The 72,089-nt window shown below is 35.6% G+C and overlaps 4 protein-coding genes and 1 pseudogene across 5 annotated transcripts; all 5 read left to right on the top strand.

The window, feature by feature from the left end:
* Positions 1-10,990: 10,990 nt before the first annotated feature.
* On the top strand, positions 10,991-12,161 carry LOC113771186. The gene is made up of 2 exons (XM_027315798.1): positions 10,991-11,227; positions 11,582-12,161. Exons 1-2 carry the CDS (start codon positions 10,991-10,993, stop codon positions 12,008-12,010), a joined length of 666 nt encoding a protein of 221 aa, XP_027171599.1. The 3' UTR covers positions 12,011-12,161.
* A 3,484-nt stretch (positions 12,162-15,645) lies between these two features.
* LOC113772391 (secoisolariciresinol dehydrogenase-like) lies at positions 15,646-16,876 on the top strand. The gene is made up of 2 exons (XM_027316982.1): positions 15,646-15,736; positions 15,896-16,876. The coding sequence occupies exons 1-2, from the start codon at positions 15,699-15,701 to the stop codon at positions 16,674-16,676; spliced, it is 819 nt and encodes a 272-aa protein (XP_027172783.1). The 5' UTR covers positions 15,646-15,698; the 3' UTR covers positions 16,677-16,876.
* Positions 16,877-18,782: 1,906 nt separating this feature from the next.
* Positions 18,783-21,000, top strand: LOC113769878 (annotated as a pseudogene).
* A 10,764-nt stretch (positions 21,001-31,764) lies between these two features.
* Positions 31,765-36,136, top strand: LOC113771185 (protein FAR1-RELATED SEQUENCE 5-like). Its single transcript, XM_027315797.1, has 6 exons — positions 31,765-33,882; positions 34,006-34,086; positions 34,254-34,325; positions 35,648-35,755; positions 35,869-35,937; positions 36,065-36,136. Exons 1-6 carry the CDS (start codon positions 31,765-31,767, stop codon positions 36,134-36,136), a joined length of 2,520 nt encoding a protein of 839 aa, XP_027171598.1.
* Positions 36,137-51,657: 15,521 nt separating this feature from the next.
* On the top strand, positions 51,658-66,861 carry LOC113772495 (protein CLT3, chloroplastic-like). 2 transcript variants are annotated; one of them, XM_027317105.1, is made up of 12 exons: positions 51,658-51,820; positions 51,916-52,048; positions 53,313-53,789; positions 57,024-57,169; positions 58,541-58,578; positions 60,058-60,173; positions 60,820-60,916; positions 61,004-61,039; positions 61,465-61,515; positions 61,596-61,719; positions 62,537-62,606; positions 64,262-64,348. In XM_027317105.1, exons 3-11 carry the CDS (start codon positions 53,338-53,340, stop codon positions 62,599-62,601), a joined length of 1,125 nt encoding a protein of 374 aa, XP_027172906.1. In that variant the 5' UTR covers positions 51,658-51,820; positions 51,916-52,048; positions 53,313-53,337; the 3' UTR covers positions 62,602-62,606; positions 64,262-64,348. The 2 variants fall into 2 exon arrangements, with proteins under 2 accessions (XP_027172906.1, XP_027172905.1); XM_027317104.1 differs by lacking the exon at positions 62,537-62,606 and adding an exon at positions 66,353-66,861 and having other exon boundaries at positions 51,665-51,820; positions 64,262-64,387.
* Positions 66,862-72,089: the final 5,228 nt, after the last annotated feature.

The raw sequence follows: 72,089 nt of genomic DNA, 5'->3' as shown, positions 1-72,089 counted from the left end.
GCTAAGTTTAGTTACAACCAATTCAACATGAAATTTCTTCTGCTCTCTGTTTTCTGTAATATTTTCTGGGGTTAGATATCTGCATATAGTGATAAAACTTGTATTTCTTGCTCCAGGCTTGAAGACAAGGTTGGTTTGGTCACTGGTGCAGCTAGTGGAATTGGCAAGTCCGCTGCTAGACTTTTTGCTAAACATGGAGCAGCAGTAGTCCTTGCTGACATTCGAGGTGATTTGGCTGATAAAAGTATGCCAAGATTTGGATCCTTCTTCAACTTCATTTATTCATTGTGATGTAACTCAAGAATCTGATATACATCTCTTACTAACCAACAACCAAACAAACCATCGACAACAAAGAAACAATAAATAAAAAGCTAACCTAGCAAAAGCCACCAAACACTCTTTAGACCAATTCTATTCTTTGCCAACTCTTCACAACAATTCAACTATCCAAAAAAAAAAAAAGTGATAGTTAAATACTACAAATTCTAGGTAATTGAGTGCTAGATTTGAGTCTTAGATTGTATTTATAGCAAAATAAAGAAATAGAGAGCTTAGAAAATTTTGCAAGAAATTTATTTTTGGGCCCATTCTTAAGGTTCAACACTCATGATTAGTGGAAATTTACACGTAGCTGTTTACTCTAGATTTGTCTGCCATGAGGAATGTGGGCTCATAATAAAGTCAGGTTCGACTATAATTGGCACAAAGAGAACTTTGGTGTTTCACACTGGTAGGGCACCAAAAGGACAAAGGACCGAATGGATAATGCACGAATATTGCATGAGTGGAAAGTCACAGGTTAAATGGTGCTTTTTATGTAGCATTTTTTCCTGATTGCCTTAGTTATTAAGTACCTTTTATAGGATGAAGCACCTTAAATATTATATGGGTTTCTTCTTTCTTGGTGCAGGATTTTGTCAGAAAACTTCACTAATCTACCTATATTGTAAAAGCACGAATGAGTTTTGGCAAAAGAGTGGTCGTCTGCTGATGTGTCAAACTGTCATTGGTTAAAATGTGGCCGTCCTCCTCATGCCAAAATCACGTGCCCAACTAGAGAAATATTGGAGGGTTTTCTTTCTTTCTGACGTATTCTGCCGAGGATGGGACTAGCGCATGGCTCGATACATCACAATTTAGAAGGGTTCTCTTTCTCCCTTGTTCATCGCTGTTCTCCTCTCTCTCTTTCGTCTGATTGGGTTTTAGTCCCTTGGTTTACCCCTCCGATTTTTCATTTACACGAACTCTCTTTTCTATATGTGTTTGTTCTTTATCCACTGGATCCAATCTAAGACGTTCAGTAGCAAAGAATATCACATCAATTGAAGGTTGGTTAGTGGCTCGAGGATTACTACCATCAAATTCTTATCTTTTTCCTCCTCTGATTTCTGTACGATTGGGACTAGGGCTTGGTAAACACTCTCCGTCCCTATCACTTACTTTCTTCTCTTATCAAACTCACCAGTGGACCAACATTTCTTCCATACCTCTCCGATTTTCTCCGTATTGTTTTCTCTAAAAATTAAGGTCAACAACAGCCACAGATGACCTTCAATTTTCTGGCTTTTGTTTCTGATCTTTTTAGATGAGATGAGCTACAAATAACTTGTAGATTTACTCAACTTTTCTCTGTTCTTCCAATGGTCTTTATTTGCTTAATAATTAATAAAGCTTGGTTTAATATCTCTGTTACTCAATTATTTTCTTAGCGATAAGAACTTTAATCTTCTAATCTTTATATCTTAAGATTTTTTTTTATTTTATGTCTCTTATGTTTTATTTATCCAATTTCCTCATTTTTATAGTATTATCTTTGCAGGAAAAAGATGAAAACTTTTATGGGATGCAAAGGCAAGTACTTGTGGATATATTCCATCCTTTTCTGTCCTCCAAAGGTCTGTTCTGCTTTATTTATCTATTGATTTATTTGTTTATTTATTTTTTGCCAATAAAAACTTTGTCCTTTTAATTTCGGTCTCTACTCTCAAATCACTTGAAGTTTTTATTTTGTCTTTTAGTTTATTGGATTATACTATTATTTTTATAGAAAGGAAGATGAATTTATTAGGTTTTAGCTAAAAAATAGGCATGAACATCAATGTTTTCCTCTGTAAACGTTTTTTTGGTGCCGTTTGACAGAAAGTATGAGTTATAGTGGTTTCTTAAAGTATTCTAGAAGCATTTAATTTCTAAAACACCTATGCATTCTAGAGCCCTTATTATAGAAACACTGATTGCTTCTTTTCTTGGCGCATATTCATCTGTGATTTTTCTCGTCTTTTTACTTCGTTTATACTCTCATATTACAATTTGCATATTTACAGAGTAAGGAAGAAAAGGAAGAACAACCTCTGTGGTAAGAAACTTTATAGGCCACAAGTTTTTTGCTCTGGTTTGTTTTCCTTTTCAATTTGTGACCTTTCCCTCTTTCCCTCTATGACAGAGGTTTCTGGAGGATGGCAAAAAATTGTGGTAAAACTCCTGCTCCTATTTTTTTCACGGTACTTTGGGCCTTTTTTTTTTAGATTTTAATATTCTTCTTTTAAATACTAGCTTTGAGTGAATCCTTTTACCTGTCAAAATGAAATCTGCCAAAATTATATCAAGTGCATCTGTTAAATCAGAAGTTAGATGATAAATAACATTAACTAATATGGAACAAAAGGGTCAAGGTTAAGACTTTTCACTTTCACTTTTGCAGAGAAGTTTAAAGATTTTCCGAAGAAACCTCTAAGCTGGTTTAGGAATCATTTTTTGCTCAGTTAAAAGTTGAATCCTTTTGTTCTTTTCTTGTTTTTTCACTGAATATAGGACCTGGTCTTCATGCAATTTCTGTCTCTGCATCTTTTAGGACAAGTCAATATTTCTAAAGTAGTATATGTTTGAGAGTAAGATGAGAGAGATGATTGTCTACACAACTGAAGGTACTTTGCCATTGCAGTTTCTCAGGGATAAATTTTTCCCCATCAGATTTTTATCTCTGACCTTTTCTTTCTTCTTTTTCTGGTATCCACTACAGGAAGAAGCAATCTTTATTTGTGGTCCAGGAATAAACAAATGGTGAAGATAGCCTTTAAGTAGGTGTTTGTTCACCTTTTATTGTTGTTTTTCCTTTTTTGGGTTTTAATGATAGTATAAGTTCTAATTAATTGAGTTTCTGTTTAATTGATAGGTGAGAATATCTTAAACTAGGTGACTTGGCTGTGCAGATATTATGCACATCTGTATTTGGAACTCCATAGCATGTCAGGTTCCTTATTTGGCTATCTAGATAGACTATTTTGAAGTGTGAAAATGTCATTTTCTTTTGATGGGCTTTTAATAACGAATCATTAGTTTCTTTTCATTGATTAATTTTATAGATTGATTAGACTTTTGTTGTTAAGAGTAAGTTTTACTTGGTAATTAATTTGTATATTTCATCTTTAACCTTTTGGGTTCATTTCTTGAACTTCAATATTTATAGGTATAAACTTATTGAAAAAAGGATTAGAGGCATTGGCAGTATGAGGAGGGACGTAAAAGAAAAGAAGAAAGGTGTGCGAAAAAGTGCAAGTTGAAATACTGATACTGAAATCATTATGGTCATTACTGTAATGATTAAAATGTTAAGAAAAAGCTAGAGATTGAGTTTCAAGAAAGACCCTTGGGTTACTTGGCGCTAAGATAGGCATTGGTCATTTAAGTTTCCTATTCTTCGGGAAATTCACTATTATTTGACCATTTCAATATTCTTTTACCATACTAGAGCTACTGTGTTTGGTTGACTGTATTATTGATAGCTATTTAATGTAACTTGTCTTTACCCCTCACAGCTAAAATGGATTGATGAGAATTTCCTGAGCTATGACTTTGAGTTCAACATTTTGCTGACTTGCTAAATTTGTTAAGAGAATTTTCTTCACTTTCCTTGGAATATGTTTCTGCTGTTCTATGTGTAGGTTATTAGTCAAGATATGGAGATTAAAGGACCTCATTTAAAACATCTGACACTTCTTTAGGCTTTGTTGTTCTAGGCCCAATCAGATATCTTTATACTTACTGTTATTTGATTGTGTGGCTTGAGTTCAAATTAAGTAAATTATTTGAGAGAATGCTTAATGATTTGTTTGGCTTAGCAATGAGTCAAAGCCCGAAGAGTGAAAGAACTCTTGCCGTTTCCCTTGCATTATCATGATTGAAGTGTCAAGCATCCCTAGAATCAAGATTGGAATTATTTCTATGTCTGTCCTGCATGGATCTATAGTGATTATTTATTAGCCTCATTTTTGGATACATATTATTGTAGACATTATGTACCTTTTACATTTTAACTAAGAGGTTTTGTTTGCAAAGATAGTGAACAACTTTTGTTTCAATGCATCATATTGTGTATATTGGACCTATTATGTACTTCCTAATTTTGTCCAATTACGGTGTGTTGTATTCTTAATGACACTGAATTGCCAAATAATTCAACATCTGTCATCACAACAATTTGGAAGTTAGATGGCCAGAATTGGGCAATTTGCATGCTTTCACCGTTTTCTTGCTACCTTTTTCCGTATAATCAGTAATTAATCAGTAATTAATTTCATATAAATGGCCTGTTATGGCATGAAACTCAAGTGCGCCAAGAATTCCACCTTTCTATTTGTCAACTGGTTATTTCATTCTCCCAACAATAAACTTCGATTAGGGAACGTTTCCATTGACTGTGAAGATAGATTGTTGGACAGAGGATCCTTTTTCAAAAATATGAACCCCCTTCATTCTCAGTGTATACCTACTTCATACCATGTATTACACTTCCATTCTCCTGACCAGAGTTGTTGCGTTAGTTGTTCCGATGTTCATGTTACATGCAAAGAATTGGATAAACAATATAGAAACGATTGAACCACATCAAAATTAATGCTCATTGTAAATTTAAAACCACCACAGCTAATCAATGTTCCACAAAATAATAGAAAAAATTAATAGTGTTTAGTCATTGTTTAATATTTTTGAATCTCCCATTTACTTCTCCCAACACTTCATCCCATTTCTACATGAAGCAAAATCATACTGATGAGCTTTAATTTTATTCGCCTCAATTATTTTTTTTTTGATCTTTTTCTTGACACCATGTTAGATGCAAACCTTCATTTACTCGCATTTTCTTACAACATTGCTTATTTAAAAGCTTAATCATTTTATAACCAAATAACTTAAATGCAATGAATACGATTTATGATATCTCCACTTAAAATCTGGGCATTTTCTGGGCAACATGAAATTAATACCGCGCATCGCGCGGTGATCCCCTCCTAGTAAGAAGAAAAGGGTTGACGCTTTATTCATAAAGATGTGCGTTTTGATTAGAAGTAGTAGAGGATGGAAACTACGTCGTTGGACTTAAGTTGAGTTAGTCCTTAATTGTAGTTCGTTGGAAATAATTGCATAAATAGCCCTCGTTTTGTAATTGAAGGTTGTTGGGTAAATTGGCAAAACAGACATTCTCTTCCCTTTCTCTATCTTTTCTGTTATTCTCTATCTTTTCTTCTTCTTTCTCAATTTTCGTTCTCTTTTTCTCTTTGGATTTCGGCCAATACTCCAGTGGCTAAATCTCAGAACCTGACATTTGGTATCAGAGCTGCCGATCCTTGACTACTGAGATATTGCCATAGCAGAAAATACTAGATATCGATCACTGGAAAACCAACTTAAGAAATAGGATAGCAGACTACAAGAAATAGCAGAGACCATGGCCGCAATTCAGGCTTCGGGACAGAACGAGTTGCAGGAAAAACTCCACGACGAAATGGAGCACAATAACTCCAGATTGGAGGCAATAGTAGGGAATCTGGATAAGAAATTCAGCAAGATGGAGCAAAAGTTCAACGCACTGTTGAAGGTGATGATGAAGGAGAAAGGACTTCAGGACAGTGACGGAGAGGCTCCAGAACCAACCCCGCCCGCACATCTGAAACGGATGACTCCAAATGAGTTGGCAGGTCACCCACATGAAACCAGAGGTAAAATGTTTGTACCTAATTTGCCAAGATTGAAGTTACCTATGTTTTCTTCTGGTAACCCTAGAGAATGGCTGAGAAAATATCAAAAGTATTTCTTGAACTATCAAATACTCGTGAACCAGAAGATAGATTTGGTTGAAATATTTTTGGAGGGAAAAGCTGATAATTGGTTCCAAGGGGTGAAAGCAGCCAGGCCTGGGTTATTTTGGTAAGAATTTAGTAAACTGTTGTGCGAAAGGTTTTCTGGAAAAGGTTCACTTGACATAGTAGAAGAGTTTAATAAATTGCAACAAAAAAGGGACAGTCGATGAATATGAGGAAAAATTTGAAGAACTAAAAACATTAATGCTGACTAGGAATCCCAGACTAGATGAGTCATATTCCGTTTCCAGTTTTATTAGTGGCTTGAAGGATGAAATCAAACTTATGGTGAAGATGTTCAAACAACAATCCCTACCAAAGGCCTTTGAAGTGGCTAAATTACAAGAATATGCCTTGGAAATTCAGTCTAAACAATCGAAACCATCTGGAAAGGTTGCAGTAGAACCTAAATTTGGGATGTATAAGAATCATGCCAATGGTCCGAGCCATTCTAATTCATACAAGCTTCTTGCAATTGCCCTTAATACCAAGAAAACTGAGTATGTACATAAGAAGATTGGGAGAATCTCAGCTGAAGAATTGCAGTACAGACGTAAACATAATCTGTGCTACAGGTGTGGGGAGAGGTTTGGAATAGGGCATCAGCATGAATCAGGGAATTTGAACTGTTTAGGTATTGAGGAGGAGGAAGAGGCTAACTTTGAGAATGTAGTGGGGGAGCAAGATGAACACACAGGCAGAGTAAGTGAACTTGCAGAGGTGTCTTTGAATGCTTTGTCTGGTGCCATAAAGAGGAAGTCAATTTTGTTGATGGGTAATATGGAAGGCTTACCAATTAAGATCCTAGCTGACATAGGGAGCTCTGATAGCTTCATTCATCACAGGCTTATCAATCTGCTGCATTTGCCCTATCAATATGTAAGTCCCTTCATTGTGACCTTGGCAGATGGAACGGGTATAACCAGTGGAGCAATTTGTCCTAAGGTGGCGTGGCTGATACAAGATTACCAATTCCAGTTTGATTTGAAGGTAATGGAGTTGGGAGGATGGGATATCATCCTGGGTATGGATTGGATGTATCAATTCAGTCCTATTACTTTCGACTTTCACACTCTCAGCATTGCTCTCAGTAGTAAGGGGAATTACTTCACCTTCAAGGCTTCATTAATCAGCCTGCAATGGAGCTAGTGAGAGGCAGAGATCTCAGAACTTTCATTCAGGAGAAGCAAAGAAACTGTGCAACACTGCAGGCAGAATTCAAAGAGGATCAAGAGAAGAATATTCCAGAGTCTATAGAAAGGGTACTGCAACAGCATTCACAGGTGTTTGCTACTCCAAAAGGCCTACCTCCAGAAAGGGAATTGGATCACCAGATTATCCTTAAACTAGGAGCTGAACCCTTTAAACTCAAACCATACAGGTACCCTCACTCCCATAAAGCAGAAATTGAGAAACAGGTTGATGAGATGCTCACCAATGGGATCATTATACACAGTACAAGTCCCTTTGCCTCACCTGTATTGTTGGTTAAGAAGAAAGATAATTCTTGGAGGTTATGTATAGACTATAGAAAACTGAATGAGCTGACTGTTAAAGATAGGCTTCCCATCCCAAATATTGATGAATTACTAGATGAATTGCATGGCACAAAGTATATGTCCAAACTAGACCTCAGGGTTGGTTACCATCAACTGAGGGTTAAAATAGTAGACACTTACAAGACTGCCTTTCAAACACATCATGGCATTTTGAATTTCTGGTAATGCCATTTGGGCTGACAAATTCACCAGCTACCTTTCAAGCCTTGATGAATAGAATATTTCAGCCATTTTTGAGGAAGTTTGTATTGGTTTTTTTTTATGACATCCTAGTTTACAGCTCCACCTTAGAGTTTCATGCATAACATTTACAAATTGTACTCAGAATTTTGGCTGATAACCAACTATACTGCAAGAGATCCAAATGCTCATTTGCTAAAACATCCATAGAGTACCTGGGGCATGTGATCTCTGATGTTGGGGTAAGCATGGACTTAGCCAAAGTAGAATGCATAAGGACTTGGCCTACCCCTAGCACAGTCAAGGAATTGAGGGGTTTTTTGGGGTTCACTGGGTATTACAGAAGGTTCATTAAGGGGTATGGGATGATCTGTAAGCCTCTAACTTAGCTACTCAAGAAGAAGAGTTTTATATAGAACTACAATGCTCAGGTAGCTTTTAAAGACCTCAAAAAAGCTATGACTACAACACCAGTGCTAAGCATGCCAGATTTTGATCTTCCTTTTGTAATAGAAACAGATGCTTGTGAAGTAGGTATTAGAGCAGTACTGATGCAGCAAGGACACCCTATAGCATTCCTTAGCAACGCTTTGTCAAATCAGAACCTAGGATTATTTGTGTATGAAAATGAGTTATTTGCCCTGGTGCTAGCTGTAACTAAATGGAAGCATTACCTGGTTGGCCATCTCTTTGTCATTAGGGCTTACACATCCACTGCAACACAAGTGGCTCACCAAATTGTTGGGGCTAGACTATGAGATACAGTACAAGAAAGGATCAGACAATGGAGCAGTTGATGTCCTATCTAGAAGAAAGGTAGAAGAAATCAGTGATAGCAATGCAGCAACACACCACATGTGTGCCATTTCCACAGTACAACCAGCTTGGATGCAGGAGCTTATTGAGAGCTATAATGGGGATGTAGAAGCCCAATAGAAAATAGCTCAGCTACTGTTGGACCCTAATGAAGACTTAGATTATCACTTGGATAAGGGGATGCTTAAATTCAAAGAAAGACTGTACGAAGGGTCTGCTAACAATATTAGAAACAACCTGATCAAAACCTTGCATGGCTCAGCAGTGGGAGGACATTCTGGACAGAGGGGATGTTTACACAGGATACAGACTCTATTCTATTGGCTTGGAATTAAATAGGATGTCATTTAGTTTGTACGATCATGTGATGTTTGTCAAAGGAGCAAACATGAAAATGTTCCTTACCCTGGACTTTTACAACCTATTCCAATACCTCAACAGGCTTGGTCGCATATATCTATGGATTTCATTGAGCAACTTCCCTTATCTCATTGTTTTGGCACTATTTTGGTGGTGGTAGATCGATTAACCAAGTTTAGTCATTTTATAAGACTCACACATCTATATACTGCACAGCAGATAGCTCAGGTTTTCCTTAACAATGTGTATAAACTACATGGTCTGTCAGAATCAATAATTTCTGACAGAGACAAAATTTTCATTAGCAGATTTCGGCAAGAACTATTCAATTTGTTAGGAATAGGCCTGCACTACAGTTCTTCCTACCACCCTCAGTCTGATGGTCAGAGTGAGAAAGTAAATCAATGCCTGGAGAATTACCTCATATGCATGTGCAGTGAGCATCCCTCTCATTGGAGTAGCTGGTTGCCTACAGCTGAGCTCTGGTATAATATTAAAGGGTTAAATACTAAAAAACCCCCTGTGGTTTGCCTAATGTTCACTTTACCTCCCTATGGTTTGGAAATCTACAATTTGACTCCATGTCGTTTCAACTAAAGTGTATTTAACGGAATTTCTGTTAGATTTTCACTTTAGGTGAAACGACAGGGAGTTAAATTGTATATTTTCAAACCATAGGGAGGTAAAGTGTGCATTTGACAAACCACAGGGGGGTTTTTGGTACTTAACCCAAAACCCTTATAAAGGGGCAATTTTGACATTTTCCTTTCAGACATTAGTTTAGATGTTTTCTGTCAGACTTTTACTTTAGTTGAAACGACGGGGAGTCAAATTGTAGGTTTCCAAACTATAGGGAGGTAAAATGAACATTAGTCAAACCACATGGGGGTTTTTGGTATTTAACCCTATTAATTTTCATACTAGCTTGCAAGTCACACCATTCGAAGCACTATATGAATACAAACCAAACCATATTCGATTGGGACCTTTCCATGATAGTGTCATACCTGCTGCAGTTAGCATGGTATAGGATAGGCTCCAAGTTATATCCCTGATCAAAGAGAATCTCGCCAAGGCTGAGAATCGCATGAAACATTTCGCCGACAGACACAGGACTGAACGAACTCTACAAGTGGGCAATTGGGTGTTCCTCAAATTGCAGCCTTATAGGCAGCAAACCGTAGCCATTAGAAAGAGACTGAAACTCACTGCTAAGTATTTTGGACCTTTCCAAGTGATTGCAAAGGTGGGAGCAATGGCCTACAAATTACTGTTACCGGAAGGAGTTTGGATTCACCCTGTATTCCATGTTTCCTTGCTAAAAAAGAAGGTGGGGAATGTTCAATCTGTTGAGCCCCCTTTACCAGCATCGGATACAGCGAGTCAATGTTTGCTTAAGCCTGAGAAAGTTCTTAAAAGGAGAGCAACCATGCGCCACTCTCAGGTCGTTGTTCAATACTTGGTGAAATGGAATCATTTACCGGAGTCAGAATCATCCTGGGAGGACAAAGACTTCATTGACAAGCAGTTTCCAGATTTCCAAGCTCGAGGACAAGCTTTGCTTAAGGGAAAGGGATTGTCAGGAACTTCACTAATAAGAAGAAAATGGTTGACATTTTATTCATAAAGATGTGCGTTTTAAGTATAAGTAGTAGAGGATGGAAACTACGTCGTTGACTTAAGTTGACAGTTAGTCCTTAATTGCAGTTCATAAGAAATAATTGCATAAATAGCCCTCCTTTTGTAACTGACGGTTGTTGGGTAAATTTGCAGAACAGACATTCTCTTTCCTTTCTCTCTCTTTTCTTCTTCTTTCTCAATTTCCGTTCTCTTTTTCTCTTTGGATTCCGGCCAATACTCCGGTGGCTAAATCTCAGAACCTGACAGATTTCATGGTTGTGTGCCGCGTTAGAAAGAACACTGAGTTCCATTTAGATGACTCACCACGAAGGAAACCTCAAGAAGGCAGACATCCATCAGCTGCAAACAACAATGCTACTGCTTCATCCGGAATTGAGCAAACTGATGCTTCTGATGTTAGGCGACTGCTGGTCAAAGGAATGTAGTAGCAGCAACAATTCGCATTCAACTGAGCAGATTGAATCTGGATTTGAATGTGATGATAAAGTACCCAACGAATTGTCTCCTTACGCGTCTTCCAGCCACCAGAAGGTATGCTGTTGCATGTTTTTTTGGCTGAGGGATGCATCTAATGATTTATACCACAATAAATGGATTGTTTGTTCTGTGTTACATATACACTACTCTCGGGTCCCTATAATATCATTGTTTAACTGGTCGAAATTTCAGTTGTTTAACTGGTCCCTATAATATAATACACTACTCTCGGGTTCCTATAATATCATTGTTTAACTGGTCGAAATTTCAGTCGGTGTCATATGCTGATAAAGCACTAGAAAAAAGAGCTATTCCATTAGCAGTATGTTTATTTTTATTTTAATTGGTGCCCAGATGCTTATTCAGTCTTCAAGACCCTTATTAGCTATCTGTGTCTCTGAGATCCAGGATTGTGACAGCATTGAAGAGGATTATTTTGCTGACATTATGAAAGATGATATCATCCAGCTAGATGATTCTGCAATCTACGCGAGTCCACAACACCTGCAAACGGTTGCACCAGAACCTGAGTCGCAGAATAAGTCTAAGCAGCCAGCCGAAGATACCCCATCCTGTAGTCTTCCTTTCCAGGGCACAGCAAATCGAAGGCTCAGATTGGGAAGGCAAAAACTTGAATACAATGAAGCTCATCCACTTAACAGGTACAGAGTCGACAAAGCTAACCTCCCTCCCAAGCTCGTCAGTCATGCGGATTTGCAGCAGCAGCCAAAATTGTTGGTTAGATTATTCTCTAACGTGGGGTCTGAGCGTTTATCCGTATTCTTCATCGCTCTCATAATCCTGGCTGCGCTCTTCTTGTATGTGCAAGTTGGATAGTTCCTGAAAAGCAATTGCAGCTCTTTCTTTGTACAAAGGAGCTCCTGTAAAATAGTCTGTATAGAAACTGGGATGCATGTACGTACATGTCCTTCAACTTTATGGAGGTAATAGATAGATCAAGAAGCTTGCATTACCATTAGAATAGATTCCTACAGCTGTCTATATAGACAAATGTACAGGGCTGTACAGAATTGTAGTAGATGTAAAACAGATAGCTCCTTTGAAAAAATATATCTTTGTTTATTAATCCCTTATTTTCCATGTGACAATGACAATTTTATGATTGCCTCACTTTCGGATATCAAATGAGAATGTGTGGTGCACATTCGCAGGCAACTTATGATCGCTGGTAATATCTCATGCGCTTTGTACGTGATGATTGTATTAATTCAAAGTATAGCACTTTTGAGATATTAAAATTCTTTGTGAAATTTTGATTATTAGTTTTAGAAAGAATAATTCTTATACATTTCAGTTCATTTAATCAATTATTGTAAAAACATTTTAAAATTTTGAACTCTTATATCGGAATTTTTTTGAACCTTTTTTTTTTACTTGTTTTCCAGATAAATCATGACTCATACTTTAACGTACAAGTATTGATTCTCCACGAGAAATGTACATGCACATGTGGAGTTGGGAGTGACAAACAAAATTGATAAACATAGTAAAGTAAAGACTTCAATTATAAAAATAATTTTTAGAGGGGTGTTGATGATGTACCACATTTAATTATTTCTAGCTAATTGTTCATATTTTCTTTTTAACTGTGGAATTATTTTCTTATTTAATTTGGTTTAATTAATTGTCATATATATTTTTATTTTGAATACATATACATCTAATTTATCCTTTTTGTTCTCCAAGGAAAAAGAATTATGGCAATGAAATAGAATTGGTTACTTGTTTACTGGTGAAGTATATGAACATTTTTCGTTATTTGATTGGATATGGCTAAGCTCAACCATAATCTCAATTAAAACTAAATCATTTTTTCATTTGTTTTGTTTTTCTTTTTGTTGTTTGTCATGTCAATTTTTCTTTTCTTATGATGAACTTAAATCACAATAATTGAGAGGCAATGTTCATAGAGCACGGACTATTTGCTTTTTTTTAATGTAAGTGGAGGACTCGAATATGAATTTCTCACTTATACTCTCTTCTCCCAAATCATCTAACCCATCCTTCCACACCCTCCTATTTGCTCTTTATTTGAGTACTATTATGGTTGATAAGGATGTAAATAGTCCGTGGGATTTCTGTTGTGCTTTTTTTCACATTTATATAAAAGTACACGACTCATGATCTTTTTATAAAGATTTTTCAAGACAATAAAGGATTTCTTTTCCTTGCATGGTTTTTATTTGTGCTATGAGTTTGTGTATTTTGGCATTAATATACGACAATATTAAATTGTGGTTATTTAAGATTTTCTCATTTGCTTTAAACAATAAATTTTAGGCACAAGAGATAATTGAAAATGGAGTGTAAAAGTTGATAAATTGTTTTAAATGACAAAAATTCTCATCTTAATTAATAAAGTTATTTAATCAATTGGTAATGTTTCCATTTTCATTTTAATTACTAATATTATCGAATCAATTTCTGATGTTTCATCCATTTAATTAGTACCATAACTAAAATGAAATAACCCTAATTATTTGAGAAAAGACTGATTTGGGCATGGTCAAAACTAAGACAAAATTTGTTTGGATTCGACATACCTATAGACTATTCATACTTTTATAGATATAAACTCTGACTTTTGACTATCGACTTGGCTCAAAAGGTCAAATATTCTTGTCGTAATAGGACCGAAATGGGTGAAAATGACTTCAAAAACTTGCCACTTGCGGTTTGTGCTTTGATGTCCAATTATGCGATATGGTAGTGGTGAATTTTATCTTATGGCACTTGTGAATTTTGTTCATGTGAGTATGAGACCAACGCTACGTTAAAATTATGCATCAAAATCTGTAAAAAAAAAAATTTCAAATTGCACTATCAGGTTCGCTAATAGGCTAAAAGCAAATATCAATTGCACTAATCATATCTTTTCTTAATTGTAGGCGTGTAAATGAGTCTAATCAAATCGAACACTCATGTGTTCAAACTTGTTCAGTTAATTTAACGAATTTAAAATTTTATTCAAACTTGTCTTACTTATTTATCGAACCAAATTTGAATGACCTTTTATATTGAATTTGAATGTTTTCAAACATAAAACGCTGTTCAATTTTAGTTTGATTAATTGGTGAACTAAACTCGAACAAACTCTTATCAAGGCAAAGTCAATTCAAAAATCGAATAATTGGGTTCACTTTTTAGCTTTTAGTCTTATTTGTACCTTTCTTCTTCATGTTTTCCTCCCATCAGCAGCCCAGAAACACTGACCAGATCGGCAAAGCCATTAAGGAACACGTTAGATTAGCCTAACATCATGTTCATTTGGCGTAGACTAAGACATTTGTATTTGACTAGAAAAAAGCACCCATTGCAGGTCATCGTAAAGTTTAACACAGACTTGTATTTATTCGGTTAATATAAATTGATTTACTTAACGAACTAATTTTGAGAACCAAATAGTTTTTATTTTTTTAGCAAAGGAAAAACAAACTGTCCTAGAAATCCTTACTAACACAATGCACAAGTAGAGAAGTCATCTTAATTGGATACAAATTTAACTGAACCTAACGCAAAATTCTAGCTTTGAATTACAATTAGATTTGTATTCCTTTGTTATTATAGAGTAATATTGAACCACTTTAGAATTAAACAACTATTTGTTTACATAGTATTTTTCTTTTTCAACCACTTGATCTAGTACGTCAGCTTGTCTAGAATTAAAAACTACCTATTCATTTGGTATCACATTTTCTTCAAAAGAAAATCTTTCCCTAGGATCTCCTTCAAGACTTCTACTTTGCAGCATATATTCATGCAGAGACACACTCACAATGTCATATTTTATTCTCACGACTTTCCACATCCTTATTCAATTTCTATCAATATCTAGAACCCATAAAAAAGAAACTCTGTACAGTGTTTTTTTTCCTTTTTTTTTTTTGACCCTTTTCACTTGAGAAACTAAGGCCTTATTTGACAGACAAGTTTTTTGCCAAGTTTATCTGCAACCAGTTTTTTAAAAATTTTAACTATAGTAACCTCAAAAAATCTCTCAAAATTTTTAAACTATACATTTCAAAATATTCAAAAATTTACACACTTCAAAAATTTTTTAAAAAACTTCTACAATAAATTACAGTAAAATTTTAGACAAACACATAAAAGACTCACTTACCAAACGGGGCCTAAATCTGTTGAGTTAAAATTTGTACATCAGCTTCAGTAAAAGTACGTCAATTGCGTTAATCATACTTCAGCTCAGTCGTACCTTCCCTCTTCGTCTTTATCTCGTGTCTGCATCTCAGAGAAACTGGCCAGGTCGTAAAAGGCTGCTCTTAAATTAGTACAAGTCAATTCAGTACGATCCATGCAATCGTAATAGCTGTTGAAGATTTGAAAATGAACACATCTAGCACGCTTATAAATTAATTTAATTAGCTTTTGCCGTCCAATCCATAACCACTTCTTTGACCAATTGTTTTGTGACTATATAAGCCTCATCATCATGGCTCATATGGGAATTAATAGTACTACATAGACAAACACTGACATTAGTACCATGGCAAACATGGCAGTCGCCTCAAATGTTATGAAAAGGTAAGCACTTACAAGTCATTTCTAGTAATTGAATTTGATCATCTTTCTAAAGTTTTACTTCTAATCAATCCAACATGAAACTTCTTCTTTCTGTTTTCTGTGATATTTTCTGGGTTTTTAAAGATATTTGCAAATAGTAACATGTATTTCTTGCTCTAGGCTTCAAGGCAAGGTTGCACTGATAACTGGTGCTGCTAGTGGTATTGGTGAGTCCACCGCTAGACTTTTTGTCAAACATGGAGCGAAAGTAGTCATTGCTGACATTCAAGATGATTCGGCCAAGAAAGTATGCCAAGATTTGGATCCTTCATCAGCTTCACATGTTCACTGTGATGTAACTGAAGAATCTGATATAGAAAATGCAGTGAACACTGCTGTTTCTAAGTATGGGAAGCTAGACATCATGTTCAACAATGCTGGTATAGGGGGATCAGCCACATCCAACATTCTTGACGATAAAAAATCTGATTTTGAACGCGTAATCAGTGTAAACCTTGTAGGTATATTTTTAGGCGCAAAACATGCTGCAAGAGTGATGATTCCTAATCGCTGTGGCAGTATAATAAATACAGCAAGTGTATGTTCTACCCTAGGCGGAGGTGCTCCTCATGCTTACGTGAGTTCAAAACATGCTGTGGTAGGCCTAACAAGAAATACTGCGGTTGATCTCGGACGATATGGCATTCGCGTGAACTGTCTGTCGCCCTACTTTGTTTCCACGCCTTCGGCAGCGGATTTCGTCGAAAGAATCTATGGTGGAGTTTCTAAAGTATATACGTATCTGGATGGTGCAGAACTGAAGGCAGAAGATGTAGCTGATGCAGCCCTTTACTTGGCAAGTGATGACTCCAAATATGTCAGTGGGCACAACCTTGTGGTTGATGGAGGCCACAGTATTGTTAATTCAGCTATGTGTATGTATGAGAACTCAAAAAAATGAGGAGTTTTCATTATTTTGCAGAATGGATACAAAGAAATGATTTAAGAATCCTTTATCTATGCAAAAGTCAGAAATATGTACTTCTGAATTTCTGATGAACCACTGAAGAATTTCCAGTCACGATATTCGATTAGTCAAAGATGTAACTAGATTGAGAAAAAAATCTATGCTCAGAAGCAATATGCTCTGTACTTTCACAAGTGAATAAGAAGGAAATTTCTAGTTTTATTACAAAGCTATCCTCTCTGATTTGACCTTAAATCTGTTTTCTCATCTTAAACCTGCTCTATGGGCCCGATATCTGCACCTCCAGAGCTTGATGATTCATTCAGAGTGAGATTAGATGTTAGTCCAGAACCCCTGCCAATGTTTGATTTGCAACAATTCTCATTCCATTGGTTGCCAATGGTTCCTTTAGCAAGTCTTGAAAACGTGACTTTCTTTGATGTCTATTTCCATTCTTATTGGCAACAAAGGAAATCATAGATTGGCTGAAATCTGAAACAAATGTAAGATGTGGTGCATATTTTAAGTGGAGGTATCGATCACAATCTAATCCAACTATGTTGACTCTTTCAAATCCGTCTTTTAAAAATCTGTCCACATCCGTTCATTAATTTTGAACGAGTCTAAATGGATGCTCAATTAAATCCATATATTGATGAAAAACTTTTTTTCTTTTCATTTTTTTTCTTTCTTTTTTCTTTTCTTACCTTTCTTCTTCTTCTCCCTTCCCCCTCCCCCTCTCCCTCCTGCCGAAACCAAGCAACAGAAATTTTTTTTTTTTTTGCTTTTTTCTCTCTTCCCATCTTCTCCTGCTCTCCTCCCCCTCCCCCTCCCCCTCTACCCGATGTGCTAAATTTTCCTTATTTTTATAAAACATGTAAATAAAATAAAACGTCCAAAAAAAAAAGAGGTTGCCGGCACCGAACTGGCACCGCTGGCCACCGGAAGAGGTGGCCAGCGCCTTCTTTCTCTTCTCCCTCTCCCTCTCTGGCACCGACCGGCTGTTAAGGTGGTGGTGGAAGAAAAAAGGGGGAAGGGGAAATTTTTTTTTTTTTTTTTGTGTTTTGAATATTTTAAAGTGTGTAATTTAAAAATTTTGAGGAGTTTTTTTATATTACTGTAGTTAAAGTTGTTAAAAAACTGGTAAGAGACAAACTGTGCTAAAAACTCAGGCCCTTAATTTTGTCAGCTTCCACATAGGCTGTAGCTTTTACTATTAAATCATAACTTGGCTCAAAAGAGTGAATACTAAGTTCTTGCAAAGAATCGGATCTTGGGTTTTGAGGTTCTAGTGAGCTGCAACAGCTGAGGAATAAATAAGTACTTGTCTATTGCCAGCATAAATTGAACTTTACTTTTCAGGTAATAATATGGGAGAGCATTTTTTGATTGAACATTATTGGCAGCTTTGGTAGTGAAGGTGAATTATTAAGCTTTGGAGTTTCTGAAGTAGGAAATGGCCAAATGACATGAAATAGAATGAAAAAGGAACAAAGGAAGGAAGAAGACAAGTGAGTGGATTGTTCAAGAATATTGACAGAAAGTAGACAACGATTGCTGTTTCTGGCGAATGTCCTGATTTTGGTTGGTAACAAGTAAGTAGTTACCTTGATCAGATGCCAACTCTTTTGGTTGAAATTTGCCGAGGTTACGATCGGATTGAGGAATTTAACGAAGGATTTGAAATCCTCTTAAATTCCTCTAGGTTGTTTGGATTACTGAAAAAGTATTTGAATTTGTTGTTCTCCAATTAGTTTAGATTTGGCTGTCCAACCAATAATCACTTTAGGACTTGATTTGGACCCTACTTCTTTACCATCTTGAGACCACTTACATACTTCTTGCAATTATTTTGCTACTATATAAGCCTAATCAGCCTCTTCGGGTTGGCTCGAATGATCTCGGAGTAACCTCTTTAGGTCTCGAGTTCGAATCACCTCTCTACCGCTTGTGTATTCTTAAAGGGCGGGGTGCACAAGAACATGAAAATTAGTTCGACAAAGTTGGAATACTCCTTGTGTTAACTATATATATATATAAGCCTAATCATGGCTCACATGAGAACTAGTAGTACTACATAGACAGCATAGCATTCGTACCATGGCAGGCATGTCAATGGCCTCAAATATTTTGAGAAGGTAAGCACTTACCCATCGTTAAATAGTGATTGCATCTGATCATCTTTCCTAAGTTTTACTTACAACCAATTCAACATGAAATTTCTTCTGCTCTCTGTTTTCTGTTATATTTTCTGGGGTTAGATATCTGCATATAGTGATAACATGTATTTCTTGCTCCAGGCTTGAAGACAAGGTTGGTTTGGTCACTGGTGCAGCTAGTGGAATTGGCAAGTCCGCTGCTAGACTTTTTGCTAAACATGGAGCAGAAGTCGTCCTTGCTGACATTCGAGGTGATTTGGCTGATAAAAGTATGCCAAGATTTGGATCCTTCTTCAACTTCATTTATTCATTGTGATGTAACTCAAGAATCTGATATACATCTCTTTCTTGTCTAGAATTGAAAACTATCTATTCATTTAGTATTTCATTTTCGTCAAAAGAAAATCTTTCCCTAGGATCTCCTTCTCCTTCAAGACTTCTACTTTGCAGCATATATTCATGCAGAGACACACTCATATTTTATTCTCACGACTTTCCACACCCTTATTCAATTCCTATCAATAACCAGAACCCATAAAAAAGAAACTCTCCATAGTATTTTTTTTCCTTTTTTTTTTACCCTTTTCACTTGAGAAACTATCTGTTGAGTTAAAATTTGTACATCAGCTTCAGTAAAAGCATGCCAATTGCATTAATCATACTTCAACTCGGTCGTACCTTCCTTCTTCGTGTTTTCCTCGTGTCTGCAGCTCAGAGAAACTTGCCAGATCGGGAAAGGCTGCTCTTAATTACTCGAACTAATGAAACAAGGAACATGTTAAATTAGTATACGTTCATGTTCATTTGGCATAGACTAAAAACTACGAGGAAAACTATGAATGACATATCCACGGTCAATTCAGTACGATCCATCCAATCGTAATACACATCTTTCTGTTGAAGATTTGAAAATGAACACTTCTAGAACGCTTATAAATTAATTTAACTAGCCTTTGCTGTCCAATCCATAACCACTTTTTTGACCACTTCTTTGTCATCTCCTGATTACTCACATACCTGTTGCAATTGTTTTGTGACTATATAAGCCTCATCATCATGGCTCATATGGGAATTACTAGCACTACATAGACAAACACTACTGACATTAGTACCATGGCAAACATGGCAGTCGCCTCAAATATTATGAAAAGGTAATCACTTACAAATCATTTCTAGTAATTGTATTTGATCATCTTTGTAAAGTTTTACTTATAATCAATCCAACATGAAATTTCTTCTTTCTGTCTTCTGTAATATTTTCTGGGTTTTTAAAGATATTTTCTGGCCTTAGGCTTCAAGGCAAGGTTGCACTGATAACTGGTGCTGCTAGTGGTATTGGTGAGTCCACCGCTAGACTTTTTGTCAAACATGGAGCGAAAGTAGTCATTGCTGACATTCAAGATGATTTGGCCAAGAAAGTATGCCAAGATTTGGATCCTTCATCAGCTTCACATGTTCACTGTGATGCAGCTCAAGAATCTGATATAGAAAATGCAGTGAACACTGCTGTTTCTAAGTATGGGAAGCTAGACATCATGTTCAACAATGCTGGTATAGGGGGGATCAGGCACATCCAACATTCTTGACGATAAAAAATCTGATTTTGAACGCGTAATCAGCGTAAACCTTGTAGGTGTATTTTTAGGCTCAAAACATGCTGCAAGAGTGATGATTCCTGATCGCTGTGGCTGTATAATAAATACAGCAAGTTCATGTTCTACCATAGTTGGATCTGCTCCTCATGCTTACGTGAGTTCAAAGCATGCTGTGGTAGGCCTAACAAGAAATACTGCTGTTGATCTCGGACGATATGGCATTCGCGTGAACTGTCTGTCGCCCTACTTTGTTTCCACGCCTGCAACCGCAGATTTCGTCGAAAGAATCTATGGTGGAGTTTCTTAAATATATACGTATCTGGATGGTGCAGAACTGAAGGCAGAAGATGTAGCTGATGCAGCTCTTTACTTGGCAAGTGATGACTCCAAATATGTCAGTGGGCACAACCTTGTGGTTGATGGAGGCTACAGTATTGTTAATTCAGCTATGTGTATGTTTCAGAACTCACAAAAATGAGGAGTTTTCATTATTTAGCAGAATGGATGCAGAGAAATGATCTAAGAATCCTTTATCTATGCAAAAGTCTGAAATATGTACTTCTGAATTTCTCATGAACCAATAAAGAATTTCCAGTCACGATATTCGATTCGATTGGTCAAAGATGTAACTAGATTGAGAAAAAATCTATGTTCAGAAGCAATATGCTCTGTACTTTCACAAGTGAATAAGAAGGAAATTTCTAGTTTTATTTCAAAGATATCCTCTCTGATTTGACCTTAAATCTGTTTTCTTATCTTAAAACCTGCTCTATGGGTCCAATATTTGCACCTCCAAAGCTTCTTGATTCTGCGTGAGATTAAATGTTAGTCCAGAACCCCTGCCAATGTTTGATTTGCAACAAATTCTCATTCCATTGGTTGCCAATGGTCCCTTTAGCAAGTCTTGAAAACGTGACTTTCTTTGATGTCTATATCCATTCTTATTGGCAAAAAAGGAAATCATAGATTGGCTGAAGTCTGAAACAAATGTACGATGTGGTGCATTTTTTAAGTGGAGGTATCAATCACAATCCAATCCAATTATGTTGACTCTTTCAAATCCGTCCATTAATAATCTATCCATTCATTAATTTTCAATGAGTCTAAATGGGTGTTCAATTAAATCAATTTAATTGATGGAAAACTTTTTTTTTTCTTTTCTTTCCTCTCTTCTTCTTCTCCCTTCCCCATCCCTCTCTCCCTCCTGCCGGAACCAAGCAACAAAAACTTTTTTTTTTTGCTTTTTTCTCTCTCCCCCTCTTCTCCTGCTCTCCTCCCTACTCCCTCTCTCCCTCTCCCTCCCCCTCTACTTGATCTGGTCTCAAGAAGAGGGTGTAAACATATGCTAAATTTTCCTTATTATTATATAACATATAAATAAAATAAAACATCCAAAAAAAAAGAGGTGGCTGGCACCGAAACTAGCACCACCGGCCATCGGAAGAGGTGGCCAGCACCTTCTTTCTCTTCTCCATCTCCCTCTCCGACGCCTACCGGCTGTTGAGGTGGAAGAAAAAAGGGGGAAGGGAAATTTTTTTAAAACGTCCAAAAAAAAAAAAAGAGGTGGCCGGTGGCCGGCATCAGCGCCTTCTTTCTCCTCCCTCTCCCTCTCCTGCGCCGACCAGCTATTGAGGTGGAAGAAAAAAGGGGGAAGGGAAAATTTTTTTGTGTGTTTTGGATATTTTAAAAAGTGTAATTTAAAAATTTTTAGGAGTTTTTTGAATTTATTGTAGTTAAAGTTGTTAAAAAACTAGTAAAGGACAAACTGTGCTAAAAACTTGGGCCCTTAATTTTGTCAGCTTCCACATAGGCTGTAGCTTTTACTATTAAATCACAACTTGGCTCAAAAGAGTGAATACTAAGTTCTTGCAAAGAATCAGATCTTGGGTTTTGAGGTTCTAGTGAGCTGCAACAGCTGAGGAGTAAATAAGTGCTTGTCTATTGCCAGCATAAATTGAACTTACTTTTCAGGTAATAATATGGGAGACCATTTTTCGATTGAACATTATTGGCAGCTTTGGTAGTGAAGGTGAATTATTAAGCTTTGGAGTTTCTGAAGTAGGAAATGGCCAAATGACATGAAATAGAGTGAAGAAGGAACAAAGGAAGGAAGAAGACAAGTGAGTGGATTGTTCAAGAATATTGACAGAAAATAGATAACGATTGCTATTTCTGGCAAATGTCCTGATTTTGGTAGGTAACTAGTAAGTAGTTACCTTGATCGGATGCCAACTCTTTGGTTGAAATTTGCCGAGGTTACGATCGGATTGAGGAATTTAACGAAGGATTTGAAATTCTCTTAAATTCCTCTAGATTGTTTGGATTACTGAGAAAGTATTTGAATTAGTTTAGCTTTGGCCGTCCAATCAATAATCACTTTAGGACTTGATTTAGACCCTACTTCTTTACCATCTTGAGACCACTTACATAATTCTCGCAATTATTTTGCAACTATATATATAAGCCTAAACATGGCTCACATGAGAACTAGTAGTGCTACTACATAGACAGCACTAGCATTAGTACCATGGCAGGCATGCCAATGGCCTCAAATATTTTGAGAAGGTAAAGCCCTTACCCATCGTTAAATAGTGATTGCATCTGATCATCTTTGCTAAGTTTTACTTACAACCAATTCAACATGAAATTTCTTCTGCTCTCTGTTTCTGTTATATTTTCTGGGGTTAGATATCTGCATATAGTGATAACTTGTATTTCTTGCTCCAGGCTTGAAGATAGGGTTGGTTTGGTCAGTGGTGCAGCTAGTGGAATTGGCAAGTCCGCTGCTAGACTTTCTGCTAAACATGGAGCAGAAGTAGACATTGCTGATATTCGAGGTGATTTGACTGATAAAGTATGCCAAGATTTGGATCCTTCTTCAACTTCATTTATTCGTTGTGATGTAACTCAAGAATCTGATATACAAAATCCAAGTATGAGAACCTAGACATCATGTTCAACAATGCTGGTATAATCCGATTTTGAACGCATAATCAGTGTAAACCTTGCGGGCCTAATCCCTGTGGCAGCATAATAAATACAGCAAGCGTATGTTCTAGCATAGATAGTTCATTTATGGCAAGTGTATTTTCTGCTTGCGTCTAATTAGACGATAGCCAAATGCTAGTCTTGAACGGTTTAAATATTTATGTACATCTCCTACTAACCAGGAACCAAACAAAGTATCGACGACAAAGAAACAATAAATAAAAAGCTAACCTAGCAAAAGCCACCAAACACTCTTTAGACCAATTCTATTCTTTGCCAACTCTTCACAACAATTCAACTATCCAAAAAAAAAGTGATATTTAAATACTACAAATCCTGGGTGATTGAGTGCTAGATTTGAGTTTTCGACTGTATTGATAGAAAAATAAAGAAATAGAGAGCTTAGAAAATTTTGCAAGATATTTTTTTGTGTGCCCATTCTTAAGGTTCAACACTCATGATTAGTGGAAATTTACACGTAGTTGTTTACTCTAGATTTGTCTGCCATGAGGAATGTGGGCTCATAATATAAAAATAAATAAAGGGATAATTTGAGAAACCTCCTCTTAGATTTCTAACAATTGTGGCCACTTTCCCTAAGGTTTAAAAAAATTATGCTTACCTCCCTTGATGCAATAAAGACACAATGATAGCCAACACAAATTTTTACAAATTTTAAGTGAAAATGAGTTTAAAAGAGAAAAATAGAAATTCTTTTTTGTTAATACTTCTTTATTTTAAAACTCTTAACGTTATCTAACTTAGTACATTATACTTCATTCCCAATTTTTTTGAGAGAAAAATGCAGTTTTGGTACCTAAACTTTGACGCACGAGCAATTTTAGTCCCCAAATGTTGGACGAAAGTAAATTTGATACCCGAACTTTCAAATTTTGAGAACATTAAGTACCCTTGATGATTTTTTTCCAAATTGCTACTGGAAAAAGCCATGTGACAGTCTCGTGTCTGGCCAAAATGGAATAAAAAAAGGCCAAAAAAGCAGTTTTGGTACCTAAACTTTGACGCACGAGCGGTTTTAATCTCCAAATTTTGGACGAAAACAAATTTGGTACCCGAACTTTCAAATTTTGAGCACATTAAGTACCCTTGACGATTTTTTCCCAAATTGTTACCGAAAAAAACCATATGACCGTCACGTGTCCGGCCACAATTGTATAAAAAAAATGTCAAATGCCATTCTAATACTAAGTATTAAATTTAAGGACTAATAGCGTAATAAAGAAAAAATCCAAGGACTAAATAACATCACATGAGTCAAAAAAACCCAAGAACCCATACAAATGAGCTCCAATTCCAGTACATTAATCCCAACTGTTTTTTCATTGTGTCAGTATCCCCTTCTCATTTTGTAGTTTCTTGGCTGGTATTGTTTCTTTTCTCAATATAAACTAGTCCACAGCATCATTCTTCCAAGATCGGAGTGTGCCGCTGGGACGGCTTATAGGAATAAGACCTGCGAGCCGAGGAAGTTTGCAGTTCCCGAGTACAAATGACTTCAGACAGCATAGGAGTTTATCTAGTGGAAGATCAAATGTAGAGGTCTCTAGAAATCCTGGGGTAGAAACATCTCAGGGGCTTTGTGTCCCGTTATTACACAATGTCATAGAGAAGATGAGCCGAAGTAAAAGCACCTCAAGGCATTAATTTGAGACCAAACATCTATTTTTGGTCCATACTTGAGTTCCAAATGATCATCATACACCTTTGATCGCTTCCCTATTGGATGACCCATTTGTAATTGTTCTTCTGTAAATTTTTCCGAATCAGCTGCTTGCTGCTTTGTCCCGAGGACTAGTTCAAGTTTCTTGTATCAAGTTAGGTAGCAGAATACATTACCAGTTCAAGTTTCTTCAAGTCAACTTAGGCAAGAGAAATAAAGGATTACGCATCATTATTTACACCTTTGTGACTTGATTCTTAGATTGGGAATTGGAGCTCATTTGTATCGGTTCTTGGGTTTTGTTGACTCATGTGATGCTATTTAGTCCTTGGATTTTTTCTTTGTTATGCTATTAGTCCTTAAATTTAATACTTAGTATTAGAATGGCATTTGACATTTTTTTGGCCTTTTTTTTATACAATTGTGGCTGGACACGTGACTGTCATATGGGTTTTTTCAGTAACAATTTGGGAAAAATTCATCAAGGGTACTTAATGTGATCAAAATTTGAAAGTCCCGGTACCAAATTTGTTTTCGTCCAAAATTTGGGGACTAAAATCGCTCATGCGTCAAAGTTTAGGTACCAAAACTGCATTTTTGGTCTTTTTTTATTCCATTTTGGCTGGACACGAGACTGTCACATGGCTTTTTCCGGTTACAATTTGGGAAAAAATCATCAAGGGTACTTAATGTGCTCAAAATTTAAAAGTTCGGGTACCAAATTTGCTTTCGTCCAAAATTTGGGGACTAAAACCGCTCGTGCGTCAAAGTTTAGGTACTAAAACTGCATTTTTCTCTTTTTTTGACTAGATCTATTAATGAATTTACAAAAGGTCGACCAATTAATTAGGGAGGCATTTGTTAAAATAATTACCCTCAAAAAATTGCTTAACCAAAAACAAAGTCCTAAGTACCAAAAAAGAATGCTTTCAAAACATGGCATAAATTTTCGTGCAAAAAAAATCATCTTAAAATTTTCACCTAACAAATAATGATGATAGCTGACTTTTTAGCATTCAATTTGTTTACATATCAAAGAGGGTAATATTGGATATTTATTGAATTTTTTTATTTATATCATCAATTGTTACCAAGACATAATTTCTAACAGGGTTTCCATACATTTTCAAATATTAGGGAGGTGGTTGCAAATTTGCAATTGTTAGAAACCTTGGGAGAGATTTCTAAATTTGCCAGTTTACTTGCTATTTTTTGGGTTTCTTTTTCATTGTTCATCTTAATTAACTTCCTCTTTATGCTATCTGGGTAATTTGACTTGTGTGCTTATGATGTGATAGGAAACGAACAATACTAATGGATAGTAGCTACAGAGGCTACCAAAAGAAAAAGACCAAGCACCAATAAATAGTGGATCCCTAGATTGGAGCCAATGGTATATGAAAGAGGAAGAAATACAACTATATGGTATATTAAAATATTACAACACACTATATGGGTTGTGATCTCCCTGCAGTGATCGGAGGTTCTTCTTTTTGTTCGATTTGTGTGCTTCGACTCGTAGTAATGGGATAGTAATAATAGTTTAGCATAAGGTATTCCTTGAGTGTACAAGGAGTTTCTTCCTGTAATGGGCCTATGGATGATTGTTGCTGGGGCTAAATATTCTACTATTAATATCTCTAAATAAATAGACACACTTAATGTCCTCTAGACTACTCTATTATCTATGCATTTCCTGCTACTCATATTAAGTAGGATTCGGTTAATATGCATTATTATCTGTAATAATTTTATTAAGGGAAATGTTATTTGTACTCCATATTTTGTTATTTACACTCCCATAATTTGTTATATCATATAGTCTAATAAATGAAAACTATATAATAAAAATGATAATGGGAGTGCAAATAACAAAAAGAGAGTGTAAATAACATTTTCCTTTTATTAATATTATTTAATATGCGTTGTTATCCTACTATTATCTTCATTCACTTTCTCACCTTGCAAAAAATATTGAATGCACATAACTTTTTATTAATCTAAGTTGGCTATTATTTTTCACCTACCGAATAATTCTCTTTAACCATAGGCACCAAACACCCGCGCGATGCGTGGGCACTCCTCCCTAGTAATTCTTATACATCTCAGTTCATTTATTCAATTATTGTAAAAAAATATTAAAATTTTGAAATCTTATGTGGGAATTTTTTTGAACTTTTTTTTTTTACTTCTTTTCCAGATAAGTCATGTCTCATACTTTAACATACAAAGTACTGATTCTCCACGAGAAATGTACATGCACATGTCGAGTTGGGAGTGACAAACAAAATTGATAAACATTAGTAAAGTAAAGACTTAAATTATAAAAAAAAAAATTTAGAGTGATTGTTTATATTTTCTTTTTTTTTTTAAATTTAATTTATTTTTATATATTTTTATTTTTAATACATATACATCTAATTTATCTTTTTTTTTCTCAAAGGAAAAAGAAATATGGCATTGAAATAGAATTGGTTACTTGTTTACTAGTGAAGTATATGAACAGTTTTTGTTATTTGATTGGATATGGCTAAGCTCAACCATAATCTCAATTAAAACTAAATTATTTTTTTCATTTGTTTTCCTTTTGTTGTTTGTCATGTCAATTTTTCTTTCTTGTGATGAACTTAAATCAAAATAATTGAGAGGCAATGTTTGTAGAGCTTGGACTATTTGCAATTTTTTTTTGTTAATTTTTTTTAATATAAGTGGGAGGACTCGAATCTAAATTTCTCATTTACACTCCCTTCTTCCAAATCATCTAGTCCATCCTTCCATGCCCTCCTATTTGCTCTTTATTTGAGTACTATTACGGTTGATAAGGGTGTAAATAATCCGTGGGATTTCTGTTGTACTTTTTTTCGTATTTATATAAAGTACACGACTCATGATCTTCTTATAAAGATTTTTCAAGTCAATAAAGGATTTTTTTCCTTGCATGTTTTTGGTTTGTGCTAAGAGCTTGTGTATTTCGGCATTAATAGACGACAATCTTAAACTGTGTCTATTTAACATTTTCTCATTTGCTTTAAACAATAAATTTTAGGCACAAGAGATAATTGAAAATTGAGTGTAAAGGTTGATAAATAGTTTTGAATGACAAAAATTCTCATCTTAATTACAAAAGTTATTTAATCAATTGGTAATGTTTCAATTTTCATTTTAATTACTAATATTATCGAATCAATTTGTGACGTTTCATCCATTTAATTAGTACCATAACTAAAATGAAATAACCTTAATTATTTGAGAAAATAGTGCTCTGGGCATAGTCAAAACTAAGACAAAAATTGCTTTCAACTATTCATACTATTATAGAGAGTATAGATATGATAAACTCTGACTTTTGACCATCGACTTGGCTCACAAGGTCAAATATTCTTGTCGTAATATGACCAAAAGGGGTGAAAATAACTGCAAAAACTTTCCACTTGCGGGTTGTGCTTTGATGTCTAATTACGCGATATGGTAGTGGTGAATTTTATCTTATGGCACTTGTGAGTTTTGTTCATGTACACTAACTTTGTATGTGAGTATGAGACCAATGCTACCTTAAAATTATGCATCAAACTCCGCAAAAGAAAATTTTCAAATTGCACTGATAAGTACATCAGATTCGCTAACAGGCTGAAAGCAAATATCAATTGCACTAACCATACATTTTCTTAATTGTAGGCGTATAAATGAATCTAATCAAATCGAATGCTCAAGTGTTCAAACTTGTTCAGCTAATTTAACAAATTTGAAATTTTATTCAAACTTGTCTTATTTATTTATCGAACCGAATTTGAACGCCCTTTTATATTGAGTTTGAATGTTATCAAGTATAAAACGCTGTTCAATTTTGATTTGATGAATCAAACTCAAACGAGCTCTTATCAAGGCAAAATCAATTCGAGTATTATGGGTTCATTTTTCAGTCTTATTTGTACCTTTCTTCTTTGTGTTTTCCTCGCATCAGCAGCCCAGAGACACTGACCAGATCGGCGAAGGCATTAAGGAACACGTTAAATTAGCCTAACATCATGTTCATTTGGCGTAGACTAAGACATTTTTATTTGACTAGAAAAAAGCACAAGCATTGCAGGTCATGGTAAAGTTTAACACGGACTTGTATTTCTTCGGTTAATATAAATTGATTTACTTAACAAACTAATTTTGAGAACCAAACTGTCCTAGAAATCCTTACTAACACAATGCACAAGTGGAGAAGTCACCTTAATTGGATACAAATTGAATTGAACCTAACGCAAAATTCTAGCTTTGAATTACAATTAGATTTGTATTCCTTTGTTATTATAGAGTAATATTGAACCACTTTAGAATTAAACAACTATTTGTCCACATAGTATTTTCTTTTTCAACCACTTGATCTAGTACGTCAGCTTGTCTAGAATTGAAAACTATCTATTCATTTAGTATTTCATTTTCTTCAAAAGAAAATCTTTCCCTAGGATCTCCTTCTCCTTCAAGACTCCTACTTTACAACATATATTCAAGCAGAGACACACTCACAATGTCATATTTTATTCTCACGACTTTCACACCCTTGTTCAATTTCTATCAATATCTAGAACCCATAAAAAAGAAACTCTCTATAGTATTTTTTTTTTCCCCTTTTTTTGACCCTTTTCACTTGAGAAACTAAATCTGTTGAGTTAAAATTTGTACATCAGCTTCAGTTAAAGGAGAAACTCAGTTGTGTTAATCATACTTCAACTCAGTTGTACCTTCCCTCTCCGTGTTTTCCTCGTGTCTCCAGCTCAGAGAAACTTGCCAGATCTTATTTACTTGAACTAGAGAAACAAGGAACATGTTCGATTAGTATACGTACGTTCATGTTCATTTCACATAGACTAAAACGTGTTTGATTTGACTTCATTCGACTAAAGGGGATGTAGGAAAACTATGAATGCATGTCCACAGTTAATTCAGTACGATCCATGCAATAGTAATACACTTCTACCTTCATCTTTCTGTCGAAGATTTGAAAGTGAACACATCTAGCACGGATACGGGGCAGGAGCGGTCCTCAGACGACCGCTCCTGAACGGTCTCCTCACAATAAAAAACGTGAGGAGACAAATGAGCCAAGTCAGCAAGGCTGAAGCAGGGCACAAAAACGGTATCGTTCCAAATAAAAAAATGTTGACTTCCAAACGTGAGCAAACGGAGCAAACGGAAGAGAAGTAGATTTTGAAATTCAAGTTGAAATTTTGAATTAGTCGCAGAAAACAAAACTGAGGGAAGAGTCTTGGCGTGCTTCTGAAGGAGCTCTACTCTGACAGTCTGACCGACCGCTCATTGAAGGTAGAAAGCTGAAGTTCGAGTGGAATTCGACTTACTAGCTCTTTCTAGTGAAGTGAGTGTAGTCTACTCTGATGAAAATAGCAATTGACAGAAAAGTGAGTGGAAAGGCAGGCGGCAAGGAAGAAGCAAACAGAGATGAAGCCAAAGTTTGGAGGGAAAACTGAATAGCAGAAGCAGCTGTGGTTTTCAACTGGGTATAAGAGTATTGTATCTATTTTGAATGCGCACAAGGCAGGCGGTAAGGTAGAAGCAAACAGAGGAAGGACAAAATCTCACGAAGCCAGATTTTGTCCTTCAACTTAATAGCAGATGCAGCTACGCTCTCCGACTTCGGTGAAACGTGAAGCGTATTAGCATACCAAGGTAACATGACTGAACCATGTCAGTAACTGTGGCCAATAATTTGTCACCCAAATGCACATTTGTTAAATGAAGGATGAAATTAGAGTCACTGAAGACATAATATGAAGATGATACAAGAATAGTGAAGTTGTACTATATTAAATATATGTATCGTATCTGTGTGTGTGACCATTTAGTTTTTCAGTGATGAACTATAAAGGGATAGTAGTTTTTGGAAGACCTAGGGGTATGTATTCAAGTAAACCATCGAACGGAATTAGGGAAAGATGAGAGAAACAATGTCACATTTAACAAGTGAATGAATGTACATCTTGTTGTAAATTAGTTACATGTTATAGCCACCGTATTACAATTGATATGAATCATTGTGCATCTAGTAATTGGTCCATGCTCATGGAGTAATATTAGTTTGTCCCTCTCTTGACCGTGTAGTGTGTATAAAATAGAGGTGTAGAGTTGAATGAGGTGAAACTGAGGAAAAGACATATATGTGAATAATAAATGGGTGAACCTTGTATTGTAAGTAAATTACATGATGTAAAAAATATATTACAATGAGTAGAAAGTGATTGTTTGGCCCTCAAAATATGGAAATAGTAGAAAATGCGGAGTTGGCTTATGCGGTTGTTATTAACGAATGACATAAGGTCCAGTGAGGTAAAGAATCTAGAATCAAAATATAATCACCAGCGTGGATGTACATACAGTTAAAATAGACTTACATCGTGTGACCAATACATTACAATCCGTATAAGTTAGTGTACATGGAGTTGTATTTGTACACAGATTGTGTTAGAGTAAAAGTAAGGTGATGTGAATCATTAATCATATTGATAGCGTAATAATAGAATTTGGTATACGAGTAATGTATGATTCATAACACATTATGAATGGTAATATACATATATGTTGTCGTTTATGTACATACTATTCATGAAGTGTTTCAAATTAGGGTGTTTGATGCATAATTGGCAGGATCAGAAGTAATGGATTGCAGCAAATTGGCAGAAGATGGGACCCCTGAATTAGGAATGGAGTTCAACAGCGAAGAGGATGCGTACCAGTTTTACAACAAATATGCCTTTAAAATGGGTTTTAGTGTACGTAAAGACTATCTGAATAAAGACAAAGACGGCGTGACCACGTCTAGGAGATATAGTTGCTGCAAGGAAGGTGTGAAGCGCAAGTACGAAGGTGATGTGATGCCAAAGAGGACACGAGCGCCGACGAAAACAGGGTGTGGAGCTAAAATGGTTATCGTGTTGTTTAGAGGAACAATGAAGTACCGTGTGCATGACATTGTCTTAGAGCATAACCATGAGTTGCACATTGTTCAATGTGCGCACATGATGCCATCACAAAGAAAAGTGAGCGAGGCTCAAGGATTCCAAGCTGAAATAAGCGAGGACGCTGGGCTTTCATTGAAACAGAGTCATGAACTTATGGGAAAGGAGGCAGGTGGGATGGGAAATGTGGGATATACTCGGGAAGACCTGAAACGATATCTTCGTACTCGACGGGAAAGGAGTTTGAAATATGGAGAAGCAGGTAGCATGCTGAATTATTTTCAAGAGCAAACACTCGAGAATCCATCATTTTTTCATGCCGTACAGTTGGACTGTGAAGAGCAGATAACGAATATCTTTTGGGCTGATGCAGGAATGTTAATTGACTACAAATTTTTTGGAGACGTAGTCACATTCGATACAACCTACAAAACAAATAAAGAATACCGGCCACTTGGAGTGTTTGTGGGTTTTAACCAACATAGGCAAATTGTGATATTCGGTGCTGCCCTTATGTATGATGAGACTATAGATTCTTTCAAATGGGTGTTTGGTACATTTCTAGAAGCAATGTGCGGAAAGCGTCCAAGTACCATACTAACCGACCAAGATCATGCCATGGCAGCCGCTCTTTCAGTTGTTATGCCTGAAACATTTCACGGTCTATGTACGTTTCACATAAGGCGTAATTTTATGAAACATCTTGGCAATCACTACAAGGAAAATAGTGATCTTCCATACATGTTTGGTGCATGCATGTATGAGTTTGAAGAAGTGGAACAATTCAATAGGGTGTGGGAGGCGATGGTGAAGAAACACGATCTTGAAAATAATGAATGGCTCTCCGGATTGTATAGAATTCGTGATAAATGGGCAAGGTGCATGATGAAAGAAAGATGGACCGCTGGAATGCGAAGCACCCAACTCAGCGAAAGCCTAAATGCAGCAATTAAAAATCATTTGAAACTGGATCATGACCTTGTGCAGTTCTTTAGACATTTCAATCGGGTGGTTGATGAAAAGAGACATAATGAACTGATCGCAGAATATGAAATGAGGCAAAAGCTCCCCATGGTCGGGTTAAGGCAAACACCTATGCTCGTGCATGCATCAGAGACGTATTCACCAACCGTATTTGTTGCATTCCAAAATGAATATGGCGAGTCAACAGCTATGGTTATATTGAGACAGCAAGATGCAGCGATGATTGTGGAGTTTGCGGTCATGAGGTATGATGGAGGACCTGAAAGAATAGTGGTATTCAATCGGAATGATCTAAGTGTACGTTGTAGTTGCAAAAAATACGAGAATGAAGGCATTTTATGTGGGCACGCGTTGAAGGTGTTTGATACTGTGGGCATAAAAATAATTCCTCCTGAATACATTAAGAGGCGATGGACAAAAAGAGCTCGGGCTGGAGACTGTTTTGATCGGCGAAGACGGGAAGTTGTGGCTGATCCTAAAATAATGATTTCAACTCGTTATCGGGAGCTCGCTCCAGCCATGATTAAGGTCGCAACTCGAGCAGCAATGTCGGAGGACACCAGCAAAGTAGCAATCACTGTCATATCCGATTTGGCAAAGAGAGTTGAGCTCCTCCTCTCAGAAAGTGAAGAACAACCTTTGCAAAATCAAAAAAATCTGAATATGGAGGAACGGGATAAAATTGAAATTGTGAATGAAATGGGGGAGGCAGTAGTCGCAAGAGGCATTAAAAAACGAGGTGGTGGGAAGAAAAGTAGAGTGATGCGAAGTTGGATCGATAAATTTGACAGAGTAAAAAGAAAATCTAGATTATCAAGGACTACACAGACTACGGTATGGATCAAATTTTGGTACTCGGGGAACATTTATGCTAAAACTAAGTTATCGTTATGCTATTAACTAAAGTTTAGGTATCATTCATGATGAAATAATATTATTGCCGTGTCAATACTGTAGGCCTCAGAATCGGAGCCGACATCGGTTTCAATTGAGGAATACATGTTTATGGGATGTCGTTCATCTACTGACTCTGTTTCGGTTAGTATAAAACGGACATGACCGTTGCTTTTATTTGGATGTTTCTAACAGCATCAATAGTTACATTGATCTTACATTGTGTGATAATGTTGTTACGGCTGTCATCCCTCCTGATATACCTATTTTGACTGTCTTATACAATGATTTGGTCCATACGAAACTCGTAGACGCATTCAATGAGCCAGACAGTGAATGGCCCTCCAAACGCTATTGCTCCGAATATCGATGAAAGTGAAACGGTATGTATATATTTAGTAGTTAAAATAAAGACCTTCTTATTCGTGTAGTAGAGCTACCTTTTTTTTAGGGTTAGTATCAGAAACCTCCCTTGAGGTTTCTTCTAATCACACCTAGAACCCCTCATGTTTTCGAAATCACACTTAGCACCCCTGAAATGACAACTTTGGTATCATTATCAGCCCCTCATTATTTTTGTTCCACTTTTACCCTCCTTGTGAACTCTATTTATGTAACTCACATCCCTCCAACTTTTGTAACACTACAAAATCGTTCTTAAGCAGTGTAACATGTTTTGAACATTTTGTAATTTTATGTAAGCTTGTTGTACATCTTTATAATAGATTGTGTTTCTGTTATTAAGTTTTACAAATAATTCACATAAAGTTACACATTGTTTAAAAAATGTTACATTGATCTGAACGGTGATAAAAAAAATGTGACTATGGATTCTAATAATGGCAGCAATAGTTTCAATATGTGATTGTAGTTGTAAATAAACTTGCTCTTCCATTTTTACGAAAATGGAATCGTATAAATAGCTTGTTGTGCATTCTAATCGAATTGAGTTTGTAAGTTATTAATATTGCGATACCCTATTATCAAGTAAAAATGGATTGCTAATGCTATATACTCATGAATTCCCATCATCTTTAAACATCTTTTAGATTATGTTATTATTCACTTAGAAATTGCTATTTTGGCAATGGCACTATGCCCATTGCCAAAAGTCAACATCACTGGAAACTCTATAGCTATTTAATATTAGGGAGTGGGATAAGAATAATTGTTAGATCAACCATCCCTAAATCGTGTAACATTTTTTGAACATTTTATAATTTTATGTAAATTTCTTGTACATCGTTACAATAGAAGTCTGATAAGTTGTTAGTGTACATATGAGTCCAATATGTAATAATCGTATTTGTGTTGATAAATTTTACACATAGTTCAATTAGAATTACACTTTGTACAAAAAATATTACATAATTACATAATAATTTTACATAATTTAGGAAAACCTCAAGGGAGGTTTCCGAAATTAAGTCTACATAAATAGAGTTCACCATTACGGGTAAAAGTGGAACAAAAATAATGAGGGACGGACAATGATACCAAAGTTGTCATTTCAGGGGTGCTAAGTGTGATTTCGAAAACATGAAGGATTCTAGGTGTGATTAGAAGAAACCTCAAGGGAGGTTTCTGATATTAACCCTTTTTTTATAGGTGTGTAATGGTGGGCACCTGAAAGCTGTCAAATCATGGAAATTATGTAGTTAACGTATGCTCGCTTTAATAACATATTATTTTTTATTATTCGAAGGGTCACCGTTTGGCTTATCAGGGGCCTCCTACAAGTGTCCCTACAGAATGGATGCATCCCAGATTTTCTATTTTTTCCAAGTATAACTCTGTAAGAGATGTCTTAATGGTCTGATATATCATTTTTATTATAATGTCTAGTCCAATTTAACTTTTTAAGTGAGCAATATAGGGATTGGTAATGATTTGTTGACAGTCGATTACTTATACTATGTAATGTAGGAGGAGCGTGCAGCACTTTTAACACACTGTGATCTTGATGCATATCATGTATTTGCACCTTCACCCCAGGTGATAAACTTTTATCGTTACAGCACATATTTGTGTACTGTTGTTAATTGGAGACTTGGATATCGTATATCATTAATCGTATGGTTCATTAATAATATTGCTGATTTACCATCGTTACGCATTTCAGGCAAGAAATAACACCCAGGGATTGCAACTTCGCGCTGACGTCGCCGCCCCCGAGAATGAGATTGATGAATGATGTGTAACTATATTTTGCGAACGAGACATTAAGTGGTTGTCCCAACTTAGGAATACTGCATATGTACGTGTTACAAGCAGTTAGTAGGGTGTTACAACTTATTGACGAGGTTGTACAGGCAGCATTGATATTTCACTATTTTCAAATTTAGACACGTGGATTAGAATTGTAATCACATCTGGTGGTAGTAATCATCAATACTTTGTATTGGGTTATATAAAATTGTTAGGAAATTATAAAGTTGGTAGAAAATTGAAGTAACAATTTTACAATAGAATTGAACGTGTTATTTGTGATCGGATATTTTTCACTAAATCGACCATAACAGTTGAATGGCTGGCGTGATATGTATACCATTCTACTACATTCAATTGCATACCTTAATGGCCATAATTATTGGCATAGATCGCACCGGCAAATTGGGCGATGTATAAGATAACACAGTCTAAAGTATAAATTGTCTTGATTTTGTTACGATGCTAAATTCGAATTATTATTGGGCTATTTTTATTAAAACATTATCATTTAGGCCATTTGTTTTGTATCGATTGACGAATTTAGCGCCCCATTGACATGATGTATCACAGACACATCAATTGGTATTACAAGTTTTTAGGTTAATTGAATTATGGTCAAACCAGGCCACGACCACATGTTGGTAATAGGTGCGCATAAGAAAATGATTCCTTGGAGAATTAATTTGTAACATTAAAATGAAAGTTTACAATGTCACAAAAAGGAAGAACGAACAGTACAAAATGGGTTACAACCAGTAAGGTATATGTTACTGTTACGTTACAACTAGTTACGACTGTTTAACAGGCATGATTAATATCCAAATATGGTAAGCAATTTGTTTGAGTAGAGATTATAATGAGTATAGTTTTATCGCTACCCCGATGAACATTGGACTACATCCCTTGTTATCAGTTGTATCCCATACAACACCTGGGAACGCCGTCATGCATTAAACAGTGGGGTATGTACCTTTGAAAGTCATCGTCGCTTGATTCAGTAAAGTCAGATAGGTCCGGGTCCGATATAAGCATGGGATCTGCTAAAATGTGTTGAACCATACCATGTCTTTTTACGGCCTGGATCTCGTGGAACCTGTGAAGCCTACGTTCCATCTGCATAACTTCTCGCTGTAGTCTGTGTAATAGACTTGCATCATTAGCTTGTGGTTCTATAACAAGATCCGCTGACCTTGTTCTCGGGATGCGGATGCCATGCCAGCGACAAAATACCATTACAGGCACTTCAATAGGTATTACTCTTTCAGTACAGAAATGAACTTACAATTGGCGGCTTGGCTTGGTTCCACATGACCACATAATAAGTAACAGTTTCGCAGAAGAACATGATACTTCGTTGGGACAAGTAATTTGAAAGTAGGGTAACTAATATTTAAAATGCAACAAATTTTTATTACGCCATGTACATTTCGAGTTACAACCAATTATGTATATGTTACAATTGGTATTACAACTAATGAATATGCAAACGGCAGTTTTTCTGTCCATCTAGTTAGAACTACTGATATTACAACTAGTGATACTACAACTAGTTAATATCCGATGAACCTTTCCTCTTCTCTCGTTTGCGCAATTGCGCTTGGCACAAACAATAAGTCCGGCCCTCTAACACATATAATTTCTTAGACACTTTAGTAAGTGTCTATTGAGAACATAGAGATGGTCGATTCGAACCCCAAAACAATTGATGTAGCGAGGCCTTCTCGAACATCTCATTAAATTAGCGAGATCTTCTCGAACATCATGCAACCTACTGGCTGCTATTTGGCACCGAAGAGCTTGATTTCTGTGTGAACCCTCTATTGATGACACTGCAATTGAGGTTAGAGGAGGGTTGAAGAATACTAATAATAAATTTCATGCACGAGTTCATTGCCACCCAGACGGTAGAATGAAATAGGAAGTGTGAAGTTATTGAAAATGAAAAATGTTTGTGTAGTAGTGAAAGGTTGACGGAAAAATCTTTGTTGCTGAGGGATATACTACTGCAACCGCGCCCTTTTATAGTCCGCAGGACCCTCACAATGTAGTAAAATATCACTGGACAACGCATTCCAGACCAAACAATTTTGTCGTGGCAGTGGAAGCTGTAGAGTTCGATGCATGCCATTGAATTGTGTCAAATCTGTTCACACATTAAAACAAATTATGCACCTGGCTCATGAAATGACCTATACACCAATATCAAGGGTCATGTGGATAAACAGTTACACATCAGTGACGTGTACGTTTCACTATGTACGGATTGCGTTACAACCGGTTAGGTGTATGTTACAATTTATTATAACTAATGAATTTGCAATCAGCAGCTTTTCCTCTGCTCTATTTAAAACTGAATAATATTCCAACTAGATATTCCCCGATATTACAACTAGTGATAATACAACTAGTTAATATTCGATGAACCTTTCCTTTTCTCTTGTTTGTGCTATTACCCGTGGCAGAAACGATAATTCCTCCCACTGACACATTAAATTTCTTAGACACTTTATTAAGTATGTATTGAGAATAGTTACGATGATCGTTTCGAACCCCAAAACATTGCGTAGCGAGACTTTCTCGAACATCTCATTAAAATAGTGAGATCTTCACGAACGCATATGAGGGCAACTAGTACATCACGGGAGAAGAGACTGTAGACCCACATGCAGTGCCTGAACCATGTCGGATAAGTTTTGTTACGTTTCCAGGCCAGAATTATTGTACCGACAGTGAATATACGTGTTACGTGCTGTTGCCAATCGTTTACAGACTTCAATACATGTTTGCAGCTTTTATCATGTTTTGGTCCTGTCCACCAACTTTTAAGAGTCACGTGGATACAGAGTTACACCTTAGATTCATGTACATTTCACTGTGTGCATGCACAGTTACAGTGTCACAGGGAGGTATGACAGCCCAAATTATGCAACAGTTTTTTGGCCAAGAGTCAGATGTGTAACACTCTATGACCCTGGTCAGTGTATGACCCAAATTTACTACCTCTATGAGCGGTTCGTACCTCCTTCGAGCTCCAATGCTCTATAGGAGATTTCAAATTCGACCAGAAATTATATGTATGTTGTAACTCAGAACGAACAAAGAGGTAAATAATAACTTACGAATTGTAACAATATATGAACAGTTTGTCAATCGTATGGACAAAATTTGTTGAACTATATTTTTAGTATCGATACATAAAATAATAAGTGTTACGTCGTGTCACTAATCAGCATCAGAAAATAAAATACCAATTGGGCAATTTTTATCATGGTAAGACCTGTATTGCAACATTAAGGGTACCGATGTGAATACTGAGTTACACATTAGTGACCTTAATTTCGACACTGTGCATACACAGTAATACGCAAAATATTGTGCACAAAATCTCACAATGAATGTCAGTTTTTTGGCCCAGAGTCAGATGTGTAAAATTGAATGGCCTTGGTCATTCAATGACCCACAATGTGATAGTACCTGAATAAGCACCTCCTTCTGCTCCTGATGCTTTATTAAAGATTTTCAATTTTACAACTAATTCACTGAATGGTGTAACTTATGACGAACAAAGCTGTAAGTAAGAACTACGAATTGTAACAATTTATAATTAAGGTAACCATTTGTGGATCATTATACAATTAATAGTTTCAATTAGTTGGAGTCATTAACACAAAACAATTGAACAACACAGGTGATTTCAGATAAAAGAGCAATCATATAACTCCACAAAAAACTAATAGTGTGACTTCACCAGTTTCATACAACTATACGGCTGCATCTACTGTTTACTCTATCTTCTAGATCACCTGCCAAAATGGAAAGTCAACAGTACAGGGATGTCAGTGTAACTTTGCCTATGAAGGATACATCTCCGACAAACTACAGGCGAAGTTTATATCATATGGGGCGAAAAATTGAAAGTGCTGTCAGCGAAAAATTGCTATTAGGAGCAACAGAAAGGCGACCGCTACCGATATCATCATGAAGGTTTTCATTTGTCGAATATCTTGTTCGATTCGATGAACATGATACGGGAAAGAGTTTGGTTGATTTTGCACTGTTCCGGGACTGTCGAAGGAGCTTTCTCTACTTATTGCTTGTCGATTCGGTGAGGGAGGGCAGTAGTTAGCCTGAACTTGCTCATGATTCCTCCCTATTGGATGACACCAAGCGAAAAAAGCACAAGTTTTTCCTTCACAATAGAAGTACAGCAACCCCTTCGTTGGTTTCTGTGACTCCACGATCTTCAGCCTAGCCCTTTTTCCGCAGTGGCAGTACCGATATTGGTACCTTAACTCAGTAGATCCGCCACCAAAATTGCTCGATGAAGACATTTGAATGATCTAAAACTCCTTTTGGGTCACATAAGCTTTAGTGTTTTAACCTTCTGTTGAATTAATGATTGTGTGTCGATCATGAGCTAACACGGACGTACACATAGGTGGGAGTTAATATGTGGCAAGAAACGATATAAGCTAGTAACTAAATTCTGGAGAATTAGTAAGTATAGAATAAGTAACATGTTTTTTGAAGACATACACAAAACCCAAAACATGTAATTGACTGTAAGAATTGGGTTTACGTATCACTAATCCAATAACTAAATTGATAATCAAACTTTTTGAATAAATGTAATAAACTACTGAGCCGATTCGACACATGCATGCCATTTTCGAACTGTTTTCAAATAAACTATTTTATTTGAATGCCATTCGTCATTTGTCACAATAAGTATTTTGTAACAACCTATAAGCACACTGTAGCATGCAATCATCAAACATGGAGTTTTGTATTAATTTTCACACTCTAACTTCCCATTGAAGCATTTTGTAATAGTCTTTAATAACATTCAACTTCCCAATAACTATTTTGTAACAACCTACAAATACTTCGTAACTAACAATTTTCAAATATGGAGTTTTGTAAAAATTTTCAAACTATCCCCTTGCGAGTAACTGTTTTGTAACGATTTTCGAACATACTGTAACTTCCCAATAACTATTTTGTAACAATTTACAAACACTTCGTAACCAACAGACTTCAAATATGGACTTTTGTATTAATTTTCAAACTGCAACTTTCCAACTAACTATTTTGTAATAGTTAGCGAGCACACTGTAACTTTTAAAAAACTATTTTGTAACAACCTACAAACACTTTTTAATTAACAGTTTTCAAATATGGAGTTTTATATTAATTTTCAAACTGCAACTTCCCAACTAACTATTCTGTAACATTCTACGAACACACTATAACTTTCCCAAAACTATTTTGTAACAACGTACAAACACATCGTAACTAACAGTTTTCAAATATGAAGTTTTGTATTAATTTTCAAACTGTAACTTCCCAAATAACTATTTTGTTACAGTCATACAAAAAACTATAACTTCCCAATAATTCTTGACTAACAACCTACAAACACTTTGTAACTACCAGCAGTTATATATGAAGTTTTGTATTAAACTTTTCAATAACTAATTTTGCAACAAACTAATTGGGCGCTTGTTCTATAGTTACACATTGTTCAATGTAGGTTCTAGTATAGTTGGCACAGAGTCACGACGAGCATCTTTGAACCATAGATTCACGACACAATTGAACCAATTAATGCTCCGTTAATGTTATTACTGACATTATTCTAGTGTCAATAGAAAATCTGAATTAAATTCAGAATTTATGGCCACAAATGATAAATAAACAGCACCACGATACAAATTGCTAATCAGTATTGATGCTAATGTCTCCAGAAAAACAAAATTTCTGTGTCTCAAAAGAAAGGTCCTTCTGAGTAGACTCCATAATAAAATTAGTTACAGCAATCCAAAAGCTGTAATACACATGTAATAATATACAAAAGCACGTCAAATGCAATTTTGTGAATTTCTTTCTCTCCCAGTCATGAATACTTACAAATCAGGCATTACCAACATTCAACTGCGCCCGTTTAGGTACTTGCAGGTTTGCGAAGCTGTCCGAAAACTTTGAGTTCTCCGCTGAGTTACACAATCGAGCTGTGTACAGCACTCGATACTTGCCAACATTTTCCTATCAGCACAAGAGGTAGGAATTAGCATAGTTGAGTGCCGAGGTAACAAGCATTAAATCAATTTCAGATGGATTGTAGGGAGAAAAGGGATATCAATTGTAATACCTCTGTAAGCCGAACAGCCAACCTTCCGCTCCAATGCTCTAGGAATGTCATAACGAAAACACCACTGTCACACCTGGTCACGTTGTCTTCTCATTAGTCAGTTATGGTATATATGTTGGACAAAAAACTTAGTACACGCTCTAACAATAATGACGGGAGAAGTCAAACTATTTACACTTTGTTGGGTGAGTGATGAGGGACATCGGCAACAGAAAATCCGAAACTGGAGAAGTCAATTTCCTTGCCAAACTTTGCCGCCACGACCAAACCCAGTGAACGTTTCTATATCACCAAAGATTATGTAAAACTGATTACAATCCACTAATGTGTCACTGTCATGTCGTGTAATGCATTTAGCAATTTGTCCAACATACCAGTCGATTCAGTACACTAATGTCTTTGCTCTTTGCTTGACTGCTATCAGGGTCTAGCACGTGCACTTCTTTCTCTGAGACACCAAAGCTGTAGACAAACCAAGACCCCTCTATGCATACTGGCACAAGTATCTGCGCCAAATGAGGTATGAAAAAGGTCAGACAGGTCATTCTACATAACCGAGTATGACTATGTTTTGAATGTTTAACAGTCACATAAGAAGGTTTGCTGATTAAAACTGATAATTGCATACCCAATCACAATTTGCAGGATCAACCCCCGTATTGTTATTGCGAACCTTGAAGAGCTTTAGAAGCTTAGCAGATAAGCTGGCATCAGAGAGCTTGTCGAATTTTCCCATTTTTAAAATTCCTTCCTGCAACCAATAACATAGCCGAGTGAAAGGTTCATAGAAGACATTAATAATGGTGCGTTGGATCGTAATACCAATTCAGATATGATGATGAGCATCTTTAACACAACTGTAGGATGCAGTCCAAATTTCAAACTCACAACTGCAACAGGTTCTACGATGTAGCGTTCAAGCTTCCTAATTTTGGCAGTTCTTCCACCCCAATTCATGAGACGGGCAAACATATCAATCACCTAATCAATGGCAAATGGTGATCAAAACATATAATTGAGTGTTGCTTGGGTGAGTTTACGTATGACTATTCCTATCAATAGATACATAATCAAACTTTTTGACTAAAAGTAATGAATTACTGACCCGATTAGACACATGCATGCCATTTTCCATTGTCTTCAAGTCAAGCCGAGTCAGCGAAAATTGATACATTTGAACAAGTATGTCCCTATCACATCCAGGACACAATTAAACGATTTACTAATAATTATTACTCCTACTCCAAAACACGAAAATCTGACTAATGTATATGAACTCCAATCTCATCCATATTCAATCTATTTTTCTATGCCATCTTCTTATGAACCACACGCGTACTTATTGTAGTGAATGGATCACAAGATCGAATTAATAGTTTTGTCAAGAATCTTACTTGGGATTTTGGTCCGGATCCCATGCATATGCAGCAACATTTTTTTCGTATAGGCTAACTGTCACAGGTGCTGGTAGAATGAACTCTGCTGACCGCAGAACAGTGCTCTTCTTTGTTGCACGTGTAGACTTGTGCTTCACCTCAACGTCAAGGCCTCCTACAAAAGACAAATAACATGCATTTCATATGACATTCATTTGTTGTCGTCTAACAAATTATAAGGTATTTTGCTTCATTCTTCAGACACAATGCAATTAGCAGTCATCAAACACCAATCGATTATTTTTCAAATGCAATGTAACTGTCCTAAGAACTATTTGTACAACTCTTCAAACACACTGTAACTAACACTTTTCAAACAGTTGTGATAAATTTTCAAACACACTAACTTCTCAATAACTAATTTGTAACAGACTTCAATCACACCATAACAGTATGCTAAACTAACTGTTTCTAAGAGTTTTCAAATGCACTTTGACCAATAAATAAGTGAGTATCAACCTACAAACACACATTTAAACAGCAATCATTTAATATGGAGGTATGTTTGAATTTTGGAAACTGTAACTTATCTATTAATTATAATGACTAACAGTCTCCAATAACATTCAACTTTCGTCTAAATAATCACTCATGTAACAAGTTACAAACACTTCGTAACTAAAATTCTTCAATTACATCACCTGCATTAATTATGAAATAGCTTTCTGGTAACTATTGTACAATAATGTAAAATAAATTTCGTGACTAACGATCCGCGAATATGGAGTTGTGTATTCAATAGAGCAAACTGTAACTTTCAGGTTACTATTTCGTGACAAACTTCAAGCACACTGTAAACATTCTTCAAACATACTAATTTTTAATCTATAAGTTTCCACATTTTTTCGTAACAATTTTTAAACACACTGTAACTTTTCAATAACTATTTTGTAACATTTTTCCACTGCAATGTAACTAACATTTTTCGAAACACACTAACTTCTTAACATCAATAAAGTCATACTTTCATAATATGCCTAATTACGTTTCTTACATCAACTTCATATGTGTTTCATATCGGACAGGGTATGACAGTATGCTTAACAAGTTTTCGATGATGACAAGCCAGAGTTCAGACCCGTGTACGTAGCATCATGATGGTATAAACACAGTTACCGTATATGATAATAGATGTTACAGTCATACTACATGAATTACAACCTTATGAATAATAACAGTATACCAACCTTTCCGCTTTCGACCATATGATCGCAACTTTCGTGGCATTTCTTGCTCAAGCAGATGTGACGTCGATGCACTGGCGTGCAAAGGTGGTTGCACCGTACATTGACCCTCTTCGGTAGGTTCTATGACGTTTGACCTGTATTGCTCCTGCTCTTGCTCTTGAAGCTGTATAATGCTTCCTTGCACAGTTGTTGTCATGGTGGTCCCTTGTTCCAATCCGCGACTGATGTTATCGGGTACGACTGATGAGGTAGGAATTGGATTCTCCACGTCCATTACATCTTCATTCAGCTCTGGATCTTGGATACCTTCAATATTTGTCCTCGTATTGGCATCGTCTTTCTCGCCCTGCGCTGCATTATGCTCGTCTTCATCAGACCCTTCCGCATCAATTTCTTCAGCATCATCATCCTCGTCATCTGCCCCTTCTTCGGCAGATTGAAATTCCGGCTCTTCTTCGGTATCAGGACTCTTGTGCATTGTATAGTCCTCCTGTACATGTTTTTTTCCTTTGTCCAATGCTTCAGTCCCAGAAGTGGAAGCTTTTGCTCTCGGCTGAGAGGAGAGGATTTCTGCAATCTTCAATATCCTTCATTGGCTACTAACAGCAATGTTATACAGCTCATTTAGCTCAGCCTGCAGTTACATGATGAAATTATCAATCCATAAATGAGCCACATGCTCTCAACAATTTCATACAATACAGGCATATACAATAGTACATTTACGCAAAGGTTCTTAATTTAACATTTGAATTGCGGCCATAGGTTCTATAACTGTAACTTATATACTAAAAAATAAAATGGTCACCCGGGATCATTGAAACTTCATACATTTATAACATGATTGGCCAAGAGATCACTATATTTCTGTATTTCCATTCATGTGACTTAATTTTTAATAACTCTCTAGACAGGGATGTAATATTGGGATTGGTATCACATATTAACATGATACTACAACATGAATGAAGTTGATAGGCCTATCAATAACCAATAACGTTGCTTACAATATGCAGTAATTACGTCTAATCAAACAACAAATTTCATTAAATCATGGAACAGACCCACTTACACCGATATCGGCGTGCCCGCTGTTCATCAGCATTCCTACCAAATCAGGGGGTAGTTCAGTACTCTGCCCATCATATTCATTATCTTCCGGATCATGTTGTCCAATCTTTAACAACAAATTAAACCAACCATTTCAATAGAAAAGCCACGCAATACATAGACCACTACCTTTTATATGAAATGAGATCAATAATATATAACATTTTACCAGTTTTCCTTTTCCATAAGCTCCAAGATTTTTAATCTCAAGTGCATCCCTTTCAGAGATCAGAGCATCTGTCCATGCCTTAGCTCGCGGAGTAGTCCTCGACACTTTATGCTTCAGTATTTGTACCCGATCAAGATAATGAATCTGCAATACAATACAGTAATTAATTCAACTGTAGATAAACTTGACCACACTGTTAAAACATCATCGTAGACGCATTCATTTGAGCATAATCTAATCAATCCATCGCACTGAATTTGATAAAATGTGGAAATACAGACAGTAGTTATGAAGGCACGCAAAACTAATTGACTCTCTGGTGCACTGTGTAACAATTAGAGCATATTTTCGTCATGACTACAACTATCTAATCTTACCAGCAGAACGAAGATACAACCGCCAACGTATTGGTGCTGCTTTTCACTTTTCTTTTGCACCTCTAGCACCTTATTGCATAGTACGATCCTCACATACTCAGCCCAGTTCAATCTGGCTACCCTATCAACCAATTGCGTACAGTTCCAAACCTTTATTTTGTGCTCGGCTCTAGTGGTTGGAGCCAGTAGACATCCACAACAAAATGCCACGAATAGTCTTAAGAATTCTTCCCCTGCATTCATGGCTACCAACTCATTTGGGAGCTCATTCCATTTGTATGTCCTACGACTTGGTCCACTTCCCCCAACCTCGGTTGTATCGGTGTCTTCAACTGGAACGGGACCTTCGTTCGGGATCCCCAGGATTAAACTGATATCCTTTGACGTTAAAGGTAGCACACCATCTCCACCAACATTTAAACTGCTCAATGTCGGATTAAAGTTGTCAACAAGCCAGGTAGCTATGCCACTAGGAATCCAGTGACACTGTATGTCTAGCAGCCCTCCAAATCCTATGTCTCTAATCTGCTGCTTCTTAGTTTCATCGATTCGTGAAACTAAACTTGACATCTGCTTTGGCGAGCATCGGATAGTGTACTTCTGATTCTACACCATTTTTTAGATATATGCATTAGACTAATATAAGTTTCATTAAATGTTTGATGAATCATGCCGTGTATTTACCTTGATTTGAACCCGTGTTTTTCGCAATATCGGCTTTCCTAGACGTTCCATTTCTTTCTCATACTCTTCTTTCTCTTTCAAATATTCCTCCTTTCGCTTCCTCATTTCTTCCTCACTCAACTTATTATATGCTGCCCGGACAATGTCATTGTACTGCATTGAATAAATAAAATCAAAAAACACGTTAGACTAAACACAAAATAATTGCTCGTTTCACTATTTTTCCCTTAGGCACCCCATCGGTTCAATGATTCTTCAGTTTATTTTGCTAGGACAGCATACCTCAGTCAGCTTAACACCCTTCGCCGAAACCGTGTGTTGATACTCTTTCCTGTCCACATTCAAAACTCCAAAGTTATATGTGCTATTTAGTACCATTATTTTTCCCTCATATTCAATAATCTTACCTGAACTTCATCCATGGATTCAATGGTGGGACTGGTTCTGCGACCTCGCTTGTTCCCGCTGTAATCAGTTCTTCCTCCCCACCTAAACGATCATTCCTTTTACTTCTTCTTTTCCTTCCCATCCTTCCCCTGAACAGTCAACATTGTAATGCTGAATAATGATGCCAAGTCTAACCTGCCAAGACCTTACGCAAGCACTGGCCACTTACCTATTCGATGAAGTGGGTGCTGCACCGTGTTCTGTACCACCACTTGTTTCGGCGAGTTCTTCTCTGTCTGCTTCCTGAAGTGTGCTTCCTGCTCGCGTTCTTGCCATTGTAAACTAATGTTTTTAACAAACATATTGCACTTCAGTTCCAAAATTTTTTTTCCAACCACAGTCATAACATATCATGAAGTACTGCTAAACATAATATATGAGCATCAAATATTAGTCACGCTAGTTATAGTACAACCTGTAACATTTTTTCTCACACTCAGTAACTCATTCTTCACAGTTTGTTATTTATTCCAACTGCCACTAATCTACATAATCTGTTGTTCTACCTATCAGATTGTACTTCATCCATCAATTTCTTCTTCTATTTATTATGCTACTGTACAATACCAATGCAGTAGAATAAGGGGCCATCCAAATTTATAGTATCTTCATGAAATTCTATAGACCAGTTCTATTATTGTAACTTCTGATCTATTACGTGTAACAACTATCAAAGATGATGTCCAACCACAACAATTATTGTACAAGTAATCTTCCTTTTCACAATTTGTTTGTCTCAATACCAAATTTTCTGGTTAATTATCCCTCATTTAGTCATTTCATAATCTATTCCCCTGCCTATCAAGTTCAATTCAATCACATTCTCCTTTATTTATCACCCTCTTCAACAATATGAATGAAGCAACAAACCCGTTAAACAATTTTACGTCATTGTTCATCCAATTTTACAGTGCACTTCTCCTAGTGTCACTATTAAATGACTGCGTGTAATGACTATCCAACATGATGTGCACCTACAATAACTAGTAAGATTCTTAACCGTTATTCCACACTAACTATGCTAAACCTCATGATTTGTTATTCCGTCTGTCTCACATTGCCAACTTATAACCTACTCTCGTACTCATTCACTTCCAACCTAGAAACTTGTCTCTCTTTATGCAAGTAAACCAATAACCTGTAACATCAATGTAAAAGAAAATATGAGAAGCACAACTGAGTACAAAACATTAAAACTCTGTTATTTCTCTGTACCTGTTAAACCACAACATGTAACAATTATCCAACAGTGTGTTAATGCACACGCCCTAATACAATAAACTTACACCAATCAAGACACAAATACGACATCTCAATTTCAAAATAACATTTTCATTAGCAAGTATGAGACGCACAACTCAGTACAAAACATTTGAACTCTATTATTTCTATGTACCTATCCAACCACAACATGTAACAATTATCCAACACTGTGTTCCTGCACACGAACTAATACAATAAACTTACACCATTCAAGACCCAAATACGACATCTCAATTTCAAAATAACATTTTCATTAGCAAGTATGAGACGCACAACTCAGTACAAAACATTTGAACTCTATTATTTCTATGTACCTGTTCAACCACAACATGTAACAATTATCCAACACTGTGTTCGTGCACACGAACTAATACAATAAACTTACACCATTCAAGACCCAAAAACGCCATCCCAATTTCATGATAACATTTTTTCAATTATAATCTGCACCCATTTTTTCAATACTAACTCCCGAACCCATGCACACATTTTCTCAAGCAGTTGTGCCGCACGATTTCCCCCTTCTTTCCCACTCTCACTCTGTCATGCTCAAAAACTAACACATAATACTCCTATCATGCTGCACTTACTCATTACTATACACAAAATTGTGCTCACGTGATATCCCTCTAAGCGATCATCATACTGTACGCCAACAACATCCACAAGTAAGGTCCTTCAACAAGCATGTCAATTCACACACGTTACTACATCATCGTAGGACTCCCAAAAATTTGAATACCTGACTGATTTTCGGTCGTTCACTACTCCCGCGCCTACGATCTTCCCCTCTTCAACCTTGGGTTCACCTTTCTTCTTCTTATAATAAATCCGAATCACCAGAAATTTGTCCACCACTCCACCACTTCTTGCTTCTCCTTGCTATTTTTTTCCGTATCCAATGTTGCACTTCCACAGCTTTTCGCAATGTCACGCCAGAGAGTGTTGCCAATCTCGTATTTTCCCCTCTTATTTCTCCCTTCGTGGCTTTTCGCAAGCAACTGCTTCGTCTGGTTTGGGTGGGAGTCCAAGTGCGCCTTTTCATTTTCGAGCTTTGGCTTTGGGCGGGACTTTGCTTACTAGTGGTCATAACGTTCCGTTTCTTGCCGTTACAGTCAGCAGAGCATAACCATTTTTTTGACTGTCTCACTTAATAAAACGACGTCGTTTTGGGCCAAACTGAAGCCTTTTGACGTGGTTTATTTCTGGCCTTACCTTTCTTTTTGTGAGACAACAGCTCGGGAGCGGTCGTCTGAGGACCGCTCCTGCCCCGTATCCCTAATTTGACCTCCTTTTCAAGTATTTAATGTAACAGTTTACTCTAGTTGGTTAAAATGTATAGGTTTCCAAACCATAACTAGATAACATATAAATTCACTTGGACGCGGGGCAGGCAACTTAACAGTATAATATTTTTTTTTAACGTTTCACAATTCTAAGTTAATTGTTTGTATATCTTTATAACGTAGGTGTGACATTTTATTACTGTTTATATGAATCTCATACATAATAATTACATATATGTTATAAAATTTTATAAGTATTCAGGTAAAATTACACATTATCCAAAAAATATTATACCATCCAAAAGAATTCGTGCCCTTGATCCCAATCTGCAGGTCCATTTACTCGCTCACAAGGGTTTTTTTGCATTTAATCCTTTTAACTTTTGGGATAATTTCAGAAACCTCCCTTGAGATTTTTAATAATTTCAGTTAGCTCTCTTGAAGTTTTAACAATTACACATACCTCACTTGTTATTTAAAATGACAATACTACCTCTTAAATATTTTAATGAAATTCCCTTATTTGTTATTTTTATACTTAGAATGACTTTTAAAATTATTTTTTATTCCTTTTCCTTCTTGTTCCTTTTTAAAAAATTTTTGCTAATAAAACTGTAAAACTACCACTATTACCTTTAGTTTCTATTGTAACCAAATATCGAACTAGTGATTTTTTTGATAAATTAACTTATATGCAATCCAATGTTTTTGCTGACTTTTGTTTTCTATTTTTTGGCATTAAAATTAACAATAAATCAAAAGAAAATGACCCAAAATCACTACTAAATTATGATAATCCCACAACTCGAAAAATTCATAAACTCTAAATGAATTATTTCAACATTTTCTTTTTTATCTTATAAATTTAAATCCAAAATAAAATATCATCAAAAGTATTCTATCATAGTGATAAAATAATTATTATAGTTATTTATCAAATAGTAGGTATTGATATGAAAATTTTGGTACATTTTCTTATAATTATACTAGATAATTTTATAATATTGAAAAGTAAATTAAAACTCATTACACAAGGGTATTTTTGAGTATTTACTTAAAAATTTGATCAAGTAAATAATATTTTAAGATTTTATTACTAAAACTATCGTATTAGAAAAAGGTAGATGTAATTTTTCAAAACTTTAAAGAAGTTCAGTAAAATTGTCAGAAAAACCTGAGAGAGATTTCTAAAATTATCCCTTAACTTTTTTTCTTTCTTTACTATACTTCACCATGAAATCCAATCCAGTTTCTTTACCATGCCTTGGTACGCAATCCAATGCAACGGTAAATAGTTTTAAAAGAGTTGGTGGGCCCGTATAAAAGAATTGGCAACTGGAAACTGCTCCCAGGTTGCCAAGGTGGCTACGCAAGATTTACTTCGCTAATTATTTCAGGGCTGCTCTCTGACGTGTCATTCATTGATGCTGACGGCAACCAGCACTCCATAGATTGCCGACAGCTATTCAGATTCCCATTTTGGGAGAAGAAGGCAGCGAGAAATGCGCCAAGTCCGTAGCCCCAAGCTCCGATTACCGTCAGTCCCCGCCGGCGCCGGTGAGACCTCCCTGCACTGTTTTTTTTTTTTCCATGTGTTAAATTTTAATCTCCTGAAGCTAACTAATTTTTTGTCATTTCGTTTTTGGGTGAAGAACAACTTTTTGGAGCCAACTTTCAGCATTGAGATTGCAATTTGATATACAACTACTTGCGAAGCTTTAATTGCTTGAGAGATTCAGATTTTGCTGGATGCGAACTACTCGACCTAAGATTGTAGGAGTACAGGTAAAAGGGAAAAGGAATATCGATTTAAATGTATGAATTTCGTGTTTTCTGCTACTTTAATGTGCTCATTGTTTAGTTTTTTAAATTTTAGACCAATGAGATTTTGTGTTGTAATATCCGGTGCCAATTTTCTGCTAGTTCTGTTATGCTGCAGTTTCTTTGTCCTTCAGTTTGACAAAAACTATATAATTTGTTAAAGTAATTAAATGCATGAATCAGCTCTGAACTTTGTTTAATCTCGTTTAATTATTTTTTGAATACTTATTTAGTTGATTTAAGGAAGATTTATTTACCTGCCAGCAATGAATTTCTTGTTCCTATTGTAATTGCAATTTGGAGATATAAATCAAGTTGTTATGGATTCATAATTGATGTACCATGCAGTAGTCTAATGAAACAATCGTGATATGGCATAATGGGTTGTGCGTGCTTAACAGGAAGACTGCTACTTGTATGGTTCAAGATGTGCACCTAAAATTTCATGGTTCAGGAATTAAGAGGGACGTCTGTTAAATATACAAGGTGCTATATCTGATTGGGAATTTAGATGTTTTTGGTTTGATAGCATGGAGAGCACTTAATTTGAATTTGTTTGATAGTTATGTTGAGTGTAATGAATTTGATGGTGCTACAGCCAAGTTTTTTTTTCTCAAGAACTTGGATGCAATATGGATATTTTGTATCTAGAAGTAGGATTGCTGGGAATAATCGGAATTTAACATTTCGATTGACAAATTTGTTTACCCAGAGGAAAGAGCTTGTTTGAGAAAGTTTTGCCCTAAATAGGAGTGAAGATTTATGCCCAGCTGTCACATATAGCAAATTCTAATGGGTTAATTGTGAAAAGTATTTTAGATGCTACCTTAAATGACATGGATATTTTGAAAGGTTTGTCATTTCAATGTACAGGCAACTAATACCACATGAATATGTTCCAAACATAAGTGGGAAATGGAATCAAATAACCATTCTGTCCTTCCGATTCCCATTAAGCAAATGCACCTCAAACAGAAATATCACATGAATATGTTCCAAACATATGAATAGTGGCAACTAATGCCACATGAACATGTTCCAACCATAAGTTAATGGGAAATGGAATCAAATAACCATTCTGTCCTTTCAATCCCATTAAACAAATGCATCCCATATATGCATGTCTCCATATCGTGTCCTTTTTCCAATTGGATTTAAAATTCGAAGCAATAGAAACTTTTTTTGTTTGTGTGATATTGGCATTAAAACTTAGGGTTCAACCACGCAGGTGCCAGTCTCTTTTGATTGACACTATGTCGGCTTGTTGCCGACTGATGGCTTGCCGTGCCGTGTCAACAATTGCAACCCATCATATTTCATCTCCACAAATTCCCATTCATCTGTGCCAATTGTCACGTTTCCCAACAATTCATCAACATTATATACAGCGTAAGATTGTTCTGACATCGAGGCAATGGGTGATTGAGGCAGTAGGCAGTGGAGGAACTGGACCGGATATTGGAGCTGCTGATGGTGAAATACATAAAAATGGGAAGCGTTGTTGTTCTTATCCAGTTGAGGAGGTGGAGAAGGGGAGTAAGGAAGAAGAAAAGTTTGCTAATGAGAAAAAGGATGGGATGGTGAAAGTTGTGGTTGCAGCTGTAGCTACAGTGGTGCTGGGTGTAGGAAATCGAGTTCTCTATAAGCTTGCTTTGGTTCCTCTTAAGCAGTATCCCTTCTTTTTAGCTCAATTGGCCACTTTTGGGTACTTCTATGATCTCTCTTCCTTTAGAATTGATGATTAATGTTACAGCTTGGTTTAGTTCAAAAGTATATTTCTGTTTTGTTTGTATTAGGTGTATCAGCATGATATATACTTGTGTGGAATAGAGTGAAAAAAAATTGTAAAATTGTTTATCCGCCTTCAAGGCAACTCATTGTTTATCCTAGGAAGAAAATTTTTTCTTCTTTGTTGACTGTTATTTTTTGCTTGATTACTGAATACAGCTGTGGTTTTTCTTCTGGGGATTTTGTCAATTAGTTTAGTTTAAAAGTATACTAAAGTTTTGTTCGCATTATGTGTATCAGCATGATATATACTTGTCTGGAATAGAAGGAAAGAAAATTGTAAAATTGTTTCATCCATCTTCAAGACAACTCGCTGTATATCCTGGGAAGAAACTCTTTTCTACATTGTTAACTATTAATTTTTGCTTCATTAAATATGGCTGAGGTTTTCCTTTTTGGGATTTTATCAATTACTATATTCCAATAGTGTGAAAGTAAAATTTGTTGACATCCATCACAATTTGTCATTTCCCACACACTTATATTTTAGTGGCCATAAATGCTTGCACTTAGAGTTAAGAACAGGCACGTTAGTGTCAGAGACTTTCAATTGTTGCATGATTCTACCACCAAGTGATGCAGTTGACATTCCATGCATAATCAGCTAGTTTGAAAATTTAACCATGTCCTAGCAGCCAATATTGGTAAAAAAAGAAAAAAAATCTTTCTCCTCGTTGCCCAATATATCAGGTCTACTTGCCTGCTTATCTGCTAACTATTTGGTTTGAGAGCTCAAAAGCCTAAACATTTAATCTTTCGCTATATAAGCATCTATTAATTTGATAAATTAAGTGCAAGATATCCACAGTTACAAATATGAACGTACAAGTACTTGCATATGTATGAATGTCTGTTTGTGGTTGTCTATGTCAAATATAGATATTACTCTGGCCGTTCAAGCATCAAATAATATTGCTGACCTTTAATATTATTTTGGAATGACATGGCATGCTAAGATGAGGACGTTAAATATTTGTTTGTCTGGTTTTTCTAAATCAAACAACTGAAATACTTTTGGGAAATCTGCATAATAGTGGATAACTTTGGAAAGATTATAACTATCATTCCTTTGTGAGTTGTAATATCGAGATTGTTTTCTTTTTGACTTTACCTTTAGGGCAGAATGTATTTCTCCTTTCGCTTTATCAGTATGTGCAAGAACTTAAACTATTGTTTGAGAAAAAAATTATTGTCACACGAGACATATGCTATTCATACTCAGCATGCTTAACAGGTACAAGTAAATATATGTTTTTCTTATATGAATAGTCTACTGAGCACTCGGTAGTGTTAAATGTCAGAAGGAGAAAGAAAGTTTGTCTACAGGTGGATCAATCACGTTAGAGTCCTCTCCTGGTTCTAGTAATTAAATTTAGCAGATTGTCTTTTTATCATCTTTGCTTCATGGTTTGGAAAGAAAACTTTTAAGTTATGAACACTCATTACAAAAGCGATGCTTTTCCTTTAATTACATGTCCAGCCTTTAATATTTGGATTATGCCTACTTTTGTGTTATAGACTATGATACAATAACTTGGTGACAGCACCACGGGATTTCTTCTCTCTTAGTTCAGTTCTGTGCAGACGATGTTGGATTAGAAGCACAATATCCTAACTTGTCTCTCTATATTTTTCTACTTGTCCTGCTTCCTTGGTCATTCTTTTGCATTAGCTTATCCTTTCCAATCAGCTTAAGATATAGATATTAAAGTTCAACATTGACAAGGATTTAAGAAAAAATTTAGTTACTCTCAGTATGCCCCAACACTATTGTCAGCCACGTTTAGGATAAAAATAAGTGGTAAATCCTGAAAATAATCTACTTGAACAAGCAAGTCTTAGAGTAAAAGAGCTTTCATATTGGAATTTCTTTATACTATTGTTTACTTCTGTTAGTGATGGCATGCTATTGTCAGACAACTTTTTCATAACTACTCAAGCTCCAAATGATTCTCTTAGTGACCCCTTAGATCAGATTCTTGAGTCTTATTTTCTGCCTTTTCATCACCATTGATAGGTCTCTCCTGTAAGGCTTTCCCTTCTGAGAGAGTTTGAGGTCTTAGCCTCTCAAGCTTGCCTTCATTGTGATAATAAAATAACTTCCGTTAGCATCTTGGTATCATCTATCACCATTAGAATATAGTCATAATAGTCTCAAGGAATCAATCCCGATAAGATTTGACAATGGAGTTTCTTGTTTCTGTTCTACTAATAGCCAGCTAAAAGAAAGGAATAGAGTTTTGTTTGACGGGGTGATGGTTTGGTGTAGAGTAGGACTATTGCATGCTTGAAACTAGAGCCACTATCAAATTAGGTTGTTCATCATATTAAAGTAAAGTTAGTAATGAAAATCTTTAGTGTTTTCCATCCATCGCATTGAGGACTTCTCCATTTACTAAGCTACATATGCTGTTGGCTCAAAACTCCAAGTTCACAAATGGCAGTAGTCCTCCCTTTATTCCAAATGATTGATATGTTGAATAACATTGAGCCTCGTTAACATGTTATTTATTTCACCTATAATACTGTAGGTGCCCTGTTCACATCAAAGTTTTCCTGTTCCATTTTGTGAACAAGAGTTACAAGTAAGGTCAGTTTGAGACAAATTATGGAAGTCTAGAAGAGCGATGATTATGATATTTTAGGATAAAGAATAAGTTAAGATGACAGAAGAAGTACGAAAATTGTCACTAGTCTTTGGACATGTAAATTTTGATACCACTTCAGAGTTTGTATAGCAATTAGTGAGGAACTACATTATCTTTTCTCTCTTTTCTGTAAGTTCCAAAGAGAGCTGAAATGTGGATTGACTTGTAAGGTTGTTCCATTTTCACATGGATGTCTCAAATTTGGCAATGGAAGCCATCTTCTTATTCAATTGAGGTAAATTGGTGCATATGCTGCCCTTCTGGTTGGTTTTCCCTTATGTTATTGTATGTCTTTCCTAGTCAGTTGATATTTAAATGTTCTAAGAAACATGATAATAGGGCTGGTTCTTATGTATCCATAAGTTAAGTATATTTTCAATTTTTAGGTCACACTCCATTTTTAGGAGAATTGTAAAATCAATGATCTGCGAAGGATGTTTAACCTGTTTATTGTTGACCTTGTATTAGACAGCTAAACTTTCTTTGTTTCATTTGCATAACAGGTATGTGATTGTATACTTCTCTATTTTGTTTCTCCGATTTCGTGCTGGTAAAGTTACAGTCCAAATGCTTGCTTTACCAAAAGCTCCTTATCTCGCTGTTGGTTTGCTAGAGGCTCTTGGTGCTGTATGTGGAATGGCAGCTGGAGGTATGGTGTACGTATTGTATATGTATCTTTCTTCCTTCCTATTTTATTTGCTCTGTAAAATCAATTAATGAAAGCTCTTCACCTCCAGATACTTTTGTTTGAGTGTAGTCTTACTTTTTCTTACGAAGAAATTACTTGGAGAAATTAAATTGCTTCCTTCCTTGACTAATAGGTGTGTTGTACTAGTTAGTCAGTGAGACAATGTAGTGAAAAGAAACCATGAAAATACGGCATCATCCATTGTTTTGACTCGAGTTGGAAAATTTAAAACCTTGTAAATGTTTTGAGGACTCAGTTTGTTCTCTTTTCTGATTCTGACAGTACAGAACTGCAGCATTTTGACTTACCCTTGTACAAGCAGCTTATAAAGAAGAAACTAAAGAAGAAAATCGTGAAGCACTGATCAACAGTGCAGACATTGCTAATATGGTATCTCATCATATGCTCAATTCTAACCAAACGAGGTTTTATGTTATATGACTCCGTTTTAAGCATATTCGATGCCACTTCTACATCAAGAATCGTAGAAATAACTCTGTTTCTGTATTCTTTGTAATTGATTATTGAATTGAACGGTCAGTGACAAAGTGGACTACCAAAGGACTAAAGGCAAAGTAGGTCATAAGTGTTGGCTTTTTGAACTACCTGGGTTGTTTGTTTAGCATGTGCATTTAACTGGTAAAACAGTAGGCAAGAAAATTCTCTGGTGATAGTACTTATGATAAGCCTTTTTGAGGGGTAATTCCGAAAGTCCTCCTCCTCAGCTTTTTTTTTTTTTGGGTAATTTCATGATTCGCCTCTCAAAATTACATCATTGGTAAAGCACCATTGTTGGAGTCTTTTGAAGTAGTAGTTCACAAGAAGATTGTTTGCTAACAAGAAAAATAAAACTGCAATTTTGCTTTCTGCTATGTATATACTTTTACATTTATGGTGCAAAATTCATCTAACATAGCCTTCCTACACTTGTTTAGATCATATTGTTGGAATCTTTGATGTATGTCTTAGTAAATTTAATCTTCAAGAATTGGTAATTTGTGTGAAGTAAACTGAGCTAGGAATTTGTATTCATGTGCTCTTCTGAAAGTTTTCAATTACTCTGCTATACTTTCATTTGATTAAACATACATGGTAATGTGCAAGTGTTAATTGAACCTTTTTATTTTACTGTATTGTTGGAATCTTTGATGTATGTCTTAATAAATTTAATCTTTAAGCATTGGTAATTTGTGTGAAGTAAACTGAGCTAGAATTTGTAGTTCATGTGCTCTTCTGAAAGTTTTCAATTTTACTCTGCTATACTTTCATTTGATTAAACAGCCACAGTAATGTGCAAGTGTTAATTGAACCTTTTTATTTTATTTGAAACAGCTATTCTTTCTGGGGCAGCCATTCCCATATTATCCCAGGTACATATAATTGACAATGTATCTTTCCCCTGTTGTATTATTTCTCTACTGTACTAAAAGTAGATTGCATCCTACCCCTTGTACTGAAGTTTTGATGAGATACTTTTTACCCTAACATTTATCCCCTTCCAATTGATGTATATTAAATTTACAAGAATTGCTTCCTACCATGCCACTGGATGCTTGTCACAAGAGAATGTCGATAAAGCTAAAGTGTAGGTAAATTCATTGATTGGTAGTAACTAAAATAAAAGGAAAAAGAAAAGAGTAAGTGAAATGATTACCTTGTATCTCTGGTTAATTTTATTTTTATTTTTCTTATTTTCCTCCTCCCAATCATTCATTATCCTGCTTAATTGTCCTCACATTTCATCTTCTAGTGAAGGCAAAGTCAACTAACAGAGACAACATGAAGTAGTAATGATACGCAATGAAAAGGAGTGAGTTTTGAAAGTACAGAAACATATATAACACGGTTAAAGCTGAAATGTTAAAAAGTGGCAAGTAAAGAGGTGAATTGGTGGAAAGTAAATCAAACATCTTTGAGCAACAATCAAAACTCTAAGCACTTTCATTAATGCAACTTTGAGCATGTCCAAGAACAAATGTTTAAAATTAAAAGAATGACATAATATGTCTTATCTCGCTTTTGTGCTTCATTTGTAAGATGTTAAATATGACAGCAAGCATTTCATGTTTGTTTTTTTAATAATAAGTATATCATGCAACTAAAAGGACACATTTCCTGTCTAGTATCTACATTATGACTGAAAATATATCAAGCTTATCCATGACAGCTTCAGGATTTGACTGCATGGTGCCAGAGATCATGCATTAAAGAAAGAATTAAAGTTACTTTTGTTATCTGATCCAGTTATACATGATGTAAGGTGATACAGTAAATTTATTTGATATGAACCACTTAGAGGCAGACTTGTTTATATTTGTGGGCAGGTTAGCCATTTAATATTTTCTTGTACTCCAGAAATTCATTTTCCTAGGTCTTATGCTCTATTGACACCTGAATTAGTAAATAGAGCATTTTATGCTATTTCTTAGCCATTGTGTTACCTAGAGAAAATACTTTGTAAACTAGCCATATTCATTGTTGCCAGTTCCTATTTAGAACATTGAATTCATTGTCTTCCTATGGCAAGCCATGGATTAAAACTGATTGAAGATGGTGTAAGAATTTGCAGACAAATAAACAAGTAACTAATTCTGTACTCAATCTAAAATCTGCAAAAAGATTCTGAGAAACGTGAAAGCTATTGGTTTGAGTTTCTTTCTTTAGCTGTTTGCGGGACCTGCAGTAATCATTTGCCCTCAAAATTGCGAATTAGCAATAATTCTTTCAATTATCCATAATAGTGGATTAAAAAGTTGATAAAGTAATTTTAAGGTGAAACTTGTGTCTTTGATAATATGAGCAGCATAGAAATTGGAATCTAACCTCATTATCCATTCATAAATTTGCAGAGCTTTCTTGTCTGGCAACTTCTCTTGTCCTTCATTTTTCTTGGTAGAAGATATAGATTCAACCAATTACTCGGGTGCTCTCTTGTAGCTGCTGGTGTGATAATAACTGTTGCAAGGTAAGCAGCATGGTTATCCATTTGTAGAATATATGTTAACTGGAAAGTTGGTTAACCCCTTTTAGCATCTGGAGCTTGAATTGTAAGATGTAGATGTTTAAAGTTTTAATAGATCCTTTTTTGAAATGTAAATGCGGTCTTGAATGGTAAGTGTTACTGACATATATTCCTTTAGAGCAGGGTGAAAACTCTGTCGTAAAAATGTTTCTTTTGGTTCAAATTTCTGGGCTTTCAGTTCTCTGTTGCCCAACATGATTGAAATACTGTTTATGGAATTTTGTGTTATATGACAATTAAGTCTCTGCTTGAATTCCAGGAAAAATGGTACATGAAACGATGTTCTGAATGTATTTTTTTTCCAGTTCTTTGGACATAGCTGGATGACTTTAAGATATGAACACACCAGATTCTGATCTCAAAATTTTCAGAAGATTATAATTATTTAATGATATTTATTTGCAGCCTAGCGTATCAATTACATACTATGTGCAGTGAGAGGAGTCATGTAGTTCTTTTGCTCTCTGCAATCAGTTTCTGTAGTATAGCTTTGTTCATGCTGTAATAATGTATACCTAACTTTACTTGATCAACTTATTCCTGTGACTAATGGAAAAAGTTTTCCCCCCCATTTCTCCTTCTTTTGCAGTGGATCGAGTGCCGGTTCCTTGATGGAAGCTGGTATATTTTGGAGCCTTTTGATGATTCTTTCTTTTTTGTTTCAAGCTGCTGATACAGTCTTGAAGGTTGATAACTTGCTTTATGGTTGTTAAACTTGCCTTATGTTGATGGTTGTCTACCTTTCTCTTACAGGCTGCGGTTTTTATTTGTAGGAAATAATTTTTTTAGAATCTGCTAAGAGGTTAAAGGTAATTACTCTGAGAGCATTAATGCTTTTGTGCTTGTAGTCTTGTTATACACTTTCTTTGAACAGTAATCCAATTATTCAACACAATGAAATTGACTTTTAATCATTATTTTAGCAAGCGTCAATGTTAATATATTCAGTTTTGTCAGTATGGATTCATTATTAAATAAACATTATATCATGGTGCGTCTCTCTCTCTCTCTCTCTATCGCTCCCTATAATAGCATTGGGTGCTTCTATTTAAGTAAAATATTCTGTGGCAAATGAAAATGGTCATTTTGTGCAGTTTAATGCTCTAACAGCAAGACGTATTATAAAACTCTAGAAAGTAAGTGTTAGTCACCCATATGTAATCTGTTTATTTGGGCGGGTATGACAATAAACTTGAGATAACCTAATAGTGGAGTCATTCCATACTACTTGTAGGGAGGATCAGTGGATCTCTTTGTTGTGAACTCCTTTGGATCTGCATTTCAGGTGAGCATTTGCATGTATTGGGCTGTTAAAGGTTGTCAATTTATAGTAGAAGCGTAAAAACATTCTTATAATTTATGCAGGCAGTTTTTATTTGCCTTCTTCTCCCTTTCTTGTCGAAGTTATGGGGTATTCCATTTGATCAACTTCCATTATATGTTAAAGATGGTGCAGCCTGCTTTCTGAACATTGGCACTGGATTAGGTGGTAAGTTTTTTTAATCTTGTTATCAGCATCCCTTCTCAACAAATATGATACCTTTTATTAAATTATAATTGTTGTTCAACTAGCTCCTTGTACTTCTTTCTGTGACTCTTTATATCATGCATGGATATTTACTTGTTCCCATATTGCTTGCTTGCTTGCTCTCTCTCTCTGTATGTGTTTGTGTTATTTGGGCTACGTTTGTCATGAAGTAATTCAACTACATATTTTCGAGCCTTAAAAGATGCTAAAGGTTAAATTTAAAGTGCCAGTTAGTCAAGAGAGATGCACGACCATTATCGTCATAAACAAGATTAGAAGTGAAATGTAACACATTTGACATTTTTTTAAATTGTTGAAGATGTTGATAGATATAGAGTTCCAAAATTTAATAAATATATTGGAAATTTTGGGAATGATCAGGACATTTTGATGAAATCCATTCTTCTATTTGATGAATTTTGAAGTTCCAAATTTAATCTTTAAATGAAACCATTGATTATTCTTGGACACTATGCCCTTGCCCACACACCGCCCCCTGGATTTTAAATTGCAAGATCCATGATCATACCTGTGTATATTATCCGAGATTCTCCAAAGTATCTCAAAGTTTCTAGAATTAACAAATGAAGGTCTCAGATCTGTAGTTGTTTCTCACTTTTGCATTCCCAATGACTTACATTTACTTGAGGGGATGTCCTAATTCTCAATGTATATTGTCTGAGACTCTTCAATTCTATTAAATTCCACGTCTTGACTGACTGATTACATCAAATTAATTATTGTTCCTGTGTTTTACATGTCCTAAACTTAATGAGAGGCGATAGTGCGGCAATTTCTGACTTTTCTTCAGTTACAAACCTTTTCGTGCCAAAGTTTCTTTAATGAAGGTATTCTCATGGTTTCTTTATCTGTTATGTGCAGTTTGATCACTTTATGGTACATATGATACCTTTTTTATTTCTTATTCTACTCTTTCCTTTAGAGTCTCAAAACAATTGAGGAACATTAAAAGTTCGTGACCCTAAAATTCTAACTTTCAGAGTTCCTTTATCTGACCCAAAGTTCTATTGCCCAGTCCAGAGAACATTAAGCTTGCCCAGTGGCAAGTCCACTAAATTTACCCAATTCCACTGGGCCTGCTGAAGCCCAAGCTGAAGTTGAAGAAGATTTATGAATTATTTATTTGCAAGCCTATGATTTGATAGAAATTTTGTATCCTTTGCCTTCCACAGACTATTTTTAACTACCAAACACCTGATTACCTGCTGTTAAAAGTTGGCTCTCTTTATATGATTCATCAAGCCTATCTGAAGAATTCATATTGCTAAGCATAGATTTAGCTTTTTAAAGAAGAGATAGAATAAGAAAAGGAAGACAATATGTGCTCTTGTTTTATGCCTCTCCTTTGGTCCCAAAGATTTCGTCACATTTAGGTTTGGCATTGAGTTTAAGAGAAGTCTTTGGGTAGTCAAATTTCCATTTGTCCACATACGGTACATATAAGATAGAATGAATGACATTTGGGATGCAAGGTTAGTGGGACTGAGATAATATGTAATTTGGATGTCAACTGATTCCTCTGAGCTTGGACCATAGAATCCCGCCCCCCCCCCCCCCCCCCGGGGCCCTCTCTTAAAAAAAAAAAAAAAAGCAATATGCATTAATTAACATGCGTGATTTTATATAATCCTTTTTCCTTTATTTTTCATTTTTTTATTTTTTCATTCATCACTTTTTCTAGATTTGACAAAGAATACACCCTGTAACCTTTCTTAACAATTGTTTGCTCAATCGACACTTTGCAACTTTTTTATTACTACAAAAGATCTACCAAAACTAAACTGGTAGATAAGTTGCTTAATAATATTTAGCTGTAATGATCTTAGTTATAGAATGATATATTAACAAACTAAATGCCTAGATGTTCATAAGTTGTTTTTGTGCTTACGTGCATTTTTATGTATGCGAGTTGGCATACTACCTGAGGCCATCAAATAAAAGCATGGTCAGACCTTGGACGAGGAAAAAATGCCAATATAAGACCTTGTCAATTTAATTATTTTACTGGTGATGACACTCTAAATCAACTTGTAAGCAGGGACATGGTTAAACTGGGTCAAGGCATGGAGAGAGCATTAGCATGATGCTTCTGATTTAGTTGATTCATTTATTTTAGCATGAAGGATAGAATTAATTTGAGTAGTTCTTATTGAATCGGTAAGATGATGAGTAGGAAATGCTGAAGCTTGATTTCTAGTGTTTCAACTATTGATTAACTAAATTGAATGTTAAAACTTGCAGGCTAAAGGGCAGAAAACCAACCATTTGTACAGGATTTACATACGAATGCATTACCTAGTTGGCATATAAGTGAATAACAACTCAAAAAATGACACATAGTGTTTGCGTTTTGTAATCTCTCTATTTTTTAACCCTCCTCGGTTCCTTCACTTCACTTTTTTTCTTTTCCCTTTTTTCGCTTGATTGCATTATGCTCCAGAAAATGGATAGCTAGTTTTATCTGTTTTTTGACTTATGGCAGGATGTGATGGTGCACCCCTACTGCCACTTCTCTTTGTCATTGTCAACATGGGTTACAATGTATCATTATTGCACCTCCTGAAGATCTCATCTGCAGTTGTATCTTGTCTTGCATCCACAGTTTCAGGTATATTATTTTTGGTCTTAGTCAAACATCTTGTGCGTGGTAACAGCTAAGGAGCTACCAAGCTAGTTAATTTACCAAGTTTTTGAAACTTGTTTAATGGTGTTGACACAAAATGCAAGTGATTGTTTCAACCAAGTCATGTTTTCTGTAAACAAGTTTTCACAAGTTGTTTAACATTGTTGAGACGATATGCACGTCATGATATCAACCAAGTCATGTTTTGAATGATGTAGACACAATATGCAAGTCATGTTTATTGCAATCGGTCAAATCTGTTACAATGAGTACGATCTAAAGAGCTACCAAGCTTGTTTGTTTACCAAGTTTTGTGAATTTTGTTTAACAATGTTGCTAGGATATGCAAGCCAAAATTGTGGTTGGGTTCCCACAATATCAACTAATCAAAAATGAATTAGATGAATTTAAGCTTCTAAGAATTTGTAGCTAAATACTCGATGCCATGGGATGCTTGTTGGCTTTGGACTGACCAGCTTGGGATACTCTAATAGTGTATATCATTCTCCAACCCACTGTACATGTCAACCATCTTCTTCTAAAGTAGCTGATGGAATTGAAGACATGCTGGCATGCTCGTTAATTTATTTGTCAGGCAGAGATTCATGATCTAAATCCCAATTACACCAGGAGAAGATGCTATTAAGATTTACTTGTGTGTATTTAAAAAAAAATAAAGATAAATCTGTTTCATTTCTGTTACAGAGAGAAAAGTACAGACAATGTGTTAGAGAATCTCAAGCCACTTGTCCCTTTCAGCAGCTTTCAAAAGAGTGGGTTAGGTGAATTTAGGAGTTGATTTGTGCCATATTTTGAGCTCGATCCTAGTTTTGATGAAGTACGAGAAGGATCCTGGCCTCAGTAGCTAGGTGGTAGCAGCCCAGCTCCAATTGGAGTTAGTTCAACTTCATGCATGCCACAAGTGTTTAGGCGCATTCATAGATAGAAGTTTAAGACTACTTTTCTTGATGTCTGAGGTTTTTGTTTACCAATGCCTAGGCTTGAGAGGATTAGGTTGTGCATATCCATCTATTGACTGAATTATGGTTTTCAGATTATGGATTTCAACTTACTGATCATTGGAAATTATGGTATTTGGCTAGGTTTAGAGGATTTGGATTTTCATTGTCTGATGGAAAGGCAGCAAAATTTTATAAAACAAGGACAAACAATAACCATAGTGTTTGATAAATTATAACGGAAGATCAGATCAAAAGATAGATTTGAACAAGCAATTAAGTCTGATGAGCAAAATGGATGTAAAAGTTGACAATTTCATTTAACTTCGTAAATTTAGTTGCAATAGTGCAGGCTTTGTTTTGATCTGATAATCAGGAAATAGCTTACATTAGTCGAATGACAAATAGTAGGACACAAGAATGCATGCGGTTATTTACCGTTATATGCAATAAATATTTGTACATGGTTTTGGCATTATGAACTACAATTGCATGAAAGTTCTGTTGAATCACACCATGTCAAATTGTATGTTCTTGTTTTATCTCTAGTTTCTTGGGCATTCAATCGGCAAATATGAACCTTAATTTCAACCAGATTGTCTCTTCGGTCTCTTTTGCGTGAATGGTGGCTTGTCCTCATAATGAAGACCACTAAAAAGTTAATTAAGAGCTTGTTGCGTTTATTCCCTGCTGTAGTGTTATAATCACAGGAGAAGATAATGATTCCTGAATGCATCTTTTCCCTTCCTATTACCCATGTATAAACCTCCAGATGAGTATCATATATGTTTGCTTAAAGAGCACGCACTTATGCTTGATATCTTTTGGGGTTTTCTCATATTTTTCAATGTAATGTTTTCTTTACACAATTGTTTAGATTTTGTTCAGATATGACTTGGTAGTTCATCCTCTTGTCCAGGGCACTTAATTACTTTCCCTTTTTTTTAAAAAATATTTACAGTTGTGCAACCAATTTTTTCCCTTTTTGCAGTGCCCATATCTGTGTTTCTGTTCACATTGCCGCTGCCATATCTTGATGCTGCAGCCTCCCTTCCACCTGGCTTTATAGCAGGTGCTATTACCCTTGTTGCGGGCATGTTTATTTATTGTTGCAAGCCATCTATCCGTCCCACAAAATGACATCTTCGATGACCCAAGATATATTATTAAAGCTTGGCGCATTGGAAAGGTTCTTAGCAGTAGAGTATGTTGTTATACAACCACATTATTTACTTTCATCGGCAAAGCGGTTGGCTCGATTCTTGAACGCTTGGCCTAGGACATCCATTCAAATTACTAATTTTTTTTGCTGTGCTGCAGTTGTACGTCATTTTCTTATTTAAGCTTAACCTATTGTGTCGTTGTGTTGGCATTTGGTTTGTAGTTGTACGACGAATGTGGGGAAAATGAGCGTTTATAAAGGGATGCTTTTCCTTTTGCACTATTAACATTCTTGTTTAATTGATGATGCCTCTTCAGTAACATACCATATTGAAATGACAGGTTCCTTTATCGCAGGACAATGTTGCCTTCATGTACTTTCCGTAAATTTTGACAGAGTGCACTTGGAGCCTCTTTTAATTTAGAAGATACATTTCGATTAGTTTATGTAGCTAATCTGTGCACGCAATCTACATTTTTTTTACAATTACTCTGTGGTACATCAGGGCATAATAGATAATTAAATTTTGTGACATTAAGGCTTTAGTATGTTCAATGGATCTAGCGTTTCCATTTTCACTGAATTTTCAGTGGTATTATTGCTTGAATAGAATTTTGGGGCTAAAATTTCTGTGGTATTTTTTCCTTGATTACAATTTTAGGGATGCATTTTTTCATGCCGTTTACAGCTACATTGGCTGAATTTGCATTTGGTAATGTAAAATCAGTAATTTGTTTACTACCAGTCCTTGGAATCCAACCTCAAAGTGTTTAGACAACACATTTTTCCTGCTTCTTTTGCATCCTTCTTTGACGGATGTTTGCGGACTTGAGAAATTTGATACTCGCCTCCCAAACAATACCTATAATACCTGGCAATTTTTTTTAATATACAATTGTTGGCATAAAATTTATAATCGCCACCTCCAGTTTCTATTATTGTTCAACTTAAACATTATCTTATACCTTATTACTAGCATATTCTTCTCATTTGTTTTAAATTTTACAAAATCTGACTATGGAAAGTGATTATAGTTTATAAAGAAAAATCCGAACCAGCAAAACTACTCTTTGATTGATTATAAATTTTAGCTTTTTTTAACTATTAAAAAAATTTATAATCTAAGTACAAAAGTAAAAGAAAGTGTCACAAAAACTTATTTTTCAAAATCAGAATCTATAATTAATTAAAATAATCAATTGAAAACAATCTCTATCTATAACTTCTTTTTCTTGAAATTATGGTTAAGAGCTCTACACGATCTCAACGAGCAAAGCATAATTGGGAAGAGAGGTGTGAGAGAAGTATTGTTAACTAACCTGTTGGACATTTCCTACTATCCTCTATTCGACATGTTAGGGGAAAAAAAAAACACAGCAACAGAATATAAAAACTAGGCTTCGTGCGTGACTTCACTTGAGGAAATTATGCTCGTCATGTTGCTACTGGGCATATCTAATAGTGGTTAAATACTAGGCTTAGTATTTAGTAGTAGTGATGATGCATGATTATCTTTGCCAATATATATGTAATATGTTAGAAGCTACAAACTTTTTAACATTTGATAAATGTACGGGTTGGGGGTCTTTGTTACACATTTTTATATTATACTATGTTATACAATTTCTTAAAGTAACAAGTATCCCACCAAAATAGATATTTTAAAAGTAAGATTCTTATCCATTATTACATAGGGCAAATGTCAATCAAATAGATAGTATAACAAGAGTATAATATGGAAAGTTGTAAGAGAGGATTCACTGCCTAAATATACATTTCACATACACACACTCTATGTTTTAAGAGCAAATTATTCTTTTCTTTTTTTTGGAGCAAGTACAAATTATTCTTTAAGCGTTCCATATGAAGTGTGTGCAAGGTGCTCCTGTGAAAACATATTGGGATACAGTAATTTGTAAACCAAATGAAAACAAATAAAAATTTAGTTCTTGCTGTTTGGATATAAACCAAATTGGTCTCCAATCTTTGGCGATGTTGTTCAAATATATGATGACCGAAACAAATGTAGTCCTTTACAATAATCAATTTCAGCCAAATTAATCCCTGATGTTGTGAATATTTGGGAAAATTCATAAATGTACTATATATAAAAAATTCAAAAAGACTGGATTCACTGCAAAAAAGTACAAATTTGGCAAATTTCACAAAAATTTATGTTGAGTGCAAATTATTCAAGTTTGGCTAATCGAAGACAATTAAATTCCTATAGATTAAACACTAAATAGAACACAAAATTGAAGGCTTATTTCACATTTATGTACCTTTTACAACTTCATAATTTTTCAATAATATATATGATTACTCTGAATTCCTATTACTTTTTATATCTTTGTGAGTTTAATAAAATTGTTTAAGCAACATTAGCAATCAATTTGGCAAAAACTAATACTTTAATGGTTACATTCGCTTAGGCTGAAACAATAGGGTCAATTTGGTTGAAATTGAATTGTGAACAATATTTGTTATAACTCAAACATTAGGAACTAATTTTTTGGGATAATTTCAAAAACCTCCCCTAAGGTTTGTCATAATATCACTCAACTCTTCTAAAGTTTTTAAAATCTCACTTACCTTCCTTACCAACTTAACAAGACTAAATATTTCTATCAAAGGTCACAAATTGACAACATTAACCTTGTTCTTAATAACTATCTAACCAAAAAGGCAAAACAAAATAAAATTTTAAAACCAAAAAAATGTAAATTAAAAAAACAAATTGCTAATTAATAATGGTCTATATTTCTTTACATTGGGGTTGTGGTGGGATAACAAAGGACATGAATAAATTAAATATAATCAAGATCAACCACTTAGAAGGATTTGATGAGTAACTAATATTTTAAAAAATTTTGTGCACAGTTAAGTTATAATTAAGGAAGTCAAGAAATTGTTTAGGGAAATATGTTTTAATTCATTATGTAGTTTAAGTTGTATTAAAAACTAAAATAATCTCTTCATATGTGTAAATTTTTCAAGGTATAAATTTTGCTTTTGGTCCAATACAACTAAAATGAATATTTATATCGAGAAATTTACAGCTTATAAAAATTTAGCCTTATTTTATTTTTTATTGTTGTCATAGATTTCATAAGTATGATAACATAAGGGTAGTTTTTGAACAAAAGTTTTATCTTTCTTGTATTTCCTCCAAAGGGGTTAAAATGTTAGAAGAAATGCCAATTCAAGGGAGGTAAGTAAGATTTTAAAAACCTCCAGGGAGCTGAGTGATATTATTAGAAATCTTAGGGGAGATTCTGAAATAATCCCTAATTTTTTTTACAATCCAAATATTAAAGAACAAAAGTATTATCCTTCCCCCCTTAGAAAATTAATAAGAATAAAAATTTTAATTTAATTTTAAATATCAAAATCACTAATGGTTCATTTTATGCTCTACATAAATTGAGTGCAAAATTTTAATCAAACACACAATATATTTCACTACTGACTTAAACTTATTTACATTTCATTAGACATTTTAACATTTGCACGTTGCACAGATATTAGACGTTGATTCAACAATGAAAAGTCCAATTGATTTTTTGTTAACACGTACTCATCAAGATGATATAGTAATATGTCTAGTTAAATTTAAACGTTTTGGCTATCTTTAAAAATTTCTTGTTTTATATTTTGTTCAATCTTTGATCTCAAATTCGTTCTTGGAGCTTTTTTTTTTTTTTAAAAAAAAAACTATCAATTTATTTATATCGAAACGAAATACAACGAATTAGAGGGGGGCCAGACTTGACCTCTGTTCAAGTACAACCGCAAGGGGAGAGCTAATCCCCTGTGGATTGCCATCACAGGAAGGTGAATTCCCGGCTATCTAAGCACAATGAAGCCCGCACTACAGTCAGGAGTTCCTGGGTGGAAGTGTAAAGGGCCTCCGATGCCAAACGCTGCCAGTTTATCTGCTGTAGAGTTCGCCTCTCTAAAAACGTGGGAAACGCGCGCCACAAGTGAAGAAAGCAGAGCCCTTATGCATCGCAGCGTATTGCATAGGGGCCATTGAGACGTCTCTCCCTCATTAAGAAGATGGACCAAACTCTTAGAATCTACCTCCACCAGCAAAGGCCCTCTAACTCGGTCCTTGCACAACTGTAGACCGTACAGCTGTTGATCTTGATCCCTATCTTTTGATGTTTACAAAACAAATGGATGTTACTAATGTCTCTTAAAAGATCTATTCAGTTATGAAGCAAATTAGTTCCAAAAATCAAGTGCAATTGAAAGGGGACTAAGTATGCTGAAGCTGTCGGACGCTCAAATAGTCAGGATCGGACGTCAGAAAGGATGAAGAACATCAAGAAGGAAACTCTGTCGGACGCTCGTAAGGAAGCATCGGACGTCCTGAAGGATCGGACGCATGCTTCGGACGCACATCAATCTCATCGGACGTCCTAAAAATTCCACGAAGATTTGATAACTCTCTGGACGACGTTCGGACACAGAAGCTCGGACGATAAAATACCATCGGACGTCCGAACGACAACTTGGCTGATTTTCGGACGATGGGATCGGACGGTGATTAATCTGTCGGACGTCCGACGTCCCCAACGGCTAGCTGACTCTTCATCTGCCTTCTATCCGTTGGAAGCATTAATGAAGCCCATTTTTGGTCCCCTTCAAATACAAACGATTCTGAACGAGAAAGCAACTTTTGCACACTTTGTTTACAAGATCTCAAGAGATATTTTAGCCAGAAAATAGTCTCCAAAGCTAGATTTGTAGTCTTAGTGGTGTGAGGTTCTTTGTAAGCTTTTCATTTGTGAGTGAATCTTTCATGAGTGTAGCTCTGTGAGGGTTGTCCTGAGGGATAGTAAAACGTCCTGGCTTGACCGAGTGGAGTTCGGGGCAAGGAGGAGGTGAACCTTCCTTCGTACGCAAGAGTGATTATAATTCATCAACTTGAAGTAGCTTGTCTCAATTAATCTACAAGCTCGAGAGGAGTTGGGTAGTTAATTGGTTTGCAACTCTTTCCTTTTTATTTACTTATTGTTACGTTTATGATCTTTAATTTGTTTATCTCTTCTACTCACAAGCACTTGTGCTTTCTTATCAACTGTCTCATTGGTTGTCTTCGGGCCTTACAATTGGTATCAGAGCTTGGTCTCCTAGAGATTAAGCTTAACCGCTTAGAGTAAAGATCATGGCAACCATAAATGTTTCTTTTTTAGAAGGGCAATCTATTGATAGACCACCTATGTTTAATGGTTCTCATTTTAGCATGTGGAAACAAAGAATGATGATTTTCTTACAATCCGTTTATATTGAATTATGGTATGTGGTAGAAGATGGTCCTTATGAAGTTAGAATAGTTGACTCTACCACTAATTTGAGTAGATTAAAGACTAGACAAGAATTGAATGAAAAAGACAAGAGATACCTTTCTTTGAATGCCAAGGCCATGTATATATTGTACAATACATTAGATGTAAATGAATCTAGTAGGATTAAAGGTTGTAAATCAGCTAAAGATATTTGGGATAAATTGTGTGAATTTCATGAAGGTAACCAAGATATTAAAGAACAAAAGAAATCT

The sequence above is a fragment of the Coffea eugenioides genome, chromosome 5 (genome assembly GCF_003713205.1).
Source record: "Coffea eugenioides isolate CCC68of chromosome 5, Ceug_1.0, whole genome shotgun sequence".
Classification (NCBI taxonomy): domain Eukaryota; kingdom Viridiplantae; phylum Streptophyta; class Magnoliopsida; order Gentianales; family Rubiaceae; genus Coffea; species Coffea eugenioides.
This window is presented reverse-complemented; position numbering and strand designations above follow the sequence as displayed.

Excerpts from the sequence above, each read along its gene's own strand:
- LOC113771186 (XM_027315798.1), top strand. The coding sequence starts at position 10,991 with ATGACTCACCACGAAGGAAACCTCAAGAAGGCAGACATCCATCAGCTG. Across the intron at positions 11,228-11,581 it reads CGTCTTCCAGCCACCAGAAG|GATTGTGACAGCATTGAAGA; the intron begins GTATGCTGTTGC and ends TCTGAGATCCAG.
- LOC113771185 (XM_027315797.1), top strand. The coding sequence starts at position 31,765 with ATGGATTGCAGCAAATTGGCAGAAGATGGGACCCCTGAATTAGGAATG. Across the intron at positions 33,883-34,005 it reads CAAGGACTACACAGACTACG|GCCTCAGAATCGGAGCCGAC; the intron begins GTATGGATCAAA and ends TCAATACTGTAG. Across the intron at positions 35,756-35,868 it reads CTGTAAGAGATGTCTTAATG|GAGGAGCGTGCAGCACTTTT; the intron begins GTCTGATATATC and ends TATGTAATGTAG.
- LOC113772495 (XM_027317104.1), top strand. The coding sequence starts at position 53,338 with ATGTCGGCTTGTTGCCGACTGATGGCTTGCCGTGCCGTGTCAACAATT. Across the intron at positions 61,720-64,261 it reads CATTGGCACTGGATTAGGTG|GATGTGATGGTGCACCCCTA; the intron begins GTAAGTTTTTTT and ends GACTTATGGCAG. Across the intron at positions 64,388-66,352 it reads TCTTGCATCCACAGTTTCAG|TGCCCATATCTGTGTTTCTG; the intron begins GTATATTATTTT and ends CCCTTTTTGCAG.
- LOC113772391 (XM_027316982.1), top strand. The coding sequence starts at position 15,699 with ATGGCAAACATGGCAGTCGCCTCAAATGTTATGAAAAG. Across the intron at positions 15,737-15,895 it reads GCCTCAAATGTTATGAAAAG|GCTTCAAGGCAAGGTTGCAC; the intron begins GTAAGCACTTAC and ends TTCTTGCTCTAG.